We start from the raw sequence: 61,597 nt of genomic DNA on the forward strand, positions 1-61,597 counted from the left end.
CAGAGGGGTCGATGATGTAGCCACGCTTTAAGTCATCCTGTTTGTCTTGGAAGGTTCTGTGCTCTTAATAGTGACGTCCCCTGTGACTGATGCAATAGCTTCGCGGTTGTTGTAACAATGAATGCAGACAATGTTTGACTGTAAACGGTCCTGGGAAGAAAAAAAAAAAACAAAAGAAAAAAAAAATCATCAATTAAATGGTCCAAAATGTATCGTCTGATGAAAATGCAGATGTGGCGCGGTGCAACGCGCGGCCGGGATTTCAACACAATTGCACCGCCGCTGAGGATCTTTTTTTTTTTTTTTTTTTTTTTTTTAGGCCAGCCAGACGTGGAGTTTTTTGCATTCTCTCTGTGGCATCTGGCGAAGTTTAAACGTTTGTGGCTCCCAACTTCTTATGAAAAAAGTCACTTCAGTCGGTGCCCGCACCGAAGGAACGGGATCCAATTGGGTTCCGCACAGAAGTCTTTAAGATGAGCCAGATGAAAGCGGTGGCAGAAAAAAGTTTGTGCAGCAAAGCAGCGATTTTTTTTTTTTTTTTTTTTCCCCCCTCTTTTAGAGTTTTGAAGGGCTGTGGTGTGTGTAGCTGTGTGTGTGTTTTGGTGCACGTCTGCCTGTGCGTGTGGCTCTACCCCCCCGCCCCTCCACCACACACACACACCCCCCTCCCTTCTTGTCAAGGAGCTCCCCTGAGCTTCCCTCTCTGTGCTTTGGCACTAGAAGTCACCTCCTTTGGTGTTCGGCAGGCAGGTACACAACAGGAGCAGCTTTCTCTCTCTCTGAGCTGTTGAACTTTTCGGGAGGGGAAGAAAGGGGAAGGGAAAGATTAAAAACAGCCCTGTGATGTGGAGTGCCGAGCTGCCTCCTGAGAATTCCTGGCATAATAATTTAAATGATCAAATGATACAGAGGAGACTTGTTAGCTGAGAAACAGCCTCCTAGTTGGCCCCATGGGCCCCGTGCTGCTGCGCATGCATTGCAAAACAGCTCCTCTGTTGTGCTAAAGAATCTCTCTCTCTCTTTCTCTCTCTCTCTCTCTCTTTTTTTTTAACCCCCTTTTCAGGAGCATACTTTTTTTTTTCTTCTTTCCACACTTTACCTAGGTGTATATTTGGCACTTTAGCCCCCCTCCCTGTCACACATTTATTGTAATGTTTTCGTCAACTTTGCCATTCACCGGCGCGCCGGAAAGCTCATTAGATTTGATCTTTTTTTTTTCTGTTCACGTGGGTCTGAGCGGAGCTCGTGTCATTAGGGTCCAGCCTGTGAGATTTTCAAAGGCAAACTGAGTGAGGAAAACTCCAAGAGTCACTCTTTTGGAAACAAGTCTCTGTGGAATAGTCGGAACTGTGAGGCAGAAAAACTCTGTAATGTGCTTTACAGGCAGCGCATGCCGTAAAACAGCTATTTAGCTTCTTTTTTTTTTTTTTTTTTGAAATCAACATTGTATGTCTATTATGTGAGCTTCAGTAGTTCTTTTTGCAGTGATTTGTTTTCTTTTCTTTTTTTTTTTGTTTTTGCCACAGATCTGGCTCCTTTGCTGGAGGCCTCCCAGTCCCTGGAGGAAAGGCTGCAGCAGCTTCAGAGTTCGGCCCCAGACAGCGAGGCCCTGGTGCACGAGATCAGGCACTGGAGGAAACACCTGGAGTGCCTTGAAAAGACAGGTCAGTCCACAATCATCCCCCATGAAGCCACAATCCCTACACAACACGTCTGCAGAGAGAAGCTGTGGCTCTGAGGTTCTGCCGGAAAATCTGAAAACGTTTGAAAAAAGGGAAGGGCTTTTGAAGATTTTCTGCTTTTTTTTTTTTTTTTTTCTTTTTTCAAAAAGTACCTCTCTGTATGTCTGCAGAGCCCACAGAGGACGGCTCATTGGCTCCGGCTGCGCCAGAGGAGGCCTCGGAATCCGGCTCTCCAGCTTCACTTATGACCCCAAACAGCACGCCGGCCCCCGAGGCCCCGGGGTCCCCACAGCAGAACCACCAGGACCAAACGGACGACCGACGGTGAGAGTCACAAGCAAAATCCGTTCTATTCAAAAGTACTTATACCCACTAATTTAATTTACACTTTTTGAGATTTGCATGTTATTCCCTCATCAAAAACATACCATGAGTGTTGGTTTGATTAGTAACTCCCTCACTCAACTCCTTCAGACTAGCCAGCAGCAATTAGCAAACATCTGCTGGAACTGCACACCTACTGAGCTTATTAAGAGCTCCTTCTCCGTGAAACGCTGGTAAAACATTAAGGTTAATGGAGGAGCCATGTTGTGATGACTTCCTGAAGGCGGAGTTTCAGAAAGAACAGGAGCTTCTTAAAGAGCCAGAGGTCCAATTTGAAGGCGATAATTAGGAAGTCAAATTTAATTTGAATCATATTTGATGTATATTGCATTTTTACAACTGAAGGCACTTGATTTTACCATGAAATTGTATTATGTCCCTGTAAGACACATAGTACTTGCCAGACAAAAATCTGAAAAGTGTGGTGTGCATGTGTATCCAGTATCTCTTAGTCAATACTTTGAAGAAGTTTTTTTGTTTTTTGCTGCAATTAAAGGTGGAAATCTTTTCTTGTATTTCTCTAGCTTTATCCATCTGGAGGACTGTTAATCGGTTTTCTTTGCAAAATTGCTCTTTTCACAGTTTCTCAAATAGATTTAGGCATAGACATGAATATATTTACAATTTTTTCTGTCTATTTATTAATGTCACAATAAATTTCGTCTCAAGGCACTTTACAAAAAAGTAATTTCAGTTCAGTCACACATAAATTCCTACTAATCCTAGTTATCAACAATTTCATTAAGTGGTAACAATACCAGATAAAAGTTATAATGAGACGAGAATAAATCATATCACAATAAAACTGAAATACAAGAATAAAATCATATTACAGAATAAAGTCGTAATGACATAAGAATGAAGTCATAATGTCATCTGAATATAGCTGTAATATCAGCAGAATGGAGTGGTAATTTTATGACAACTCAAAAAATTATGAAAAATAAAATAAGGAATGTTGAGCATCTACTTAATCTTTTAATACATCAGCATCAAATTGTTACAAGTAGCAGGTTTTTGCAACTATTGAGCAACGACTGACTTTATTTAGAAGAAAGAACCACAGACTAAATAAAGTGAGTTGGTCACATCAGAGCTTGATAATTATTAAAGTTTTGCTCTCATTAAAAAACCTTTTTCCTAAGAAGTGTACGACTTCTTGTAACATTGTGTCTTTATGGTGTTAATATTATGACTTTACTGTCGTAGAACACTAACACACATGCCACACTTTACAAATTTCATTTGTAAAAGAAAATAAAAAAACAAGCATTTCCTTTTCGCCTAATATTGATGTGCTACATCGTGTTGGGCTGGAATACAAAATTCCAATTTAATAAAAAGAAATAAAAAAAAATTCCAGTGAAATGTTGATGCTTTGGCCTTCATCAGCCTTTGCACGGCATCAATCCCCATTCACCGACGCTCATTTTGCTGCTGGTTTTTGCGCAACAACAACAAACCATTAGAAGCGATTCAAATCTCCATGCAGCATCTGAGCGACCTGACTCTGTAAAACCTACATTAGAAAGTTAATTAGAGCCTCGTTTCAACCAGCGGCGCTTCCAATGCGGCTCCGAACGCTTCCGATTCCATTTTCATGCCGTCTCTCTTTTTGTTGTGAACTCCGCCGCACGTGCCCTCGCTAAGTGGGAGGAGGTTGGCATTTACATTTTTCTTTTTTTTTTTTTTTTCCCAGCCTCGAGCCCTTTATTGTAGCTTTAAATGTGTGCCCGTGATGTAGAGAAGGAACTGACAGTTTGTTCTCGTAGGGAGGAGGAGGAGAGCGCTGATGTTAGTTTGGCTGACAGACTATCAGAGGCCGAGGAGAAGATCAAAGTTCTGCATTCATGTAAGTTGTTTAAACACTGGCATGTACTGTAGCTGCTGGATTTAATTTCAGCTTATTAAAAAGACACTTCATTTAGAATTGCAGTATAGTGCCCCCTGCTGAACCCCTCTCCCCCCCACCACCACCCGTCCCGCTGCTGCTACTTACATTAATGACTGTTAAAACAGGCTTTATTTTTAAAGGCAGGGGGATTGGATTTCTCACTAGGTAGCGGCATAATCTCATCTGTAAACTCTTTGACTGCTACACGAGTCTTTGTGTCGCAGTTTTGCAGGAAAAACGGCCTCAAATCAGACCAGTAAATCAAGCTGTCGTGTTGCTTTAAGGTCAAAGTTTGTGTGTTTTCTAAAAGTTAATATCTCACTTCCTGCGGTGTCTCTCCCCAGCATTGAACGCTGCGCAGACAGAGCTGCTGGAGCTGCGCTGTAAATACAACCAGGAGATGGCAAACAAGTAAGAACCTCTCATGTTTTCATGTTCTTTCCAAAAAAAAACAAAAAAAACAAACCCTGCTCTCCCTACACACACACACACACACGCACACACACACACACACACACACACACACACACACACACACACACACCTCTTGCAGTCAGGATGCCATGAAATCCCTCCTCCCCTCTCCGGTGTTGAGCATTTTAAGCCTGCGTAGAGTCACGTCTGGCGTAAAGCTGAGGAACACGAAGGCTGGGAGTGACTCAGCCGCTAACGCAGGTCGATGCTGCAGCCTCTGTGTTTGCCTTCTCCGGCAGCTGGGCCCTGACAGCCCTCAAGAAGAATTGCTCCATTTAAAGATTGCTTCAGAAAACACTCTACCTTGTCCCGGTCTTTGAGCGCAATGTATCCAGCGCGCGGCCGAAATGAATCTGAGCTCGTATGAAGGATGTCGATAGACATTCAAAGTAAACACTCCTTTGTTTGGGTTTGTGCTCCAGAGCGCAGGCGGCCCCGCCGCTAATGGATTTTCTCCCGGGCTTAATCCATGGCGCAATTGAACTGATGTTTCTGGAGCCGCCGCCATCTATTTTGTCGGACCGGACACATTTCCAGTTTGACGCTCGGCCTCGGCGGGCAGTGAGGGAGTTTGAGGGAGGGTCTCCATAATGCGGTTTGTCACACGCGCGCTGATCGCGTTCCTATAGGCTGAGTACGACCACATGGTCCCCGTCACTTATCGTTTTCATGACACAGGACTTTATTATTGTTAATGGCAGCCCAGTCTTTGTTGATGATGACGACGATTTGTCTACCTCACCTTCAGTGACTGAGGTGGCACTTCGTATAAAACGTCTCTCTTAAGGCACAAGCTCCTTTTCGACCTGTCACTATCCGCGTTTCTATTACAAATATTCTGCTAATGTCAAGAAAACACAAATTCACAATTGCGGTGTTGAAATGAAAGAAATAAAATTAAAATCACATGTGAGTAAACTTGTTCATGCAGTAAGTCATTAAAATCATGGCAGCGACGGATGTAAACAGTTACATCACATTATATTCATAATTCAGCCACAGAGCTGGCGTTCATCAGCCATCAGAGGAGCTGTCGACCTTAAACTACATATGTGTGAAGAACTTTGGATTCCACATATACAAATGATACAATTTTTTTCCCCTCCATAACCAAACAGTCATAAAAGTGGGAGCAAAAAAATCTATTTTAAATGACTGGCCTTTAGCAAAAAGTCCTAAATAACAGTGGGACTCTGACTAAACTGCATGAAAATCATCACATATGGAAGAGTTTGGTTTGAAAACTACTGTAAATACAAGGTGGCATTCAGTACGAGTCTAAAATGAAATAATGTATGTTGAGCTGAGCGGATGTCTTGCTGTAGATGATCGGTGAGTCGGGTGTAGAAGGTTGTAGTTTCATATTACAGCATCATCTGCATAACGCATGACGCCTGTGATTAGTTAACATTAGGCAGTTTACTTGAAAGTGTAAATAAAGTTTCATTTGATAACATTTGAAAAGTAAGCATTGAGAGCGCTGAGGAAAATTGTGCATGTCTACAAAATACAAGTACATATAATTTTCTTTTCTTTTTTGTTAAACCTTTACTGAACCAGGAAGTCACCTTTGAGATTCCTAATCCCTAGAAGGTTAGTTTGTTATCGTTCCTGTGGCAGACTGAATTCTTCTGAACGTTCACGGTTCCAGGTGCAAAGCTTGTTCTGTTTTCCCCAAACAATGCATGAAAACACTAAAAAACAGGGATTTCCTTTGAGGTTTGACATCTCCTGAGGCAGGAGCGTCTATTGTCGAGCGTCAGACTTTCCTCCTGGAGGTTTAGTGAACGCCGGCGCTTTCTGCTCGGCGGTGACTCTTTAATCCACTTGTTCTGTGTCTGCCCGTGTTTGTGTGTGTTCCAGGAAAGCCGAAGTCGACGCCATCGTGGCGAATCTGGAGAAAGCGAACCAGGTGAGTACAGTCTGTCTGTGTACTGCTCCCCTGATTGAGAAGCTTCTTCGTTAAGGTAATCACTCCTGTAATCAAGCCCCAGCTTTAATTAGACACACTCAGCCCCCTCCCCCCGCTCACGCCGCCTCCCCCTCCCCTGAGTGTGTGATTAGTGAGCGTAAACTGGAGCCCCTGTTGGTGGGCACACCATGGCAGAGAACGGGAGACCTGCGAGTAGCAACTGACGCCACACAGCTGAACACTGGGGCTCTGGGTTATCTCATTCCCTTGATTGCTTCCCATCCTGGCGATACTTCTTTCTTCTCTCCTCTCCCTTATTCTCTCTCTCTCTGCTGCTTTCTCTGCCAGCAGCTCCCAGATAAATGTTCTCAAAATGAATCATTAATTAGCAGGCCGGGTGTGACAGAGCAGGTAAACAGTTTGGGGAATAAAGTGGGCTGACTAAACAGCCCCCTCAGCAGAATAAACCCGTGGCTGCACTCGCCTGCTCTGGCCCCGCGCGCGCTCACCGTCCTCAGTCAGCTCTGAATTCCCGTGCTTTTGATTTATGTGTCTGCGCTCGCCTTGATCATGTCATTAGCCAATTGATGTGGCAGGCGTGGAAAAACGGACGATGCTGTTTCTGTACGCAGAGAGCAGAAATGGCTCAGAGGGAAGTGGAGCGGCTAAAGGAGCAGCTAGCCAGCGGGCCGGCCGCAGTGACGGGGAGCTGCCATCCAGCAGAGGGCGCCACCAGGGTAAGCGTGGAGTGAAAAGGTTTAATGCTGTATATTTTCAGCTCAGCTACTTTTATTGACAGATATGCCTGCAGGTTGTTTTAATGCTTAAAGAATCAAAATACTTCCAGAGTAATAAAACGCAAACACACATTCATCTTTTATATGCCCCATAATGCAGCTAAAAAAATCTACCTAGAACTGGAGAAGAGGAATGTTGAGCATCTTGTGAAGTTATACTTTAGCACTGGTTCTACAAATAAGGAAAAAACTTCATGTGTTTACACATCAGCAGCAGGACACACCACTGCAGTGATGTTATGTCTTTCTTCATTACATATTATGACTTTATTCTCATAATTTTATTTATTCATTTATTAGCCGAGTCCTAGTATTCAGAATAAATTTAGTGGAATAGCTTTATCATTGTTATTAATTTTCCTTTTTCAACACAAACAGCTCCTTCCACAACGTCCCGTCTTGCTAGCGATGTTATGTGCAGTTTGATTTAGCGCCAGGCTAACATTAGCATGTTTCCTCTCTGTTTTGATATGACTTGTTGAAAAGTCGACTTGTAATGTTTTCTCAGTTAATTGTGCCACGACATGTGGAAAAAGTTATTTTACTGCTTCATAAACGTAGCGCTATGTTTTGAACATTCCTGAATTTAACGGTTAACGTTCCAGATGCTCTCTGCACATTTGCACAATAGAGACATGTCTAGTTAATTTTTTTTTCAGTTAGCCTACATCAGTTACTTAAAAATTAGACTTTATTTCTTGGGTGCACCTGAAGAACCCAAGAGTACTTTGTGTTGTTCAGCTTGTTTCCTCAAATGAGACTTTGAAGTCTGTTGTCTTGGTCATGATGCCTACGAAGGACAAGAAGGAGAAGAGCGATCTGCTGTCAGCCCAGGTAGAGGCCGCCCTGCTGGCCAAAGATCGCGAAATCCTTCGGCTTCTTGAAAACATTCAGCGGCTGCAGTTCACACTGCAGGAAGTTCAAGAGACTTCATCCAACCAGATCCTGGAGCTGGAGCGCCAGCTGGCGTACAAGACGGAGGCTATCGAGGTGAGACGCGACAAAATGCAGCGCACACAGTTTTATTGAAAATGACCCATCGCTTCTTATTATAAATATATATTTTTTTGCCTCAGAGATTAGAGGCTAAACTGCAGTCACAGATAGACTACGAGGAGATTAAAACTGAGCTCAGGTAAAAAAATAAATAAATAGTGGAATCTGTCCAGTCAAAGATCCCATATAGATCCAATTAAAATCAATTTTCTCTGTCTGTAGCATCCTAAAGGTTATGAAGCTGGCTTCGGCAAACGGCAGCTCGTCCCAGGTATGGCAGCTCCATCTCACAGCACTTTGCATATTAAAAATCTTCCATTTACAAAATGAGATGTCTGCTTTCTTCTTAATCATCTGTTAGTGTTTTGGAAGAGAAAATAGCCACTGCAGAGCTATTGAACGCTTCATTGATCCATCACCCATTATAAGGATATTGACAGCCACTGCTATTGATTAATCAGAAATTAACAAGGTTGGTGTGTGCGTGTGTGTGTGGATGTGTGCGTGCATGTGCGTGCGTGTGTGTGTGTGTTTTATAGGATTCTGCCAAGGCTGCAGAGGCTCTTTTGTTAGATAAAGATGTCTTTCTTCCATCTCACAAGTACATGGGAGATAAAACCCGACTATTGCACAGTAACGGTAAGCTTCACTTCTTGTCTGTTTCTAGAGTTCAGTTCTGTGAAAACATTATATATCCTCTTCCAGAGGATACAGAGGAGCTCCATTTTTTCACAGATTTTCTAAAGTTGTTGCAACAAAGAGACAATTGTACGAAAAAAACAAAAAAAAAATTGTTTATAAAAGTTACAAACTACCATTTTTGTGAAAGACTTAAATCATTTGAAAACTGCTTTTCTATTTTCTGAAGTTTCTTGCCCTGATGCCTTTTTGGCCCACTACCTTTTATTGAGTTTAGCACAGAATGTTGTGGAGATGTGAGAATTTTGACACCATCCTAAAACTTAAAAAAAAGAAAAAGAGGTGTTCAGGCTCAGCTGATTCTGGTGTCAGTTTTTAGAATAAATTTCTGCAAGATGCAGTTTGAATCTGCAAGGCGAGAAGGAATTTCATTGATATTCTTAACCATCTGTTATCACATCGAGAGCAAACAAAACGGCGGCGTGAGTGAGACTCTGTTTCTCCTCTGATCAGACGATGACCGCTCTGATGACGCAGGGAAGGAGGCGAGCAGGCCGCCTGGCTCCCATTCCTCTTCCTCCCAGGCGGAGAGCCGTGCCTCCCCCAGCCCCGGCCCCCCCACCCTGAACGGGTCCTCCTCGGGCCATGACCTCTCCCGTCCCTTCTCGGCGTCGCCATGCTCCGCAGACAGGATGTCAGGAGACCACATCCTCCACAAGCAGCTCCTCTCCCCACACTTCAAGAAGGAAAGTGTCATGGCTTTCCCCACCGCCCTCTATGCAGCAAAGGTCGCGCTCATGTCGGCCTCACAAGGGTCCGCGGGTGCCAGCGGCATGGACGCCGGCCTGCCCAGCGACCAATCAGAAAGCGGCAGCTCGACGGCAGGCGACGAGGACCAGCTGGACACGGCGGAGATCGCCTTCCAGGTGAAAGAGCAGCTGTTGAAGCACAACATCGGCCAGCGAGTGTTTGGCCACTATGTGCTGGGCCTGTCCCAGGGCTCGGTCAGCGAAATCCTGGCCAGACCCAAACCCTGGAGGAAGCTGACAGTGAAGGGCAAAGAACCTTTTATCAAAATGAAACAGTTCCTCTCTGATGAGCAGAACATCCTGGCTCTGAGGACCATCCAGGTCCGGCAGAGAGGTGAGTGGAAAACGCTGCGGCAGGCGATTCAGATGTACTCTGGCTGCAGTTGACCCTCTTGTATTAACTTGTACTGTGTACTTTTCAGAGATATTCTTATTGTTATATATGGTTTCTCAGTTCTGTGGGTTCTTTAGATTTCTTTTCTCTCTTCATGGAGGTGTATTTGCAGACTTCTACGGTGTTGTCTTGTGCTACCATCCCATCCTTCTCTCTCTCCTTTACTCTTATCTCCTTGTTTCTCTTTAAACCTTTTCCCTGAACTCTCTTTCTTTCTTTTCTCATTTTCTTTTCTGTCTGCGTGTCCATTGTATTTGAAATAAATCAAAAGCAATTTCCATTAAATTTAGATAAACATCAAGTGGAACATCATGGCAAAAAATGTAATGCTCAACTTGTAAAAGTAAATCTGTTGAGCCATAATATCTGTGTTTACATTACAAAAATACAATTTCGCAATTGAGGTGTTTCCATTAAATACAAAATGCAATTAAAATCACATGAGATTAAGTTTGTTCACATGAGTAAGACTTTTAAAAACATGCCACTCCATGATCCTTCAACTACTTCCTGTCGTTTCCTTCGTGGTTTGTTCCAGTGGCAACATGTTGATCATGTGATGCTAACAAAAAGTGCTTCTGTTGCAATTTTGCTAAATAAACCAATTTTGACATGGCAAAAAAAAAAAAACAGAAAAAAAAACATTCATCCAAGAACAAAAACCTTTATCCAAAAACTTGAGTTTTTTTCAAAATTGCATTGTTTCCTTTAAGGAGATTTATTTTCCAAATGTCTAATTGTGTAAATATAGCCAATAGAAAGGCAGATATTGCTGGACACACACACACATTAAAACAACTGTATGAATAGAAAATATACAATGCCTTGTGAAAGTATTCCCACACCTTATTTCTGTGTATTGTCCTTGGAGCCGGTGCCTATGTCCAGCAGCCATTATGTGAGAAGCGGTGTAAACCCTGGACTGGTCACCAGTCCATAGCAGGACCACAGACACAATTTGGAGAAAACAAATGACCAAATCATGATGTTTTTTGACTGTTGGAGGAATCCAGAGAACCAGGAGGGAATCATCTCATTTCCTTCCACTTCAAAGTTGAGCATCACTTTGTGTTAAGTAATCACATAGCATTCAACTAAAATATTAGAGTTTGCGGCTATGATGTGACAAAATGTGAAAAACACAGAAAGGGTATGAAAACTTTTGTAAGACATGAAAAAAATTCATTTTCTACCACAAATGACCCAAACAGCCAAAGGTGTTTGAAAACATCTCTTTAATCGTTTTTAGAGCATTTCGAGCCTAACGACCGTCTAGTTGTTTTTGTTTTTTTTTGTTTGTTTGTTTTTTTTCCATACAGATGTGATATTTCTCCTGGACCTTTGTACGCCTTAATCCACCTGGACCACATCCTTGACTTCGTCACAACTTCCTCTGGCATGTTTATAGTTTTACTTCTAAACTTTGTTTTCTCCCTAGATTTACAGCGTTTGAAAGTTGAGCTTCCCGTATACTGCAACCTCAGACAGCACGCGCTCAAAGGCAGCCATTGATCTACCAGTCAAAAGCAAAGCCTTGGAACTGCTCTCTGATCAGCCATCCCACTCACCCCCACCCTCCTATCTCTCTCTCTCTCTCTCTCTCTCTCTCTCCCTCCTTCTCTCTCTTTCTGTTACCCTCTGTGGCAGGGAGCATCACTCCACGCATCCGAACTCCTGAAACTGGGTCAGACGACGCCATTAGGAATATCTTGGAGCAGGCCAAGAAGGAGATCCAGTCACAGAGGGGCGGTAAGGATAAAGGCTATGAGCCACGAGTCACAGTTGACGGCTAAATTGATTGGTTTTTATTTTTACATTGACTGACTTTCACATCTATTTTCATCGCTGCTAGCTGCAGTATGTAAAAATATATATTTTTTCCATATTTATTACATTTGTCACTGTGTTGTGTCAGTTTAGTATGAGACAGATAATCTGTGAAAAAAATTGAGCTTCTCCACCTCCTTCCTGAGCTACTAATGCTGTCTGAAAAAATGCACCATTCCCAATCAAAAACAACTAATCAGAGCCAGGAGGAGGGGCATAGCGCTGTCAATCAACCTCTTGTACACTGCTTGTGTACTACTGGTGGAAAAAAATCTTACCGTTACAGGAAAACAGTTTGTCCGCTGCCATCGGTGGCTGTGCTAACTAGCCTTAGCATTCATGGTGAACCAGCACCACAGCAGGCCTTAAAGTGATTAACAGCTCTAAGGCCCTCCCCCTGTCTTTGATTGGCTGTTTCTGAATGGTGCATATCTTCAGTTTGTACGTAATTATAGCTCAGTTTTTCACAGATTATCTGTCTTAATATGAATATTTTAGCAAACATATGAAAAAATAAAAAGTTACGTAGTGCATCTTTAATGGATCTGAGTTGGAGAGGTCATTTAGAATGAGTTTTTTATTCATCAGTTACTGCATACAAACAAATATTGCATACTAGCAAACAGAGGTACTGACCTGCAAAATAACTAATATAAAAGAAAAAACAATATCAAAAAGGGTACGAATTAAAATGGATAAGAGACAAAAACAAAACACAAAACATTACCAAGTGGTGTCACAATAAACATGGAGTTGTTTGTTTCTTGTTTAGGTGATGGGAAGTCGTGTCTGAGCAGCTCATCTGGCCGAAGCAGCAACGGAGCGGGCAGCAGCTCTGATGAAACCATAAAGAACATCCTCGAGCAGGCCAGGAGGGAGATGGAGGCGCAGCACCAGGCGCTCATGGAGATGGAGGCCTGCGGAAGGTCGTCCGCCGCCAGCTCTGGGGTCCAGGTGGAGCGGCTGGGGCCCCCAGAGCGCTCCAGGGTCCTCCCGCTGCCCATCTCCATCAAACAGGAGGACGGAGGATGCATCGCCGTGTGCATGGCAAACTCCATCAGCAGCCCCCAGACGCCACTCAGTGTCCTCTCCCCGGCCGCTTTCGTTCAGAACATCATCCGCAAAGTCAAGTCGGAGATCGGTGAAGCCGGCACTTACTTCGATCAGCACTGGTCTCAGGAGCGGGGAGCCATGATACTGAGCGGCGGCGGCTCCTCCCGACCCTTTAGCTCCGTCTCACCCTCCTTGTCTTCCTCCTCTTCCGGGCCCCCCACGCTGTCCCGCACCTGGCCCCGCCTGGAAAACGGCGACGGCCTCGCCAACAGCGAGGAGGTGTCCAACGCGGACGATGAGCTGGGCCTGGGCCGGCCCGTGGAGGTGAAGGTGGAGTCGGACACCTCGGTGAGCGGCGAGTCCCCCGGGCCCAGTCCGGGCCGCCTGTCCTACTACCCGGCATACATCCCGCGTGCCCTGAAGCCCACCGTGCCCCCCCTGACGCCGGAACAGTACGAGATGTACATGTACCGAGAGGTGGACACCATCGAGCTGACCAGGCAGGTGAAGGAGAAGCTGGCCAAGAACGGCATCTGTCAGAGGATCTTTGGAGAAAAGGTGCAAAGTTCATCATTAACAGCTGTTAATCCTCAAAGAACAAATAAAAACTTTCTGTATGCAGACATCTATTCTTGCCACAATAAATTTTGCTGGATGATAAATTTTCCCAGTATTTATTGCGATAAATTATAATGTTGTTTTGAGATAATTTTTAATTAATAATGATAGTAGCATAATAGTGCCAGTACATCTTTTTAGACCTGTCACAATAACAAATTTTACCAGACAATAAATTGTCCTAGGTATTATTATGATAAACCTTCATGTTGTTTTGAGACCATTTTCACCCTTTCAAAGTCTAATAAACTTTAGTTTTGTACAGAACAAGCCACACTGGAACTGGAAGACACTTTAAATAAAAAAAATATTCATAAAACGGAAATAAAAACCTACACACATCTGAAACCATAAATCAAATGGATTATGGAGTCTAAAAAATACTGCCCTTCAAAAAATGTATATATTTTTTTGTCTGAAAAGTTACTAGACATAGCAACAAAGTTGCTAAGCTGGCAGTATTGTTAACACACAGACGTGACCTGGTGAGTGAGTCTATCGGTCAGTCCTCTCAGAGCAGAGCTAAAGTGGACAGTGGCTCTGGATCTGTGGATCAAATCCGTTGAACATGTAATTATCGACCAATCTCCCAAAATTAAGGAAATTATGGCATATTTATTGGTGCACCAATCAAAATCAGCTGATTACTGCCATGAACTATGATACACGTTTTAGATCATCTCAATTGTGATTCTATTACTTTGTAATTAAATGTATAATTTGTGATTTTTGAGGTTAGGTTGTTGGCAGGTAAGTTAATATCTTATGTCTGTTGAGTAACTCGTTTGGTTTCTTCATTTAGTATAAATCTAAAACAAGTTTGTCCAAGAAGTTGAAGTGAAACCAGAGTGAAGCTTTGCTGTCATGAACCAACTCGGATAACAAAACCATTTCAGTGATTAGCTTTAACACTGTTTAATAGACATTTACATCAGAGTTAAATTTGCATTTATTTAGAAGCAGATGATCATTTTATGTTAGACATGAAACATTTGCCTTAGAAGAGAACATGTAGAGTTTCTGTTTAACTCTGTTGTGAAAGTGGTACAAAAAGCTTAATATTACAGTAGTTTAATGAGACAACATGTTTACAGATTTCCACTCTGCCATATTTATCAGTTAGTTACTCTGACTAGAAACACTTTATATTTGTTTTGTTCTCAGTGTGTTTCATGCAGTGGCGGCTCACCACCTCCAACATATTCCTGTGTAAATAATCTTTGACTTTTATGTAAATAACCACCCACTGCAAATAAAAGTTTAGAAGTTCAGAAAACGTTTTTGCTGTTATTTGCCTGAGAGTGGAGTTGACTTAAGACAGTAAAACTTTCGCTCTTGGCCTCTTCCAGACTTGCAATTAGCTTTGTCCTCCAGGACATTCTTATCTGGATTTATATTTAATGAAGATGCCAAAAGAGTTATCCTCTGCAGGTAAGATGCTAACCGCTTATATAACCTTTTAGATTAACTTTACTTGAAAATATTTTTTAACGTTTTTCTTTTCCGGGCTCCCCGTGGCCTAATTTTAACCTCTATAGCTGTAAATGATGTCAGAATAAATGAACCAAAGGAAAAATGTTGAATTGTGAATTAAGAGGATTGTCTACCTGTAGAGTATTGTTTTAAACACTGCAGTGAAAACACTGAAGATCAATTAATATTCAGAATGTTCTTGAAAAATGCGTGTGTGTGTGTGTGTGGGGGTGTGTGTGCGTGTGCGTGTGTGTGTGTGGGTTCAACTTTTACCTTTAAGTAAGTGATGTTCAAATAGATCAATATATCAATATATCACGGTATTTAACAATACGATATAAAACACTTACATAATCAGGTGCACTGGAGTTTTAAAAACAAAGAAGTTATTTTTTTGAGTTATTAAATCACATTTTTTGCTCTGGGGTTTACTTCTCAATCATATGAATTATAATGGCTTCAGAATGCACAAATTATTTGTGGTACACTGTCTCCCTCTAGTGGCACTCTACTGAAAGTTGTCTATCTTTAGAGCACCAGGATTTCATTTCACCATGAAAATAACAAACATTGCTATCAGAAGAGGCTTCTCTTCTGATGATCGGCTGACTCAGATAGTGAACATAATTTTATTTATATTCATTAAATGCATCAAAACTAAGCACCTCCACTATATTCAGCACAAGATTCACCATCTTTCTTTGTAAAGGTATTAACCAACGGCATCAACTTTAATATATAAAAATAAGGTCAATGTACTTTGATGCAAAAATAGGAGGAATTTGGAAATTCCTTCATGTTTTCTCTTTTATGTGATGCAGTCCTTAGAATAAAAAAAATCTGTAATAGTAAAGACAGTTAAGTGTCTGTGCCTGGTGAGCCACAAAGACAAATTTGTATTCCTAACATCTCATTCCGTTTGTGCTGAACAGGTTCTGGGCCTCTCTCAAGGCAGCGTCAGTGACATGCTGTCACGTCCCAAACCCTGGAGCAAGCTGACCCAAAAGGGCCGGGAGCCCTTTATCCGCATGCAGCTGTGGCTACTGGACCAGCTGGGCCAGAGCCTCAGCCAGCCTCCCAACCAGGGCCACACTCAAGGTGAGGACCCACACACAGGCAACATGCAGAAGTACCATATTCTCCGGACTATAAGTTGCTCCAGAGTGTAAGTCTCAGAAGGCAAAAAAAAGCATCATGAAGAGGAAAAAGTTGTATTTATTTAGAAACATGATGGAGGTCTAGTCCATGTTGATGAAAGGCTCTGGTGACGTCTTGTGTTCAGCTGCTTCTTAACAAACTTGCTGAAATTGTCAGCTTTGGTTTGGAAGTTCTGACAGTTTCTGAATCACTGATATCTGTGCTCAAAATCAGAGTGATCAGGAACGACTTCGCTCCGCCAGTGTTCGGACGATCTGGGCCGCCCTGTCAGATATTCCAAGAGTTTGATTAAAGAGGACTAAGCTGGATGGGTGTGAATCCATCCTTATAGTTTAGGAAGTTCGACATCAGAACCACTTTATATTCTGCACTAACAAAACCTTTTGACATTAGCAGTTGCCTTGCAGGAAGACAAATACTAATGTAACCCTCATGAAATGTTGTTAATTCCAGATAAAAGTCCCGTAACAGCCCAGTCCTGTCCCTCCCCACCGCCTAGTCCAGCAGAGAACAACCCGAGTCCAGTGGCTGAGCCGGTCAGTCTCTCACTGGAGAGCAGCAAGGAGAACCAGCAACCTCAAAGCCTTGGCTTGGGGTTGCCCAGCCACCCAGAAGGTGGGAAATCCACTTCCAGTCTCATGGGCCTGCATCAGCCTGCAACCCCATTAGGAATCCAGGAGCTGGTGGCCATGTCTCCAGAGCTAGACACGTATGCCATCACCAAGAAGGTCAAGGAGGTGCTAACAGACAACAACCTTGGTAGGTCTGAGTTTACTGATATTCCCTCTGGAGGGGCAGGAACCATTTTAATGCAACATCTGCCACTTGGTTTGACAGGCCAGCGACTTTTTGGGGAGACCATCTTGGGTCTGACTCAAGGGTCGGTGTCTGACCTGCTCTCCAGGCCTAAACCTTGGCACAAACTCAGCCTGAAAGGCCGGGAACCTTTTGTCCGCATGCAGCTATGGCTCAATGATCCGCACAACGTGGAGAAGTTGAGAGTCATGAAAAAGATGGAGAAGAAAGGTGGGGACCGAGACCTGCTCACGGTTTGAAGTTTGCATGCCGGTTGTGTAGCCTAATCTCAGTGGATGTTTGTGCTTGCTAGCTTACCTGAAGAGGCGGTACGGTCTGCTGAGCACTGGCTCTGACAGCGACTCGCCCAGCACTCGCTCTGAGTGTGTGAGTCCGGCCCTCGCCTCGCTGGACTTGTGTCCCTTCAGTCAAGTAAAGAAGCCTCGGGTGGTGCTGGGAGCCGAGGAGAAAGAGGCCCTGAGGAAAGCGTACATGCAGGAGCCGTACCCGTCCCAGAACACCATCGAGATGCTGGCGTCGCAGCTCAACCTCAAAACCAACACTGTCATCAACTGGTTCCACAACTACAGGCAAGGCTGACTGTATTTATCCTGTTCAGTATATGAATAAAACACAGGTCCTTTTAAAAGTATTCACACCTCTTGAGGTTTTTGGATTGTTAAGTCTGACAACAGCCTCAAACTTCAGTGCATTTTATTAGGATTTGATATGACCAGTGTTGTCGAAGTCATTTTGAACTGTATTAAGATCATGAATGTCCTCAAAGGGCCAGTTATGGTAGAACATATTGAGAAACTACCTAACTATTGAAATATGACTAAATAACTGCCTCTTCATTCAATGAGTGCTTCTTAAAGTTAACAAGATTGAACATCTTTTCACATTGATGTAATTTGGCAATATACTGATAAAAACTGTTTGGTTTTGGGAGTACGGACATTTTTGCAAGGCACTGCAAACTTCAATATTTCTGTCTGTACTTTTAGAGACTCTTTCTAAATATAATGTTTACATGCAGGTCCAGGATGAGGCGTGAAGTGCTGATGGGCGGTCTTCCAGATAATGACACAGACGCCGAGCCCAACAGCTACTCCCCCTCAGTAACACGGAGCCCCAACTCCGATGGTGAGGACAAGAGACTGCTGCTGCCCTCAGGACAAACCCACGCTGGCCTTCCTCTTAGCACTACTGACGAACTGCCTCACGTTAAACAGGAGGCAACTTACAGGGAAGAGGACAGCATGGACGGAAGGGAAGGCTCGCAGAAAGAAGTCGGAGTGCAGTGTTTTCCCTCCACCGTGCCGTTGTCCCCTTTGAAAATCGAGCACGAAGACTCCGCCTCAGGCTGCCGCGAGCTCCATCCGGCCGGCCAGAGCCCGATGCAGGAGGAGGGCGCATGCAACCAGATTCAGGGACTCCACCTTGGCGTGGCGTCCGCGGATGGCCCGCAGCGAGCCAACAAGTCCAGGTACGATGGAGAAGAATCCGGGAAGTCGCCCATTGACCCGGTCAGCTTCAAGGCTTCGTCGGAGCCGTGCCGCAGCAGCCTGGAGGTCTCGCTGAACTCGCCGTCCGCCGCGTCGTCACCCGGCCTCATGATGTCCGTCTCCCCCGTGCCCTCCTCCTCTGCGCCCATATCGCCCTCGTTGCCCAACCAGGCGACAAGCGCCAACCACGGCATGGACGCTAACCCGCTTCCTCCGTTCCAAAGCCCCAAACTCAACAGAAGCACTCAGAGACGCAACGAGAAAATGGCCAACCTCAACAACATCATCCACAGGCTGGAGAGGGCAGCCAATCGAGAAGAAACACTGGAGTGGGAGTTTTAGGGCCTGCTTTGCTGCGTCTCATCCAGAAAGACTGTTGCTGCACACAACGAGGAAGAACAGTTGGATGGAAGCTTCCGGACCTGAGCGGAGCCTGGCTCCTTGAGGCAGTGTCGTCTTGGACTGGAAACAGGAATGCAGAGGAGAACACGAAGCTGAACTTCCTACAATAATTTAAGAGTTAAAAAAAATGTATAAAAATGGATTTGTTTGTTTTGTTTGTTTTTTTTTTTCTTTTGATAATGCATACTACTTTGAAATGTATGTGACGGCGCTAGCTGTTGTTTTAACTTATTGGACTTGACATGAAGACTTTTGCAGCTATGGTGTCATTTAATGTACACTGAAGTTCTGAAGATTGCCACTGGGTGAGATTAAAAAAAAGACCTCTGTCTTAAGCCATTAAAAGCACTATGACTATTTAAAAAAAAAAGAAAAGACACTGACCAAATTTGCTACTTTTTGAATAGCAGTTTTTCAAATTTTGTCTGTCAGACTGGACAGTTTAAGTCAAGTAACGTGAATTCCAATTACTGACTGAGGGATAGTCCTTTAAGACTCTAAATATACAACACCTTGTATGTACTTAGTTTCTTGGTGATATGTTTTGAAATCTTTGTAACTCACACGTATAAAATGTGGTTGTACATGTTGTAGAATTGTCTGCAATAGCCTTCTCTAAATCTGATGTAGCATGGTACTCACCTGACCCTGTTATCCTCTGTAGTTAGGCACCTGTGATTATACTTGAGCGAAAACGAACAAAAAAAAGAGGTTACGCAACAAATAGTTGAAAAGCCTGCAAAAAAGGAAAAAAGTTAAACAAAGGATATAAGTGTTTTATTTTATTTTTCTCTTTCTTTTTTTAATTTAAAGAATACTTGAGGTTTACAGTTTCTCCCTTGTACTTTTTGGTTGAAAGTGAAGGCTTCACTTCACTTGAGCTCAGTTTACACAGTTTCTTTCGGACTTACCTGTTCGATCCTCTAAGACACTGGTTCTCAGACCATAAACAGACCAAGACACACGGCGCTTGGTTTACCTCAGATTAGGTTCACACACATCACGCTACGATCATGCATTTCATAAACAGAAACATGAACCACGACAGGTTTGACTCGGCAGAGGAGGAGCGCTCTGGGTCGGCTACAGGACACTTTGCCCCTCCACTAATTTGTACCTGCCGCTTTAAGCTCTTTCTGGCCCAGAAGACACCAGACAATGTGATAAGTTTTCTTCCAACGGTACGAAGCAGGGCTGACCATCTCCCAGGTGTTGCTGCACACTGCCAGTCAGCTGGCCTAGTTAAAGCCCCTATTTTGTTCTCATACCTACAGAAAATGTATTTCAAGTCACAAATGGATAGTTGTGACATGGAATCTAAAAGAGCAAATAAAAACTTTTACATAATTTGTTTTATTATAGCCAAGCCATGTTATTTTATTACTTTAGGTTATAAAATGAAAATCTCATCCTGGCCAGTGTCTAGAAGTATGAAGTGTTTTCATGAATGATGAACAGAAAAATACTCAAATCTCTTCATACCCCTGGCAGATTTAGATTTTAATTTACTTTCACTGAAACCAGTTTTTTTTTCTGCCGAGAAGTTATAGTGCTATCTCTCAAGAGTTAGATGATAACATTTTTGAAAAAATAAACAAAATAAAATAACAAAATAAATGGCATGTCAAAAATGATTTATACCCTTCTCAATGATAAAAGTAAATTCGACACATGCGCTGTTGGATTCCAGTCTGGGCCACTCTGAAACGCGATACGTTTCACCTAGAAGAAATATGATGTTCAAATTAAAAGATGAAAATGGAATCTAAATCTGCCAGATTTATAAAAGTATTTGTATTGTTTTCAGAAAACTTTATTTCTTTTTTTTTTTTTTTCAAGTATTTGGGTTTCCGATTCCCATTTTGGTTAATTTCTTTAAGAAATATGACAAATGTAGCCTCCTTTTGAAACTAAACTAGCTCCTGCTAATATATATAATTTATCTGCTGTTGTTAATTAACAAAAAATAACAAATTGCTAACTCTGTTTTGTTAAAAAAAAAATTGAGTATACAACGATCAAAACTACCAAGTTACAAAATGGCGAAGGGGCGAAGTGAGCCTCTGTTTAGTGGCTCAGGTGAACATTCCCTCCACAGAGAACCAACATGAAGCAGGGTGCGTGGTAACTTTCTCCTTCGTATGTGTACAGATGCTCCTAACGGGTAACTTCTGACTGAGTTCCCGTCCTCTGAACGGGTCTCTCCCAGTTGTCAGAATAAATGACACTTTAATGGAACAGCTGCCGAGCGCTGCAACATGGTCAACGTGGGCCAACGGTAACACTGCTGAGATGAGATGTGCATCGACTAAAGCTCGATGTATCAGAAAGCATGATGCTTGTCATCATCCTAAAACCCTTCAGTCTGTAAGTACAGTATATTAAAGAGCACCCCCCTCATATTATCTTTGACCACTCGTGTATTGTGTCTGTAGCCGTTTCTTTGTCATGCTTGCAGGATGTTCTTTATGTATTTTGCCTCTATTTTATACTCTGAACAGTTACCTAGATATCCAATACCTCCTGTATGAACTACTTGCAGCACTTAGATTTTTGATAATTGTGGGAACTCCGAGAAATTTTCCAGTATGAGCGTCATCCTTACTTAGCGTCCACAAGTCTTGCCTTTACTGTATTGTTGGATTTGGTAGTAAACACTTGCACATGTCTACATAGTTCAGAGGACTCGGATTGTATTATGTAGAGCTATATATTACACAATTATTATTAAAAAAAATAACCCTACATCCTCGGGACAAAATGTGCTGAATATATTGAGATAGTGTACAGATTTTAATAAACCAAACTCTGTCGAGCCAGTTCTTGTCTGGCAAGCTTGCCCACGTTTTAGACCTTCTCTCAGGGTAGTCTTGCTTTTTAAAGCTTTACTGAAACGGTTGCTCTCATCGGTGATGGTGATCATGATAAACATGTGGTGTAGAGAATGACTCTGTTATGCTCGTCAATAAATGATGATGTGGATCTTGTATGGTTACTGGAGTTTGAGCTGTCCCATATAAAGTCGCGGTTTGCTTGGAGAACCGATGCAGGTTTTGTAATTAATCACGCAAATGTGCGTCAAAGTACAGCGCAGACTGGAAGCACCAGAAGGAGGCTTATTGGGTTGCTTTTTTTCTAAGATCAGCAGACTTGCTCTCCAACGACACAGTTTTATTTTCCTCTCGGAGTCGGAAAAGCTTTTGTGCCACTTTTCCAGCAACCATATTCTGTGCATAATATACTCTGATTAGATTTGATTAGATTTTCTTATGGAGAAAACGTCATTGTTTTTCATATTAACATGGTCACGTGAAAAGAAATGTATTTACCCTGATCGTGATCTTCTCATGTAAACATCATCTAATTGTTTTTGCATGCAATTAATTCTGGTCACATGACAAGGGGATATAGACTGTTTTTTGTGTTATTCTTCTTACACAGGAACGGTGAATCCGAACTTAAGGTCCTTTTTACATTAGCAATGTCCATGCATGGTGCAGCTGATTTATATGACTTGCAGAATCATTACAAATCTGTCGAAAGCAGGAACTCAAGAATTCTTGGGTAATATTTAAATTAAGGTTATTTTGTGCCATATCATATGTTTCATGCATTTTTCCTTGCAGAGGAATTTATTGTGTGGGGCTGTTTGTAACCGAGTTCAGAAAGAAAAGCCTAGCTTAGATTTTAATTATGAACTTTAAACTCAATAGTTTTACTTTATAATTGACATTAGTCACTAAAAAGAAAGTAGCAAGCAAGCAAAATGTAGACGATCGGAAGAACTATTTTTAAAAAAATGTGGCTCCAACTCTGGCACTGAGGGTTTGTCCCAAAGAAAATTTGTTTAAAGGTTGCCTGTAAGGAAGGCTCCAAAAATGTTTAAAATGAACTGTAAGGCCTCACATGTCAACCTATCAGATGTTAAAGAATGGTCAATGGTATGCCAATTTTCTTGGAAAATAAATTGCATATGTAAGCCATCAGTCAATACATTTTTGTTTAAGACCTGCTGTGTTGTGTATTTATTTTCTCATAAAAAGGATGCAAAGATAAATATTTTTTTCCTATAGAACTCTATAAAATTGTTTCAAGACATGACGTTGTTGTATTTACTAGACCGTGAACTGTATGCTTCACCATCACTTAGTATTTTTGCGGTAATTTGGCAGTAATGACAGTGTTTACATTATTGTACCGCGTGGTGTTTCTGAGCCACGCCCCCTCACGTCTGCTCTCTCTCTCACGTAATAACGTCGCCGGCACGTATGTTGTCGGGCTGGAGATTTCGCGGCGATGGCGACGGAGGCTCGGCGCTGGAAGGGGACGTATTGAAAGCGGGGCTTTGGCTTGGATATGACGAATGCGTATTTGTTGGAGATTGCTTTGCTCTTCAGTTATTCCATTGGCTTCGGATAAATCCTCGGCCGTGGACTTCTCAACACTCCTTTGACTGGTGAGTCAAGCGGCTGTAGTCTCGTCCGCGGTGTGTTTTGACAGAGGCCTCCGTCCCGGGGTCCGCCCTCCATCTCATAACAAAAACACTCGCACTGAGCGGCTAGCTCCCGCAGCTACAGGCTAGCAAGTTAACTTACTGGCTGTTCTGTGGTATAACCAGCGCTCGGACATCGCAACATAACAGTGCATTGAAGAGTCATTAGAGCTAGTGGTATTCCTTAAACGACCTCTCAGGACTAGGCTCTAGTGATACCCTACTATTTAACTGAAATTGCCTGACGCTAGCTCGCTAACTGTTGATGTTAACGTTAGTTAGCGTGCCCAAAGAGAAGGAAGACCAGTCATAATTTTACAGTTTTCTCCGTCGCCAATTGAGTACGTTGACATTAAAAAGTGGAATTAACTGCTACCTGGGTGTCAATAAATAATTTCTCCGTAGTCAAATTTATGTTTTGAATCTCAGAAATTAAAATAACGACTGTGGTTTTATTGTAGCTCATTTCATACAAAGCCCAGGGTGCACTAGCATTTCTTCTTTTTACATTTAGTCTGTTCAGTCGAAGCTTTTCTACCGCTGTCCAGCCGTTTAACGGCCGGTTGTCAGTTCACTCCACCGTCCTGGTTGTCAGTTTGGACTTTCTCAACTAGCTAAAACCGTGGAGGCGGAGTGATGCTGCTGCTCTTGTCACGGGACAGGAGTAACGCTAAGGCTCTAACGGAGCTTATCCTTCCGTGTGTGATTCTGAGTGAAGCCAGCCGGGCTCTGCTCATAAGCCTCCCTCTGTAAACAGAGCCGTGCCATGCCTCGGTCAGATATGCTTTATCAGGTAGCACCAGCAGTAAAAGCAATGAAGTAATGACCTCATTTGCGTGCTTCTTGGAGACGAGGCCTTATTTAAGGGGCTCATCTGTTACCATTTCGACTGTTTTTTTTCCTCCCATGTTTCTCTCTTTTTTCCCTCCCCTTGCCTGGGCATCTTAAATGTTTATGAGTAGGTGTGTTGTGCTCCTGAGCTGTCCATTCACTGACCCTCTTAGATCAGATTTCAGTCTCTGCAGTAGGAGCTGACCTTTTCAGCTATTTGTTGGGCTGTTTGCTGAGATATCCCTAACAGGTTGCCTGTTTAGAAGCAAGATGTTTGGTCTCTTTTTTTAAAATGTTACTAATATATAAACACACTCTAGCAATGTAAAAGAACATTACGGTATATAGCAATTACATTTGTAATTATGTTTGAATTTGTGTTCTTGTTCTTTATGAATATAATTTTGCCATCCTGGCTATAAAATAATACAATTTACTTAGCTAATGCTTTATGTTTGGGAAATTTTTTTAGGTAGGTCTTCCATGCCATGTGTCAGTTTATTTTAATCTCCAATAATACTACGTCTTTTGTAATGAATCAATTAATTGCATGATAAAATTAAAGCTCAAGAATTTCCATTTACATGATTTATTGTTTTTCTCTTTTCTCTCTCGCTTTCTACCAAAAACTGAATGACAGAAGTCTTCAGTCTGGTGCTTTGCTGTTAACAAACCCTTTTTTTAAGAACAGTTTTGTTTTCAAAGACTTCATAATTCCTTTTTTTTCTGTTTTGGTTATGTACTTTGAATATTTAAAATGTCTTCTGGTTCCAGCATGAAATATTAGCTAGAATATAAAGTTTATTCATCTTGAAGAATGTGTTCTTGCATTATTCTTCTTCTATGATTATATTACTTGAAAATGATTTAAAACAATGTTATCATTTATTGCAGTAAATTCTGGGACAATTTATTGTCCAGCAAAACTTGTTATATTGTGACAAACCTACCAGTAGCTGAATTAGCTCAACGTTGCTAACAGTGGTCCATGTTTTCCCTCTAACAAACACTCTGACAATGAGTCCACAGCTGGCTAATCAAGTTTGGATTTCTGCTGCATGATTTCACTAAATGAAAAAGAAAAAGCAAATTATCTGTGTGCATTCTGTGGATTGGTCTACAAGACACAATATTTGGTTCTGCTGAATTGTTTTCCATCTGATTGGTTTCTGTGTATACTCGCCACCGTTTGATGCCTTATTCTGCATTTAACAACTTAAGTAGTTACATGATTTGTCAGTACTGTTTTGATTTGTGTCTTGTTTACATGTGATACTTAAGTTTACCCTTAAGGACTCGGATCATACTAGCTGGTCGTTTTCACTGGAGGTGGTAGGGGGGCACTAGGTCAGTCCACCTGCAGCGCACTGTGTTTTTGTGTGAAAAAATGTCAAAAGTTACAAAAAATTTGGATGTGCACGAGCAGACATTATATTTTGGAAATAACTTGTGAGGCCAACAGGCAGATGCAGTTGGTCCACAATTTGTCAGCTACAAACTTAGCTTAATTCGTCTTTCGTGTCACTGGTGTATAAAAAACCCTGTTTAAAATAAGAAAACACTTGGTCTGGTGGGGCGGCAAGTAAAGCTTGGTGGCCCGCCAGGCTTATAATACACCGAGGGAATCCCTGAACTTGACAGTTATCAGTTAAGATCTTTTGTAATAAAATCTTCCCATTCTGGTTTTCTTCACAGACTCCATTTGTTCTATTTTTGCTTGATTTTTTTTTTTTTGGTAAAAATCCTTGTAGTGTGTTCAAGTTTGGCACAAAATACTGGCCTACAGAGCACATAATGTGAAGAAGAGGAGGAAGCAACAAAAGATTACAAATGGACTTGCACTATGCCTTGTGTGATGTCACCAGAACCACATGCGAGTGGGAAGCTTTTGTCATGATTTAAATAAGAATTCACCAGAAACTAACCAAATTTAAACCATCCATGCTTTGCTATTCTGTAGTTGATAAACTACGTGCGAAGTCAGTTTGATTGGTTTTTCAAACAAGTCTTGTATAAATTTAGTTTTCATGTGATCAAGACTCATAGCTGGCCAGACATGGACTTGGTGCCTTAGGCACCAGCAGGCATCTTTTTTTTTTTTTTTTCTCCAATCCACATCTGAGTTTAATTGGTATCTCAAAGCTCACATGCATGCCACTGTGACCACCACTACATCTATATTTGTCAGTGAATCAAAAGGGCTCCTGTAGTTTGTAAAGAAACCTCCTGTTTGTGTAAGTATAAGGATATTTAAAAAGTTAAAAAAAACATTTTCTCACAGTTTCTGTTTATTTCCACAGATTTCCTCGTCTTCCTTGTTAGAATTTCCGAACAGATTAACCAGGACTGCAGACTGATCCGTGCCAAGCTTCTGCAGTAAGTTTTAATCTGTAATGATTGACATTTTTGTTTGTCATCTTCAAACTGACCTGAGATTTCATGCTAATTATTGATTTGTCTTTTTTTTTTTTTTTTTTTTTATAAAACTTTGAACTGCTGATACAAATTTAATCTGATTGAGTTCTCTTTAAAAACCATGATTGAGACATATAATAAATCTTTACAATGGCAAGAATTTAGATGGAAAAATCTGGTAAGATTCTTTATCACACCTGCTCAGAAATGCCACTATGATGGAAATCCTCCTACATGCTGGAGAAAATGTAGAAATCAAAACGCAAACCATTCTCATGTTTTCTGGGACGGCCGAATTATAAAAGATTACTGGAAGAAAGAGATAAATAGTGCCTTACAAGAACATTCCTTTGGAGATCAAACTTACATATTTTGGCATAATTCCTCAAGAAGCTTCAAAAAGAAACAAATATCTGATGACTATTTTATTAATAGCAAGTAAGAAAAACATTACAAGAAAATGGTTAACACAAGACAAACCAACTTTAGACGACTGCATCGACATAACATTTAACATATAACATGGAAAAAATAAAAGCCTCTCAATGACGGGACTGAACAGTTCTGTCACTGGTGGCAGATTTGGGTAGAGTGTGTAAAACTTAAAAGCTCTGATTTCATTTATAATGAGGATGAAATCTCCTCGATAATCCACTCTCCTACGATAGACATACTTCATAATTATTTAATACTATGTTTTCGTTGGTGTATTCTTTTTTTTTTGTGGTTTGCTTTTTACATTTCTAACTTAATTTTTTTCTTTTCTTTTGTTTCTTCTTTCACACTCTCTTGTTCCTTTAGCATTTTACAAAAAGTTTTTACCTGTAAGATTTCCAAAAGGAGAGGCAACATTTCCAAATCAGCAAGAGCAATGTCAGATTCAGAAACTGAATCTACAAAAGGATAAAAAGGAGCCACTTTGCTGTTTGATCTTCAAGATTTATGCTAAATTTAAATGGCTTTACCATTCATTCTTCCTCTAAATTAATTTGAAATTCCCCTCTGATACTAAAAAAAAAGCTACCTTTCTGTCCACACTATCAGCTTTCTCAATGAAGAATATTTTCATGACCTGGTAACGCTCAGGTATGGTGTGTTCACTGAGGGGGAAACGGATCGAATGCTTGAGTTTCCAGTCTGCTGATCCGCAGTCAGGGCCGATCTCACCGTCCATCTCCAGTTATCTTAGTGTTTCTAAGCTGATGTTCACTAGTTGACACGTCTGGAATAAAACGGCCAGATTTAACAGAGATGATGGATGTTGTGCAAACGGCGATCTCTGATTAGAGTCAGTGTGGGAAAATGAAAATGCGGTAACAGTTCGGCCTCCGCGGCACCCAGAGACCAATAACCAGCAACCACCTCATGAAGCAATCACAGAGACATCTGTAGCAAATTATCCCAATTTGAATTTGTTTTTTCAATTCAGACAGGCCTTATTATGACGGTGGACTAACGGGTAAATGCAACACTTTTACGTGTGAGGCAGCTAGAGTTGCTGATTTAAACCCCCAAAAACCTCAGAATAAGTCAAATTAAAAATGATTGCCTGTTAAAGAGCCCCTCCATGTGAAGTGTTTATAAGTATCTCTCTGTGTTTCTGTGTTGAGCAGACATAACTGAGCCGGAGTTCCTCGTTGGAAGACCCACACTCCTTCACCGGGGCCATGGTAAAGCATCCTCACTTTGTTTACTGCGATGAATGCTAATTGTCGTGTCCCTTGTCCTGCAAGCAATCTGCACAGTGGGAGCGATCCATTGATTATCGCTTTCAGTCAGCTCTGGTTATCAGGAGGCAGACGGTTGCATCAGCTCCAAACGTGTCAAAGGTCTTCTGAGGACAGCTTTCAGTTTCCACTGCACAAATGTTTTATCATTGCTCTGTGATATGGGCAGCTGCTGACTGGATGTGCATTTCCTGTTTGAGCTGCTTTTGTTTTATGTGGGTTTTTTTCCCTTTAATTATAGTAGTATAGTAAAGTGCTGTCCTTTTGGCTGGATTTAGCTTCATGCTACAGCATTGGCAATTGGTGAACAGCTCTGCTTATGCTGACTCAGCAGCACACAGGAAGTTTTACTGCTGTTTGTCGTTCATCTCTTTCCTTTCACCATCATTTTTTCCCCCCAAGACTTTAAATTCTGCATTCCCTTCTGAAATGAAAACATGGATTTGCTTAAAGGGTCAGTATTATGTAGAATTGAGCTTTGCATCACGCTGTAGTGTTATTCTCTCATCAGAAACATACCTGCAGTGTTGTTTTGATTCATTCATGCACATTTGAGAAATTCTTTAATCGCCCCGTGCCAACCATTCAGCTTGCAAAACACTGGACAGACCTAGCTAAGGTTAATAGAGGAGCCATGTTGTGATGAGTCCCTGAAGGCGGTGTTTCAGAAAGAAGTTTTTAAAGAGACAGAGGCCCAATTTGAAGGCGTTAAATTATAAAGTAAAATTTCTTCTGAGTCACGTTTGATCTATATAGCATTTTTTGCAGTCATTGATGATAACATAATAGTGCCATAAAATTCAGCCTCTTTAATTCATGTTTTCTGAGTTTATAATTTTGGGAGTTCTGTCGCGTTTGTTGGTTCTATCTATCATGGTTTGTTGTTTTAAAATCATCCCGGTTATGTAATACGCTGTGGTGGAAAGAGGAAGACGGTCGTTGTGACATGCTGACCATTTACTAGTCATCTAAAAAGCCAACCTCAATGCTTTCTGCCGCCTAACTGGGAGAGAAAGCTGAAATAAGGCTGCGTGTGTGCGTGTGTGTGTGTGTTGGACGGTAGATAAGCAACAGCGAAGGAAATACTCAGCTAACCATCTCCTGTCACATGTTCCGAATTTAAATTAAAACTAAAGACAAATATGACAGCGAAAGAAAGCTGTGGTTTTGAAAAGCTGACGCTAGTTAGTTTGCAGATAAACATGCTTTGCTGTCTGTGCAGGAGGAGGAGGGGCAGCAGAGCCTGGAGTGCATCCAGGCCAATCAGATCTTCCCCAAGAAGTCCCCAGTGCTGGAGGAGGAAAACATGCAGGTGAGCCACACTGTGTCCTCGCTGATCATCTTAAGCTGTAAAACGGTTCAACCTCACTGTTGATTTCTGCCAATTACATAACTGCCACAGTGAGTTATTAAAAGCGTACCTTCAACTTAAGCACAATATAAAGCAATGAAAGGAGAATTCGCTATCCGGTTGGATTTTGGATCTACATTTTCTTTTTTCTCTCTTTTACTTTTGCAGTTGATTTTCAAACCTGTTTTCCTTTACAAGCCACAGTGCAAGAGAAAAACATCTTCATGTTGTTTAATAGTGTATTTTAGAAGCAGAGGCGACATTGTTCTTTAGTTAGCGGTCGCTGTAAATATAGCAAATATTTTAATCAAGAAAATTATTACCAAGTTGAATTTTAAAGTCTATGTGAGAGCTCAAAAGGTCTCAAAAAAAAGATGAAGTTGGCTGCATTCAGTTCAGGTTTTTTGCTTTCTGTTCAGAAAGTCTTGCACTCTCTCACTTTTTGTCAGCCCGAATAAGCGACAGATGAATTTCAGCATCTTAAGACATGAAACTGATTAGTTTTTTGTACTTTGTTGAAACCTCTACAGTGAGGAGTGTTGTTGGCACTATTTGGTGGCTCCATTTAGTGACCAAGAAGCATTCAATATTTGAGCTGAAAGTTAGCCAGTCAGGTTTGATCAAGTTGAACGCTTGCTGATTTCTAATATCGGCCTCCAGGGTGGGCGTTTATTCAGTGACGTGCCTCACCTGTCATCATGGAAAAATAATATTTATTTATAAAGATATTTTCACCCTGTGGTTTGTACTATAAAGTACCTATTCTTTCATTTAATTTAATCAAATCTGATTATTTGTTTCTTCAAAATCGCTGAATTTTCGCATTTTCCCATTCAAATGCTCAGAAGCGAAGCCGGTGAGGCAGCAGCGAACTGAGCCTCACCTGGGATTGCACAACCTCTCGCTAACTGCACCGGTTGCCATTCTATGAGAGCATGCTCCTCCTGCCTGTACGTCGCCAATAAAATGGTTAAAAACCTTTAATGTATGAACTGATTTTCAATAATTTAGCTTATGTATTTAATGTACTGTGTTTTTATTGTCACCAACTGCGTGTGTAACGTGTTCCATGTGCTGAGGAGCGATCAGAAACAGCAGAGAACAGATTCGAGGTGAGGCAGGCAGTTCTCGTGCCTCATCGCTGGGGGCGCTCATGAACCCAGACATTGTGACTCCACAACTCCAGAGTAAGAGACAGTAACAGCGAGCTAGCCATACAGTAGCTGCGCTGAAACAGAGCGAGAAAGACGAGGTTTTGAGTTGTACTTTAGCGGTTTCTCCCTTTGCTGTTAAGCACAGCACGAAATTAATAAAATCTACATGTCTAAGTTTGATTGAGATAACGGAATTATTCTGCGGCGCGGCTAAGCATCACATGTTAAAGAATAGTCTTTTTGCCCTCCAGCATTGTACGCATGCGCAAAATTTCCTTATGTAAACAATAATATGCAGGGGGTCTTGATTTGTAAATCCGATTATAATTAAGTCGGTGCCTCACCAGCCATGAACATCACCGCACGTCACTGCGTTTATTATTAAATTTCTTATCAGATGGCATTTTCTTACCTTAAATGTCTTAGTTCATGACACAAGCTCGGCATTGTCAGATGTCAATAGGACTGACATTTTTCAGTTTTTAGCAGCCTGAGCTAGAAATACACTTTGTGCTGCCTGAGTTGTTGTAGGCAACCAGGAAAACCTGGAGTGGAGTTTTAGTGTCTATCAGGTGGAATGGATTCTTTCATGAAGCAATAGAAACATCACTTGGAGAAGTAATGCGTTATTTGATGTTGGTACTCGATTTTAAATTTTTAATCGAGTTAATGTCAGGGTCTATAATGAATTAATTGCAATTTATGAAATTAGCCACATTTTCAATAAAACCCCCTTTTTGCTGCCTGGTCAACAGAAACGGGTTTCTCTTCCATTGTAGTTGTTTCCGGACGTTGCTGGTAGATCTGCGTTTATCACAAATGCTTCACTACAAAAGTTCCAGCCGGAACTTCAGTATTTAAAAAAAATAATAATTAAAAAAATATAATTGTACTAAAACACTCTCCTCCATTAAGAGCACTGTAATTAATTAATTAACCATCAAGGTCTGTGCCCTAATTTTTTTTGCAAATGTAGGGCGGTTCATACTGTTACTTTTCAAATGTCTTCATGTGAATGATTATCATGAACTTAGCTGGAAATCAATAAGCAGAAAGTGATCAGAAGTGATACGGCAGCAGGTGAGATGTTAGTTTTGAGAGATTGCATTTCCACCATGGTTTCCTCCATTACTCAGTGAAACAGAGGAGCACTAACTTTATGTTGGCCTTGTGGAAATAACAGACTGTGACAAATTGATGAGCTGCTGTTATATAACACGTCTGAAGAGGAAGCTCATTTCTGAAAGTAGTCCCTTTTTTCTATTACAGAACAGATATTTCATTATATTTCTATTTTAAAATTCCTATCAAATGCTAAAATTGTCAGCAAGTTTAAATGGTCACTATAAACACTTTTGGTGACATTGCAAATGTCACCAGGTTTTTTTGGGTTTTTTTTTGCATTATCATTTTTGCTGATCTGATCTGTGTGGCTTTGCAGTTCATGTCAGATTTCTTTCTCTCTCCCTCTCCTGCTGTTGCTAGGTGCCCTTTCCTGAGCTGCATGGGGAGTTCACAGAGTATGTCGGGCGAGCAGAGGACGCCATCATCGCAATGTCTAACTATCGCCTACACATAAAGTTCAAAGAGTCCGTTGTCAACGTAAGTGTGTCCGAAGAGTTTCCAACAAGCTTTAAAGTTGCAAATCCGATTAGAAAATATCGTTCGACGTGCATTGTGTGTGTTGGGGGCTGTGTGAAAGTGTGTGACGTTGTTTTGTGAATGAACAGAGCCGGCCTGTTAAGCCAGGCCATTCAGACCCGATCTCCAACGGCAGCAGCGCCGCACAGCTCCTCTGCAGCCTCTGTTTCTCCCCACTCCCCCCATCCTCTCTGGACTTGCTGTTGCTATGGTTGCAGCTGCTCCAGAGGGGATGCACAACAGTCAGGCCCTCTATTTGGCTCTCTCAACCTTTTCACTCTATAAAGGAGACAGGCCGGTTTGTTTTCATTACACACAGCACAAGTAGTTTAAATTGGAAATCTCTTCATTTTCATGTTAGTATAAATCATGGAATTTATAGTTTATTATGACGGGAAGCTAAAAAATAGATAAATAATTAAAGTTTTTGAATTACATGTGATTTGATGCAGCCAAAAAACCACCTCATCCTAGCACAAAACTTTTTATCAAAAACTTGAGTGTTTTTTATTTTAAATAATTGGGGCACTTCCATTCAGTAAATTTATTTTTGTAGTTTCAATTTGCACGATTTTATGGCTAAGGGAAACGCAGCTAGTGCGGTTCCCAGAAAAAAATGGACTATTATGATTTGATCAGTGCGTTTTTTTTCACTGCTCAGTTACATGAAATTCTTCCAAATTTCTTTGATAACAAATTAAATATTTACCAAAACTCAACCTCTTTCCTTAAGAAAACATGAGCTTTGTTTAGACAATGCTAATCCTGATACAATGCTAATTTTAGCCAATTCCATTCTTCTTTAACAACCAAATTAATTCCGAATATTTCCCTCTAGCGTTTTTGTTCTCTACTGTTTTGTGTTTTTACTGTGTGGTGGTTATGAATGGGCTTAGTGCTGAACTCCACAGCCACACAGAGGAATGCCTGGATCAATGCCCTGCTTGTTTAACTGCTTTGATGGATTCTGCTTACTGTACAAAATGTTATACTACACAATATTACTTGAGTAAGTGATGCTTAATGAATTTCAATGGGCCCCATTGGAATTTGTAGGGTATTCTATCATCATTTTGTATCAGTTAAAGACATATCTGTTGATGTGTCTATTAAATAACAGCAGGGCTGAGACATGTTGGGCTCCATTTAGAACAGCAGTGTCCAAATTTATGTTTGTCTAGTGAAAAATGGTAAGTAATTTTGTAGTAAATCTTTTATTTTTTTATTTAAATATGCAATAATTTTCTGAAACAAAGTAGAAAAGAATAGTTTATTGCGGGTCTCAGAGGTTTTCCATAATAGAAAAAGGTGTGCAGGTTTCTAACTTTTTATGGCCAAATATTTCCTACTTTATTGGTTTAAAAAATGTTTTTTTTAGTCTAATCTCAGCAACAAAAATGTGAACTTTCTTCTTAAATTCCTGCTGCTTTCGCCAAGTTTAAGTCAAAAATGAAAGTAAAAAACATGTAGTAAAAGAAAAAATACTTTGAGTTGTACTGAACATTTTCCATTTAAAGATCTCATCATAAAAACGTATAAAGTGTTCTTCTGCATCAGCTCCATTTGCTGGAAGGGCCTTCTATCTGCAGGTGGGCACTTAAACAATAAATTGATTTATTGAAATATTAAATCAGCTAAAAATGATTAAACATGACATTCTTAAAAAAGCCAGAGTTATAATTTAAAGTTGGTAATAATTGAAACGCATTATGTGAGCACAAAATAGAGATATGACTGTTAGTTCATAATGAAGAAAATGTGGCTATTTTGATGATTATGCTGCATGAAGGAGTCTTTGTGTTTCCTCTTGCTGCCCGTCCATCCTTCACGTGTTACTGGGGGTGAGTCTGAGTTTTAGTGGCCCTCTGTTTACCGGCCAGAGTTCTCCTCACACACGTTGGGTTGAGTCTGTGTTACATGACAGCACTGTAAGGGCCCAGAAAACAGAAGCGGGAAGTTCTGGAGCAAGGTGAGCGAGTTGAGTGGCTGAAAAGCAGTCGAAGAATTTCAATGACTGCCAGATTAGAGATGCAGATCGCAGCACAGGAATTAAACAGTGACAGCAGGATGTGGAAACATCCAGAATATGCAGTAATGGCAGCCCTGCGCTCGCGCTAAAAGTGCTAACAAATGGACATTCCCCTCTTACATGACTGTTCTTTTTGTTTTTATTTTCTGTTTTTGTGGTGGGGGTTTAGAGTTGTTGTTGTGAGGTTTCAGTAAGTATCCTGCAGAACTGCATGGAGTGGAGTGGTTGAATTTTAACCGTAAAGCTGACTGTGTGCTTGCCCGCTAACTAGCTGGTGCCTCAGGGACTGGAGGCACTATTGCTTGACGGCAGATGTTAGTTTTAAGTAGCTCCTGTAAACTAGATAAAAGAAAAAGATTGGATGTCCATACAAAAGGTGAAGGCTGTCCATCAACAAAACTGTACCTGCTTTTGTGTTCTTGTAATGAGAGCTGACTTGTACATTGGCTGACTGGCAGTCATGCATGACTGTCGGAACATAAACTTCAGCCTCACCTTTTCTAAAAGCTCGCCACACCACCATGAAAAGCTCCTAACTCATTAACAAAGCTCAGTATAAAGTAGCAGAACTGCCTTCCTACTCTTTTCATTTCTTATCTAGGCTTATGTGCTTGTGACAGTTCTGTACTTTGAACTATATTTGCCTATAACTGATGTGACGACTGAAACCAGTGTCAAGGAGGACTTATTAGCAAGTTCTTTATGTGTGTAAGCCAGTCGTAACAAATGAATTTATTGCACGATAAATTAAAACGAGTGCAATCATTTTCATTTAGACAACACTGGTTAAAGAGATTCTCTAATAGGTTTGAGAGAGTTCGCACTGCCTGCCACTTTTGCCTGTTTTCCCTGTCAAAGCTGAATGATAATTTTTTTTGAAATGCAGTTTTGGTTACAGATGCTTTATAATCCATTATAATTATTGTTGTTTTGTTTCCTTATTTTGAATCTTTTAACTGTTTTCCTTTTTCTGTGCTAAATATTCTTCAGAAATTATTATTTATTTTTATCTTTGGGTGGGTATACTTGCACTAATAAACCATTAGGATTATTATTATTAGTTGAAAATTATCTCAAAATGACCTAATGCTCATTTATTGGAATAATTTCTGGGACAATTTATCATCCAGGAAACTTTGATACTGTGACAGACCTACGTGTGTATAATGTTTTTGTGCTGCCACACACACACACACACCTCAGAGGACTTGGTATATTTAGGGATCTGTGGTGTGTTATGCTGTTAACAACTGCAGTGTGACAGAGTGGTTTGTGTAACCTGATAATTGTCTGCATGGCCCTTCATGCTCATTTGAAGTGAACGTCACCCTGCTGGCGGTTAATTCTTGGCTATGAACGTTTACTGTAGTGATCCTGACTAATTTGCTAAAGGGATTTTCAGTCTGCTGTCGCCGCACGACCTGCTCTGACTGCATGAGCATGATTGGTACATGTCTTAAATACTCTTTGCTGGTGATCCAAATGGTTGTTGTGTATCTATTGTCTCTCATTTCATCTCCTCCATAAGAGCAGATTTATAGCAAACTCTTCAACTTTTTTTTTTCCCACGTTTCGTCACTTTACAACCACAAGCTATATTTTACAGGGATTTTAATTGAAAAGTGTGAGGTGCATTTAGATTCGCATACCCACCCACGCCCTAACCCAACTCACACTTCTTGGCAAATACTTTGTGGAACCGCCTTTTGTGGCGATGCCATGCATGACTTTTTAAAATATGTTTCACACAGAGACAGGAATGTGCACATTTTGGATATACTTTGCAAAATGGCTTAAACGTTACCTGATCAGATGAACATCCATATTTTCAAGTCACGACAGATTTTTGGTTTGATTTAAGCCTGCACTTGGACTGGGCCATTTAAATACATGAACATGTTTTGATCTAACTCAATCCATTAAAGTTCTGGCCAAAAACTCAAATTTGTTCAAAGGTGTTTTTGTCATCTGTTTATGTCTCTTGCATGTCTTGCAGTAAGTAAAGATTTATTATGACTTTAGGTTAGAGATGTGTCGATCAGGTTTTTTCCTGCCGATACCTATACCGATCACCCATGATGGCCGATACACCGATACCGATCACATAATTATTATTTATTTATTTTTATCATAAACACTACCTGTTACATTATGTGGAAAAAGGAACCATGAATTCACCTTAATTTAGACAAAAACTTGTTTTTAATAACTTTTTCCAAGAAGAAAACTAAACAAAACAGGCATTGTGCAAATTGTACTGCTATTGGTAGTGCTATCTTTAACAGACTGATAACACATGAAGGCATAAAACCTCTCAACATTGCCAAAAAGTTCAAGTATAAAACTTAACATTCAAAGGCAAATACAGGATCCATTACAATAAACAATCCAGAGTTACTGAATGAAAACTTCCTGTTAGCATGGCGGCTAGCTGATTACTGCTAGTTCTGATTGGCTGTTTCTGACTGAGCGGAGTAATTATGCAGATCAGGGAGGAGATCGATTATTTTTTCAGAGATTATTTGTCTCATGTTAGGACAGCGGAAGTTTTAATACGTAGGTAAAATGTATTTTTTTAAGTTAGATGCTGCAGTTTTAAGCAGGTTCGGTGTGAGAGTCACTACCAGGTGGAGCAGAAGCGGCGCTCCGTCTGTGAAATATTACTATCTGTAGCGTAGCAGCGGTTCAACAGGAGAGCAGAACCAGCATCTTACATCGCAGCACGAAGACAAATAATTTCGCGGGTTATTGGTTTAGTTTTCTGACCGTCATGCTAATCCTGGTGAGTGTTTGTAGCTGTGCGCTGCTTTACCTGCTATCTGATCCTCCGTATGTCTTTTTTTACTGCAGTGAGCCTCGATGTTGCCAAACTCCGTCAAGTATGGCTTTGTTTTTATGTCATATTAGCTTCGTTGTGTTGATGCATTTTGACCTGCTTCAATTTTCCGCAACACGCAAACTTCCCCATTCACTCAGTGCGTTATAGTTGCACATCGCTTAAGATTTGTTGTTGCGCGTTTGCGCAGAGTGAAGGAAAGAGGAGACCAGCTGCACAGGCAGGCTGCGAAATGAGAAGTAGGTGATCGGTATCGGTAAAAGAGACAATGATCGCCGATCACCGATCATGCACTTTTTCACGAAAATCGGCCCGATTATGATCGGTGACCGATCGATCGGCACACCTCTACTTTAGGTAATCCTTTCCTTTCTGCCACCCTTACGATTGGTACTGCGTCGTTTTATTTTGAGTGTTAACAGGGCGTCAGGACATCCTTATGTATCTAAAATTAAGGCCTTAAAATATCTTAAACTAATAAAAAAGTAAGTTGGTCTCAAATACTTTAATCACAGTTCTTAAATTTTGTCAGGAATATTTAATCTTGTATATTATATGTGGGAGTTTTTATTTTTATTTTTTTCTTGTGGGATTTTCTTTCACACAAAAACACTTGACTTGCATCCAGATATCTTTATTGCATTTTGTGACTCGAAGCAGTTGCACAATCCAGTAACTAGCTGCTAACATACCCTTGCTAGCTAGCTAAGTTAGGTAGCTTTTGATTGTCCAATATATATAATGCTACAATCTGTGGGGTGAGGGAAGCTTGACACATCAGGGGTTAAAGCTGTAGAGTCTAGAGAAACACAAAGTTGCTAGCAAGAGCCACAAGCTGACCCTAGAAATTTCAGTTATGATCCCATGTGCGTGGCTAAAGCTCACACATGGGCAAGCTTTAGCCGCTGCCACCACTGCTATCAACATTGATCTGAAAGCAGTAATTGGAACTCAGAAGTCGGTGGTTTTGTGTTTTAAACACGGTGGCTAAGCACCAGTCTGACCTGTTTAAGAATTGAATTTAATCAATCATTACCATAAAAGGGAAATGCAGCAGAGAATGAGGAGAACAGGAAAAGGGAAAAGGAGTACAGCATGGTACCATAAGAGAATAAAGAGCCACAGATATAACTATGATGACAAATGGGGGGGGGAGAATTCAGAGGAAGTAATAAATGTCTTCTTGACAATATCTGTAATCTCACAAGTGATACCATTTGTTTATATATAAATGCATACTTTTCTATTGTATATTTATGTTGTGATAAGTCTCACTTTTCTTTAATACTGGTCTTAAAAAGTCTTAAATTTGACTTGGTGAAGGCTGGTTGTATTAATGGAGGATGAATACAAATGCATGTCATAGTTTTTGGTTTAAATCAGTAAGAAAGTTTGACAACCATGTCCCATTATTGCTTTAACTTTTCTAAGTCTGTGGTTGTAATGTGACAAAAAAAATGTCAAAGCTTTAAGTAGTGTGAAAATGGACCCCTCAGTTTAAAGGAAATGCTCTCCCCCTCCTGTCTGTGGCTTCACAGGTCCCCCTCCAGCTGGTTGAGTGTGTGGAGTGTCGTGACATGTTTCAGCTTCATGTCACCTGTAAGGACTGCAAGGTCGTCAGGTAAGACTCAACTCAAATGTACATAAAGGAGACATTCTCTTATTTTTGTTTTTCAGAGAAAGAAATTCTATCTGTTCTTTTAGCACCTTTGAATATAAAGAAATGAATATCGACATGATGTACCAGATCATAACTTTCCTCACTGAAGTTCAGATCTCAGAATCCAACTAAATATGTTTCTCCTGCATAAGTGCAGTTAGTCATCCAGTTAAAATGCAATGATCCTAATGCATTATTATGTTTCTTTTGTGTTTGAGAGGATCAGATATTCATTGATTTATAAAGAATCCATAAATGTGAATATAGGACTTTCCGTTGCAGTTGTCTTTGAAACTAATTGGTGCGTCTGCTGCAGCCAATGTAAAACTCATGAATTCCTTCCTTAAAGCGCTGCTGATCATGTTCTGCAGCTCTATAGTCAATGTTGTTGGACGATAAGAGTTTATCTATCAGTCCGTCTGCCCACCACTTCCTGTTATTGCAAGTTCCACATATCAAAGCCTGACTACTGTAGGAGTATCTTCTGTAAATCCATAGTGATGATTTTCTTTTTAAGCTTAAAATAGTCTTAAATTGTTCTCAACCCTGAACGTTTTAGTCAAGAAACTGTGGAATTTTGATCTGAAAAATGTATAGGAACGCTGTACATCTGTTAGTTACTGGTGTATTTCGTTTAGGTTGAAAAATTGTTCCCAAATGAGACAGGAGGATTTTAATCTGGAGCCTTTTATAAAGATTGGAAAAGTAAAAAAACAAAAAACAAAAAAAAAAACACTGTAAGGTTAGCTTGATCCTACAGATGACTGGCGTTTATTTCTCAGACGCCAGCTGTTTGTTTTCAGCTGATAGTAACGATAGGGACCGTGTTTGTCTGGCAGTAAAGACATCACTCTGTTTTGTCCCCCCACCCCCAGTTTTTAAAAAAAATCAATACATGACCAGATATTATTCTGTGTCAGAGGTGTCTTTAAATTTCTAGTTATTTCCCCCCAAAACAGTTATTTTAGATAACAGTTACGTAAAAGTTGTATACCAGTGAAAATGAAAGTAAAATGTGAAGGAGATGGCTCACAGTCCACTGTACAAGGTGACTCGCTGTAAGTTGGATTGATCTTTGAACAAACATCAAAGAAATTAAAGATGTCCCGCTGGCTTCGTTTTAATAAAGACAACAGAAAGTCAGGATCGGTGGTTGTCCAGTAAATCTATACTGCGGAGAGCCACAAAACCCTTTGACTTTCTTACAGATTAGTACACATTTAATGGGAAACAGAGTGGATTTGAAAAAGCAAATAAAAATTCGGCCGTGTCCAACATGTGAATAGGACAAAAATCTGGAAACTTTAATATGTCAGAAACGGTGATTACTCTGTACCTCCAGCATGCAGACCTGCAGGGTTTGGTGCGTGGTCCATTTTGTTCCTTTAATTTTGCCAGCAAATTCCATGTTGGAGTCCAGTGCCTTCAGCCTGGATTTATGAGTTTTCTGAACTGAAACCCAATTAATGGTCAGGGAAAAAAAATAGTATCCCTTCTTTATATTCCCTGTTCCTCAATTGTTCGTGGGAGGCAGTTAAATGTTTTTCCCTTGGCAGTCTCTCTAGGTTGAGGCCACATTCCCTCTTTAATACCCCCACCACTTCTACCCCTTCCAGCTTTATTGCAGCAGGATAGTTATTAGTATTTTACAACGTGAAACATGGTTAAGATTTAACATTGGCAAAATATGTTTTGTGTTAAAAGTCTTAAAGGAGCAGTATTATGTAAAATTAACTTTTTTTTAGCTTTCCATCATGTTATAATGTTATTCCCTCATCAAAAACATACCTGGAGTGTTGCTTTGATTCTTTCATGCATGTTTGAGAATTTTTTTAATCTCCATGGCAACCATTCATCTCGGCAGAATGACTGGGTGGACCTAGCAAACCCAGTCATTTTGTCCTTGGAAGACAAAGCTCCTCTTTTTATCTGCAGTTTCTGAGTCTCCTGCTCACAGAGCGCCTCTATCCAACGACTCCCCCACTCAGCTCCTTAAGACTAGCCAGCAGCAATTAGCAAACACCTGTTGGAACTGCACATTTGTTGAGCTCCTCAGTGCAGCTCTGATGAAAACGTCATTAAAGGGTTGATAGACGAGCGCCAACATCAAGGCGTTAAATTACAAAGTACATTTTGATAGTTTATTTTTCTTGAGATTTTTCTTGTGAGATTTTTCTGTTGTTTAAATTGCACACAGACATCTTTCTGTTCTGTGACTTGAGGCAGCTAGAGGTTGAAGCTAACACTAACTAGCTAGCTAGAGTTTTTGAATTTATCATTGGTAAGTGTGAATTTCTTGCCAGTTAGCTGGACAACGTTTGTCTTCACCACTGACTCACTTCTGTTGCCAACCCCCTGTGTTCTGTGCAATAAAGCTTGTCACTACTACATTATAAAATATAAAATTTCCTTTTGTACCTTTCTGTCGTAAAACAAGGCTTAAAATTCATTTGTAGTCTTAAATTTGAGTCGTGAAGAAACCCTGTCATGGAATCAACCTGGTGTCCCGTTGAACTCCCAGGTGTCAGTTCTCCACCTTCGAGCAGTGCCAGGAGTGGCTGAAGCGTTTAAACTCTGTCGTCCGGCCGCCGTCCCGCCTGGAGGACCTGTTCTCCTTCGCCTTCCACGCCTGGTGCATGGAGGTGTACGCCGGGGAGAAGGAGCAGCACGGCGAACTGTGCAGACCAGGTGCGCTGCTGTGTTCTGCGTCTCTTCCCAAACTTCGCAGGAAGGTTTCCTTCAGCCCGCCGCTTATCGGGCATCACTGAGTTTTTTTTCTTGTTTTTTTTTCAGGAGAACATGTGACCTCGTGGTTCAAGAACGAGGTGGAGAGGATGGGCTTTGACACTCAGAATGCCTGGAGGATATCGGACATCAACAGCAAGTTCAGGTAAAAAAATAAAAGAAAAGAAAAACAGGCTCTCTTTCAGGATTCTGCTGCTGTGTTGATGTCCACAAGACAATCCTGTCTTTTTGCTTTCTCTGACCAACAACGCATTTCTGTGGATTTGTGTTGTTATATCCCGCTGGTGCTGCAGCCCTCAGTAGATAAGGAGCCAGACTAGGATTATGTGACTGTAGACAGAGCCTGTTGTTGAGCCAGTGGGGGGACCACTTGGCCCCTCCCAGTTTAACTCTGTTCTCTGTGGCCCTCCATCCTGCCAGGCTTTGCCCCAGCTATCCTCAGCAGCTGCTGGTGCCAGCCTGGATCACTGACAAGGAGCTGGAAAATGTGGCCGCCTTCCGTTCCTGGAAAAGGTTTCCTGCCGTGGTTTACAGGTCAGTCTGTTTATTTCTTCCGTCGAACCGTATTTGTTTAATTTATTCATTGCTGCACAGAAACAGTCTTTGTGAAAGACCTGATGGAGTTGTTTGATGAAATCTTTCTGGTTCTATATCAGACTGCAAACAGGTTACAGAAATAAAAATCTTCTTTAGGTGGTTAAGAATAAGATAAAGTCTTTATGGCTGTTTATCGTTGCCCCATGGCCTGATGACTTTATTTTTGCTCATAAAACACTGACATCTCCTTTCAGAGCTCCAGTGCCTTTAGACCATCTAACACTTGAACTGAAAAGCATGTAGAAAATCAAAAATAAACAAATAAAGCAACCAAAACAACAATAATTTATGATGTGAAATGCAGTTTTGGTTACTGAGACTTCATAATCATTAAGCTTAGACAGGAAAAGCAAGAAAAAGTGTCAGGTGGTGCAAACCAACTACTTTACACGGGTGGTCATATCTTTGCAGCGTCTCTCACAACGGCAGCTTTTCAATAATATTAAAGGGAGGGTCTCTTTAACAACTGTTTTCCAAATGAAAATTATTGCTCTCATTTTAATGTAAATATCTTTTTTGCTTATTGTGACATAGATAATTGTCGATATAGATAATTTTTGATTAGCTTTTTGTGTGAAATATACATTTACGCCTGTGCGTCGGTGGTTCAGGTGTCTTACACCCCCCCCCCCCCCACACACACACACACAACTGACTTTCCTGTGAATTCATTGTGAAATATGGCTACGTTCACACTGCAGCCTGAAGTGACCCAAATCCGTTTATTTCGTTTATTTTTTTCTTTTGTTTTTGCTGGGGGCAAAATGAACCTGCTGCTGCACATGTAAAGCAGGTTGTTGCTAGGTAACCCGCGTGAGTGAGTTTAGTTGATGCCACCAACCTTCTTTGCCGGCTGTGAGAGGTCGAGCAGGCAAAGCCTTTCCTCTGCCTACATCCCCCAGAATGCCTTGGGGTTCTGGATCAGAGTTCAGCAACATGATCAACATTCTGTCGGTTGTTTTTTTTTCTTTTATTATCACGTTTCTATGGCGATATATGTCATTGTTTTATCACCCAGCCATTGTCTCCAAGCTGCTCTGTGTTTGAATATTGACTCTAACTTGTGTGGATGTTCATAGCAGTACTGTAGATACAGTTTTCTTGATAAAATCATATATTCCTTGTTTAGCTCTGTAATCTATGGCTTATGTTTTTTATTTTTTTACCTTCCCATGCAGGCACCAGAGCACCGGTGCTGTGATCGCCCGCTGCGGCCAGCCAGAAGTCAGCTGGTGGGGATGGAGGAATGCCGACGACGAGCATCTGGTGCAGTCCATAGCCAAGGCCTGCGCCGTGGACAGCAGCGGCCGCAAACATCTTCCCAACGGCAGCTACACCAACGGCTCAGACCTGCCCGACACTGATTTCGGTACAAGGGTTTTTACTGATGAGATGCGCTGCTGTTATCCTCACACACATTCACCACAGAGGCCTGCTATCAGCAGAACTTGTGCAAGCCTACCTGTTGGAGCTTGTCTGTAGCAGCTGGCTGACTCAAACACGCATCTCAGTAATAATGTGTTGTCGTTTTAGATTGAAGGTCCATAAATGCATCCTGTAGTTTAATTACAGAGCCTTGCAAAACTATTCATACCATCTCAACATTTTTGTGTTTTCTTTTTGGAAAGCAAAATAAAACTTATTGGAATATTTTTCCTTAAACTACATCAAGAAAAATGATTCATGGCTTTTAAAAGCGATCAAAAGTTTTGTAAGTAAAAATATATGAAGTGCGCCATTCAATGGTATCAGAAAAATAAAAGTAATTCCATTCGGTGGCACATAGAGGTCAGTCACATTATGCTTTAATTAGGTTGTTAAGTCATTGTTCATAATTTTCTTTAAGGAATTGCTTGTGCTGCTGGTTTTACGTTTTACTTTCGGACAGTTGTTATGATATGTAACCATGGCAACAAGGTATTGTTTTTACAGCTGGGAGCAGCTGATAAGCATCTTAAAAGCTCATATAATATCTGAACTATGACCCCAAATCCCAGAGCAGCTGAAAAAGAGGCTTCAAGGATTCAATGCAGGAACAAACAGGAAGTTCAGATCATCATAATGGATCATCCTCAACAACTCTTTGAATTTACTTGGATGATATGAGTTATAAAATATTTAATTTTCCTTCAGGATAAATCTCTTTTTTTTATTGAGTAAAACAATATCCTAAGCTTTGAATGTCTCACTGAGGATTGAATGGTTTAAATCAAATCATATCCATGTGCTGGCATGGCCTATTCAAAGTCCAAACCTAAATCTAATTGAGTTACAGGACAAGACTTTGAAATTGTAATGATGCTTTATGAAATGATTCTCATTTTATTTTCTTACTTTTATGAATAATTCTTATTTTACAAAAGAAAAATGGTGCAAAACATTTCAGTCTCTAAATGTGAAAATGGTTTGGATAAATATTCCTGATTTTTAAGAAAAAAATCCAAATGAATACATAAAGTTTATGAGTGAATTGTGATCAATTATTTTTCTTTCCCTTCACACTTTGTTTTTTCCCCCATATAAAATGTTAAGACAATGTATTAAGTTTTGTGACTTTAAATGTAATCAACTGGTAAAAATGTAAAAATTTCTGAATTCTTTTGCAAGGCAATTCAAGCATGTTTTTGGAATAGCAATTTTTTTTAGCAACATTCTAAATATTTCTATTAAATCTGAACAAAACTACAATAACTCCTTTTTTTCCCAGAATCCTCCATGACCAACAGCTCAGAGGTAGAGACTCTGGCCATCCAGCCCCACAAGCTACTGATCCTGGATGCTAGGTCGTACGCAGCGGCAGTGGCTAACAGGGCCAAGGGGGGAGGCTGCGAGTGCCCAGGTAGGCTTTGTGTCTCGGTTTAAGGTTTCAAGCAGATTTAGGTCAATGCATGCTGCAGAATCAGAAGCTCACTTAGCCACAAATGCGATTGTTCTTTGTGCTAAAATTAAACGAGTTTTTGTCTGCATTTCTTTTCTTTTTTTTTTTCCCCCCAGAGTACTATCCCAACTGTGAGGTTGTGTTCATGGGAATGGCCAACATTCACTCCATCCGCAAGAGTTTCCAGTCACTACGTTTCCTCTGCACTCAGATGCCTGACCCAGCCAAGTATGTTTTGTTTTTTTTACTTCTTCTTCCCTTTATGTTTAATTACAGTTCCCTCCAGCAGTGCTTTCAGACTCCTCTAGACACAACATTATGACCATACAGGCTGAGATTACAACTGCAGCACAGCTTTGCCTGCTGGAGGCACCTAGTAATCACTGTTGTGTTATGGCCTAGCTCAGACATCTGTGCCTGATTTAGAGCCTGGCTCCAGCCCAGGTAGAGGATCTATTTCCATTTGAACTCTCCAAGTTAACTCCAGGTTGATGTGTAATTAAACTGCACTGCTGCAGGAGAAGGTTGTAGAATCCAGTCATGAGGTTAGAAATGTCCTCACAGTCAGGGTTATTCTAGATGTACCAGAATAGATGTGCTTTATTTTGGGGAAAGTAAAGGACTTTAACTTATGTGTATTTGTGTTTGTATGGTTCTGAATAATTATATTCTGTAAAGGTCCACAGAATTAAGCAGAGGGATGCACCAATCCACTTTTTTCACTTCCGATACCGATACTGATATCTGAGGTTTAGAATTGGCTGATCCCAAACAAAAAAACATTGCTGAACTTTTCTTTTCTTAAACACAGACATAAATGTACTGAATTATAAATATACATGGTAAACATGTAAAAACAACTTTAATTTGTTCAGTCAGTGGAATTAGGAGTCAATGTGAAATAAATAATAAAGAAACTGAAAATGACAAAAACAATAGGTTGACTACGTTGGTCAGACATGTAAAATAAATTGCAACAAATCTTTCAAATGGTTCAGAAAGTGCAATTAAGAATTCTAAATATAATATAAATAATAAAGCATGCTCAGAGCATAGAGTTAGACTCAATAGATCTGCACTTGTCATCAATACCAAATCTAGATTTTTTTTTCAGTATCAGATATTAATATCTAATTAAACACTGGAGCAACATATTTAAAAAGCCTTATAGTTTTAAATCTAAATCCAGAATCTGTGCTTATTTTTTTCTTTTGAACACTAAATCTCCAGCTCTGGATTTCAATCAGAAACATTGTAAAATTAAAACGTGAAAACTGTTTATATATTTTTTTTTCTATGAAATTTGCTGTTTGTTTTACTTTTCATTGTTTGGTCTCATTAAGTTGGCCTTTTAAAACGCCTGATTTGAGGAATGAATTGTACTGATCTGTGCTCTCTGACTGTCCTTGAGAGATTAAAGCGGTTGCTCAAAGTTTTTCTCCTTTGCCGTCTCCCCAGCTGGCTGTCTGCACTGGAGAGCACCAAGTGGCTGCAGCACCTTTCTCTGCTGCTGAAGGCGGCCCTGCTGGTGGTCAATGCGGTGGACAGAGACCACCGGCCCGTCCTGGTGCATTGCTCCGACGGCTGGGACCGCACACCGCAGATTGTTGCTCTGTCCAAGCTGCTCTTGGACCCGTACTATCGCACCATTGAGGTACTGATGCTCCCATTTCCTTTAAACTTCTACAACTATTTGAAGTAGGAAGTTACAGATGAACTGTAGTGATGTGCTGACCATCACTTTATGACAGATTACCTAGTTTTTCTAAAACTCTGACCTGCCCATTTTAGGCTGTTCAGATTTTCCTTTATGAACAAAAACATCAACGATGTCAGAACAACAAAGTGAGTTCAGTTTGAGTTTCTGCCAGGATCTGGTGTCAGATTCTGGTCATCAGCTGGTTTTATTTTTACAGGTAACACCTTGAATACTACACAAGTCTGGACTGAATCATTCACAATCACACATGCACACACACAGCAGCAGTAGGTTTATTTGTGTTCTGTTATATCGTTAAATCAACAGAACATCCTCCGTTCTTTTTACGGGTTATTTGCAGCAACATGTCTCAGCAGTGGTGTTGAACGTGGTGCGTTTGTCTGATCTTTTTGTTGATAACTTTACTATGTTTAAAACAATCTGTGTTAGCTTTGCAGAAATTCTACTGACACTAAATTTAGTGAGAATTTTAGATTTTGTTATATATTTCTGCAGTTTGCTCAGTGCGGCCCTGAGGCTGTTTCTGCGGCCCTGAGGCTGTTTGTGCGGCCCCCAAACTGCTGCTCAAGAATGATTAAAAATAAAAATGTCGCCAATGTCAAGGTGTGAAATTACAAAGTCACATTTTTTTAAGTCATGTTTGATATATATAATCATTTTTATAGCAACTGAAGGTAACATAATTACTTGATTGTGCTATAAAGAGGCACTATGCACCTGGAAATATGGATAATATGGCCCCTTTGAATGAAATTTATCAATTATTTATTGGTGAGAGCTGGTTTAAGGAGCATTTATGAATTAGACTAAAAGGACCTTCACTGTGCCTTTGGTGGACAGACATAAATCAGTAATGCTGTATAAAAATGGAAGAATTTAACTTATTTCAACTTCTGCAAGTTAAAATGCTCACTTTGGCAGAATTTTCCATCCAAAATGCAACTTATGACATAAAAAGGGTCAGTTTTTTTTTTCTAGTTGTTTCCTACCAGTGAAAAGGTGTGATGCGTTTGCACAGGGCTTCCAGGTTTTGGTGGAAACGGAGTGGCTGGACTTTGGCCATAAGTTTGCAGACCGCTGTGGTCACGGGGAGAACTCTGAGGACCTGAATGAGCGCTGCCCCGTCTTCCTGCAGTGGCTGGACTGCGTTCATCAGCTGCAGAGGCAGTTCCCATGCTCCTTCGAGTTCAACGAGGCCTTCCTGGTACGAGCTCCTCTGCTAGTTCATATTGTTTCCACCACTTCTGAATGTCTACCTGTCTAGAAGTGAGGATGGTTTTCCTCTAATCACCACACATCTCAGTTCCCTTCAGGGAGTGTTAATAACACTAAGAGAACTTCTTTTGATCTGTACACTTGCGATGGATTGTTTACAAGCCTATGCATGTCAGCGTGTGTGTGTGTGTATGTGCAGGTGAAGCTGGTGCAGCACACCTACTCCTGTCTGTTCGGCACCTTCCTGTGCAACAGCGGCAAGGAGAGGGAGGACCGACACGTTCAGGAGAGAACCTGCTCTGTGTGGTCGCTGCTGCGGCCAGCCAACCGCACGCTGAGGAACATGCTGTACTCCTCCCACTCTGAAACCGTACGTCTCACCCGCTCATCTCCCCCAGGGGCCGGGGCCTCGGCGCTCTGCGTGTTTTCACCCTGCATCTCTAGAGGCCTCTTTCAGTCCATTTCACTCACAGGAACGTTGATTAAAGCTCGACAAGACGACGCATGAGAAACATCTAACTGTGGAGTCCGGAAACAGACGGGACGAAACCATAGTCTTGACTTTCACAGCGTTCTACATTTATCGCTAATTGTTCTGCTTTCAAACTTGATTTAAAGTCTTCCAAGTGTTGCATTGTTGTGGTTGCTGTTATTGTAGGCAGTGAAATTCCCCCTTTAGCAAATTTGAAAACAATATTCTGACAACGCAGATGTTCTTGTCACATCTTGTTCAGACTTCCATCTGAAGGCTCCCACGCGCTCAGGCTTACTGTCCGCTCACAGTTGAGATTTCTGCATACGTTTCTCGTGACGGATTCTTTCATTTCATTTCCAAGTGGGTACTAGTAAGACTGAAGAGCTTTTTGGCTACCTAGCCCCATTTCTTTTCTTTCATGGCTAAAGTTTATATTTATGGCCCAGACCTGACCCAACAATCTTATTGGGTCAGATCAGAATTATTTGCTTAATCGTTGGGTCAGGCTTGTGTGGCGCGTTTAATGAGCCTGAAATACACAGAGAGAACCAAATGAAAATGCATGATATAAATCTACTTACTACAGTGTTGATAGTTGAACCTGTTGAGGAAATGAAGTAAGTAGAATGCAGAAGTTAATCAGACTGTAACAAGCGCAGCGCACAGCCTGCATGCGCGGCTCCACCCTGCTCTGCTGCTGCAGCAGAGATGTGATCTGTTCAGTCACACATCCCAGACGTGTGATTTGTACCCGACTCACTCTGCGGTTACAACAAGCGACAAGATGGAGCGGGAAGATGTTAAACTAAAGCTAAATATGGGAGAAGTTACACTTCTCACTTCAATAAAAACAATAAAATCAGAATTAAAAGAATATGTCAAGCTTACTTTTGGTTCAGGCGTCTAGTTGAAGTTAATTAGTCAGATTGGACTCTTACACAGCGCCTTGGGTGGGTCGGATTTTTCAGGCCTGATCTAAACTCTAACCAGGGCAGCCGTCACACACCTATGAGTGAAGCACAAAGAGCAGCAGTTGCTCTTTGTGCTACACTGGTTACGCTGACTCAACATTTTCAGGTTGGTGTTGCATACAAAACATTTGGCTCTGAACACCGTTTCCCACCAAGTAGTTTACTTTGCGACAACGCGTACTTTGGTGTAAAAACGGACCTTTTGCTGACCTCAGCTGAATGAGGTAAACCTGAGACTTTTAAGACTTCTGCTTTTATATCCCACTGATCCCATTTGCTGGGTTTGTTCTGCTCGCAGGTTCTCCACCCAGTTTGTCATGTGCGGAACCTGATGCTGTGGACCGCAGTTTACCTGCCCAGCTCCTCCCCCACCACTCCCTCCGACGACTCCTGTGCTCCCTACCCTGTGCCCGGTGCCAACCCGGAGGATGCGCCCCTGGGCAGGTGAGCCTGGCGCGTTGGCACCCGACCCCCCCACTTCCTGCTTCATGTAAGATAAACACAAACCGAGGACTCCCAACAGCCAGAGGGTCCCGGCTTAACAATCCTTCTGCTTCTTGACGTTGCTTTTACCAGACCTCACAGCAGCTTTATGTCGCCCAGCAGTCATGCAGTGCCTTGCAAAGGTTCCTCTGAAACTGCATTTAAATGTTGCAGTTTTTTGTTGTTTTCTTCTTTTTTTTTTAAACAGATACTTGGAAATAATTTATTGTACAGTGTTTCCCCTAGAAAAGCTGCTGAGCCTGGTGGAGACCACCAGCAGCTCACTGTGTTAAAACATGTGAAAAGTTGACAGGAAATTGGACTAGTTAGTGATGCGTTATTGGAAGACATCACATAATGGAACAGCAACTAAACATTCTTAAAACAGGCAAACATAAAAGCATTTCATTACAAAAATCATCATTTTATTTGCACCTGGATGAAGTAATCAGCTGATGGGTCTTAAAACAAGCAGCTTCATCATCCATCACTGTTTGTGGATCTTCCTTGTTCCATCAGATTTACAGATGTACCAGAAATGCACGACTGGAAAAAAGTGGATTAATTTATGAAGATTAAATGTATTAAATAAATTCAAATCTATTTAATAAAAAGTCCTGTCCCTAGTTAAGATATCTATAAATATTTCTGCAAGGCACTAATGGTCTTAATGATGCATTAAGACCATTTTGGGCTGCAAGAGTATTTAAAAAGACAGTCTGTGTTCCTATTATAATCTTTTGCCTTTTTCATGTTTTGATGAAGCTGATTGGTTGACACAAATACTTAATACTAATACTCTTTAAATCTTAGCCAGAAGTGCTGAGATGGTTTAATTGTGTTTTCACCGCTGAATTGTTTTCCTCATTTCCTGTTTAGACGAACAAAAACTCGCTCTTTTGACAACCTGCCCAGTGCGTGTGAGCTGGGAAGCACACTGGCTCCCAACCGGCGCTCCAGTGACCCGAGCCTCAACGAGAAGTGGCAGGACCACCGGCGCTCTCTGGAGCTCAACATGGCAGTGGGCCCTGAAGGAGGGGCCAGTCAGGAGCCGCAGGCCGGCGGAGAGGGGCCGTGTACGGACGGACAGCAGTCAGAGCTGGGTGATGACCAGCAGCTCCGCGAATCCCAGGCCGCGTTCCAACAGGACGCCCTGGTCAGCCCAGAGGGGGGACCAGAGGAGGCAGAGCTCTCTGTGGTGGTCGGCATGGCTGAGGGGCAAATGGAGAACATCCTACAGGAAGCCACGCAGGAAACGGGAGCAGATTTCCAGGGGCAGAGACCTGCTGCTGCTGCTGCTCACACAGAAGTGAAGAAGGAAGTTGAAAGTGAGGGGGAAACTCCAACGATGGAGACACAGAGAGAAATGGTTACAAACGGTCACCATCCTGACAACAGCGAGATGGAGGCTGAGGACGATGGGGATTCTGCTCCTCTGCCTTCACAGGAGGAACAGGATCTCCATCAGCAGCCGAACGACCAAACTCAAACACCAGAGGGCGCTGTGGAGGAGAGCGTCACCTGCTCTGCTGTCGGAGAAGAGTCTAGCTCAGGAGAGCAGCCGCTGTCTGAATCCCATAGAGCTGTTACTAACGGCTTCGTGGGCGGGTCATCAGAGGAGCAGGACATAGATGAGACCGGTCCCGCCTCAGAACCCGAGCACGCCGCCTCAGAATCGGACGAGCCGCTGGACAAGAAGGCGTCCCTGATGGAGAGCTCCACAGAGACTTTAACCGAAGAAGCCTGCAACAAGCTGGAGCTTCTTCCTGGACAGCCAAGTGTTTTACCCAACCGTCAGCCGCACGGCGACGGCAGGAGCCAACACCCCGGCTTCAGGAAGGACAGGGAGGCGACCGAGCTCGGCTTTAGCAGAACTTTAAACGGAGGCAGCAAGCATGCCTCGGTCAGTGCCTTTCAGTCTGCCAGTGCTGAGCTAAGCAGGGAAGGGCTTTACAACGGAGACTGCTCCGACGGAGACCCCAGCGTAGGACCGCACTGGGCCAAAGGGAATGGGGAGCGGGCCCCGCTCAGCCGACAGGTGTCTCTGGCCAGCTGCAACTCCCTGGTCCTCCATTCACGGGGCGTCTGCCTGCAGCACCGCTGCTGCCACGCCGCTCCCAGCCGGGCCGCCGTCAGCCCGGAGCAGCCGACCCGCAGCCACCTGGACGACGACGGGCTCACGTTGCACACGGACGCCATCCAGCAGAGGCTGAGGCAGATCGAGGCGGGGCACCAGATGGAGGTGGAGACGCTGAAGAAGCAGGTGCAGGAGCTGTGGAGCCGCCTGGAGAACCAGCAACACGCCGGATCGCACCGGATCAACGGAGATGTGGGTGACGAACTGGTGAGACGCTGCTCTGCCTGTTACTCTTTAGAGAAAAATGTAACTTTCCATGCTGTTTTTATTAAAAATGTGCACAAATCTTTGTCTACATTCTGACAGTGTCAAAACCCTCCCAAAACTTTGCAGTTGCAGTCTTTTCATTAAGAAAAGACTTTAAATCACACATGAATAAGCTAATTCACAGGATAAGTCATTAAAAATTATGACAGCCACAGATGTAAACAGTTACATGATATCTATTCATAATTCAGCTGTAGTTTCAGCGCTCATCATCTATCAGCCATCAGAGAAAGGTTGACGTCTTATTCAGGCGTTGGCACAATAAACCTCTTAAACTTTGGAGCAGCTTCGTATGCGGCATTTGATGAAGCTGTAGTTGGCGATTTTACAGAAGAGTTTGGGATTCTTCACTGTAGAATGATGCACAACTTTCTATGAGCTGTGTGAAGCTGTGACGGTTCTGGAGGAGCCAGCTGCACATTGTTCAAAACGCATAAAAAACAAAGACAAACCATCTTTCTCCTACCACTTCCTGTTGTCGTCTCTGACGGTTTCGCCAGTAGACTCATCCAGCTGCTCGTCACGTGATTTGCGTGACACAAAAAGTGTTTCCATTGCAGCTTTGTGAAATACATGGATACGGCTACAAAACCACCTCATCCCAGCTCCAAAACTTTTTGCAAAAAAATATTTTTTTTACTTTTTATTTTTTTTTAGAAATTGGGGTGTTTTTATTAAGCAAATGTATTTTTGTAATTTCAGTTTCCACAGTTTGATGGTGGATGTAACTCAGCTTCCGTCTCTTTCTGTCCAGACCTCAATGACCGACTCGGAGTACAATCTGGACCCAAACTGCTTGTCCCGCTGCAGCACGGAGCTCTTCTCAGAGGCCAGCTGGGAGCAGGTGGACAAGCAGGACACGGAGGTGAGCAAGAACCACTCCGTCACCGTGGAGACCACCCAGAACTCCTCCGTCGACGGGAGTGGTGAACGGCTCTGTGTGCTTGCTGCAGGTCACTCGCTGGTACCCTGACCACCTGGCCGCTCAGTGCTACGGCTGTGAGAGCCGCTTCTGGTTGGCCACCAGGAAGCATCACTGCAGGTGAGCTGGACTCCCACTGACCGCCTCACCTCCAACCAATCAGTACTGCCGGGATACCAGTGAGATATAACGTCCCGTGAATATCTCCTGTATTTGTTGAGCTTTTGGTCGATGCTATAGAAACACTTTGACTGAAATTTACCCGTCTCAAATGCCCTGGCCAGGACATTCATTTTAAACATGTTATATTTAGTTGTTTCTTCCACTTCAGTGTTTCGTTGTGTCTGTATGCGACAGGCCACCACACAGCAGCGCTTGGTTGTGAAGTGGAAGGAAAAATAATACGAGATTTTAAAAGTTTGTGAAAATAATAATCAGGGATGTTCTTTATTAGCCGATATTAATCATTCACACAGATGTCTCTATTTATATTGGTCATTTTTTAATACATTGCTATCAGTCCAATGAATAAAACCAAGATTTGATTCTCTCATTCTCTCTTGTTACCGTTTGGTTCTGGACAGGATGAGCAGTAGGTTGGTCATGTGACTAACAGTGATGCAGCACAGGATTGTGGGAATTTACCTGAAGCAGAGATGTAATGGAGAGGTCAGCTGTTTTTTTGGGTTTTTTTGTTTTGTTTTTTTTTTGTCCAAGATGTCAACAGGTATATATAGATACAATATCTGTAAATATTGGATATCAATATTGGCTCAGATTTTCTTACAGATGCGTCTCCAATAGGTGGACTTACCCCTCTGCTGTATTTAAAGCTAAAATAGTTTAATAAAAAAGCTGCTCTTTTTGTTTCACTTCATTAATTCACTATTTTCTCTTGGTCTGTTGCATAAAATCCCCTAAAATTAATTTGGTTGTCAAGGTTCAAAAAGTAGAACTGCTGTTCCAAGAATGTCCTTTAATTACTAAAGATAGATGTTGTTATCAGACTGTAGCTTCATCTGTGGTAGAACACAGAGCGTCTCATTGTACAACTTCTGGTTCCCTTTGTCGGCGCTGAGTAGTATGTTGCCATGGTGACTAGTTGTTGGATTGAGTTGAACTGTTTTGGAGAGGCATGATGCCCTCATATTCAGAAGGATGTTTCGGTGGATCGAAGTGCTGCCATTTTGATTCGTCTTCATGTGAAATATTTAGGAAGCCTTGGTTTCTTTGGGTTTTTTAGATAAAGGACCATGTTTGGTCAGGATGTGGATTCAGAAACGGCTGCTTGTCGTCACTCCTCCTAACCGAAGCGCTGAGCAGGAAGTGTGTTGTTGCTGTGCTCATGTTTTCTGCGCTGCTCCGGCAGCTCTTACCCATCGTCTGCCCCTCTTCCTCCTCTACAGTGGCAGAGAGGCAGTCCAGGAGGTCTGGTGAGATCCCGCCCAACCCTCCCACCGCTGTACCCTGCTCCTCCTAATCCTAATCCAAGCCCCTCCCCCTCACATCCCCTTTCTCCTCACCTGCTCCGTTTTGGTTGATTATTATTGTTTTTTTAAACTGATCAGTAGCTTCACAGGGACACGCTGATTTCTGACAGCAGAGTTTTCGTCCTGCTGTACGGTTCCACAGAGTGTTTTGTTTTTAACTGGCTGTAAGTGAAAGCATGGCGCCGTGACCAGGCCAGCTGTGATTGGTCGAAGGCTGATTTTTTTGTTTTTTTTTCTTTTTTCCTTTTTTTTAAAAGTTTATGATAGAAATTGATTTGCTAACCAGAACAGAAGTGGACTGCCTCAGCCTCAACCCACCATAGCGGCACATCAGCACCCAGTTGCCCCGGCAGCATGCTGCCCCCGCCCCCCCTCACATTCCACCCCCCTCCAGCTCCACAGCATGGCTCCCAGAGCTGCTGCCATCACTTGGTTGAAAAAAAAACCAGAGACCCAGAAGTTGTTTTTTTTTTTTTCTTTGTTTTATTCGGTTCAGTTCGGTTCAGGAAGCACCACAGTGTGTGTAGGTGTGTGTGCATGGCCTGACATCTGAATGTGAGCATGGGGATCTGAGTGTTGGCGTCTGTCTCGCTTACTGGCCAGTCTCTGGTTGTCATGTTTCTCTTGTCAAATACTGATTTCAACTGATTCTGTTTTTTTCTATTTCAGAACTAGAATACAAGTATTTATAAAAAATAGATTTTCTTTTAACTGTACTACCAAGCAATAATTGTTTATAGTTGGAGCAAAGGTCATGTTGCTCTGTGAAACAGGTTTACTGTTGGAAAACAAAGTAAAACTGACTGAGCAGATATTTTAAGCTGTTTTTAGCCATTTAAATGAAATTAGTCCAAGTAATCCAGCTAGCATTACAAAAACCACAGTCTCATGAAGGGCTGCAGCTGATGATTATTCTAACCATTAATCAGATTTTTAAAAATTGCCACATTCTGACAATTTTTTTTGCCATATTTGCAATATATTAAATAAATCCCTTTTTAAAATAAGAAAATAATTTTATTCCTCAAAATGCAACAATGTAGCATTCCTTTTTAGCAAAGAATGCATCTGAACCTAAAAACTACTTCTAACATCAACATGCTGCTTCACTTATCCACATGAGGTAGAACAAATTTACAAGGTTTATTTTTTAATGAAAATGTATACAAATATATTATATATTTGTGTTGTTCTTCCTTTTTGAATCAGTATCCAGCTAATGATTAATCAATTAGTAAATTATTTGACGATTATTTCAATAATCGATTCTTTGCGATTAGTCGTTTCGGCCGTAGTCTTGTTTGTTCTCTATAGAATGTGTTTCCTTACTGTTACCATGGTTTCCAACGTTCCCAAATTCTGCATGTTCCATGAAAGACAGAAGCTCAAAAGGCTTAAAACTCATTTTAGTTAAAACTCAGTTTATAATGAAAAGTTTTATTACGGTGTGTTTACTGATCAGAAAAAAAACAGAAAACTTTGAGTTTCTGATCCTGGCTATGAAACAAAGCGATGTGATTCCTCTGCCCGTCTCCGTCCTCATCTGAGCCGATAGTTCAGCCGTTCCTCTGCTTCGTGTCAGAACATGTAGTGATATTTCAGTGATGTTCCTGTGTTTTGTGTTCCTGCCTGTTTCACCATGTGTTGCAGGTCCAAACGAACGATAACAGGAGCTGCTGATCGCTCAGACCCACCGTGCCTTGTTTAGCCTCAGAAATGCCTGCTAGCTGAGGACGTGATCGCCCTCTGTCTCCCTCTGCAGGAACTGCGGCAACGTGTTCTGCGCCAGCTGTTGCGACCAAAAGATCCCCGTGCCAAGCCAGCAGCTGTTCGAGCCGTGCCGCGTGTGTAAGAACTGCTACAGCAGCCTCCAGCTCAACTCCGCTCCTCTCGACCTCGAGCTCGAGAAACCCATCGCGGCAAGCTCCAACTGACGGAGCGCAGAGGAGCCGGGCCGGGTCAGGCCGGGTCGGGCCACCTGCCGCCGACACAAACGCACCGCTCAGGAGCACAGGAAGCTACGCAGAATGTCCCGTGTGTGTGTGGGGTGTGTGTTGCCCATCTGGAGTTTAAAGTGTATATTTTTAGGATGACATGCTGGCTACGCAACAAGAACTCTGAATGTTGGTGTCTGGAAGGGTCTGTATGTGTGTGTGTGTGTGGCAGTGAGGAAACTGCACTTCAAGGAGCGAGAATGGACTTCCAGGTGCCGAGAGAAGCAAGTCTCGGTGCGGAGCTCCGTACAGCTGACCGCTCCAGCACCGCGCCGCCACCCAGAGCTTCTGCAGACGTCACTTCTTACACTGAGCTCAAGTGTTTCCTCTGGACCGAGAAACAAAACAAACCAACAAGTGGAAAGAGAATCTCCCCGTCTCAGAAATCTTCACACAAATGGTGTAAAGAAATCCCTGGCACCATTCAGGCTCCACTGTTTTGTTTTTTCCTGGTTTGCACATTTTTCTGTCTAATTGGTTCTTTTGTTCCAAGTGAAATCTCAGATTTCAAGGCTTCGTAAGGAGCGTTAAACCAAACTATCTTGGTCTGGTTTCTACTAAAATGTCTTTCAAGTGAAAACTAATTTACAGGTAACTCTCCAGCTTGATGTAGGATCTTGTTTTAAGTCAGTAATTCCTTAATATTAATGGAAAAAGTGCTGGTTTCATTATCAGATTATTTTACTTATAAAAAACATATTTAATCTGCCAGTGAAACTTGTACATTTTGATCAGTATTAAGGAATTAAAAGTCCCTACATCTTGTAGGTTAATTTCTGTCTTGTTTCAAATGTACAAAGATATTTCCAGTAGAAACTAGACCAAAAGTACTTAAGAGTTTGTGTTTTTGCAGTGTGAAACTCTGTGAAACAGCAGGACTGAACCTTCAGCTCCCAGCAGGTGGTCAGTCTGCTGGTGGAAATCTGGTCAGGAAGCGTTTGGGTGTTGCAGAAGCGACTCCTGCTGCTCTGGGAGACCAGCAGCTGGAGGAAGGGCTCTCTGTGAGATCAGACAGCAAAGCTTCTCTGCGGCACATCCGATTCAATGACCTCCTTGCACACACACACACACACACACTGACGCACTCTTTTTTTCTTTTTGTAAAATAGATGAATGAAATAATATATTCAGATACCTATATAGCATTTGAGAAAACTGTATAGAATTCTTGAATAGTGGCTCATTTAATTAGTCACACTTCTTTTTTATTTCTTTGTTCTCTTTTGTTAAAAATTGCACAAAAATACCTATATTTTGCATCCTGTCAGAAAAGGAACAGGGTTGTTTTTTTTGTTGTTTTTAATAGAGAAACAGGATGTCCTGTTTTGATGCTGCAGTGGTTTTCTCCTTTAAATGCGATTTATTATTTGGAGGTTATTTATTAAAGAGTTTTTGTTAAATTGCTGTTAGGAATCCAGATAATTCAATTGCTGCAGGATAATCAGGGGGGTGAGAGATGGTTCTGAACTGATTCTGACAGGCTCGTCCTTCTAGGATTGGCTGCGTTGGTTTAATCTGTCGGTGGGGTCCGTGACGGGGCGAAGGGGCGCCATCTTGAATGAAACTTTCAGTGGGTTAGCAGTAGTCAGCGTCATCTATGCACTGAGAAAACAGTGGTCCAAAACAAACAGCCTGAACCCAAAATCAAAGCATCTCATCTTAACTTCGATTTACGACTCCATTCAAACCATCTCTACACACTACCTCTACTTTGTAATTGTTCATACACACGCACACCTGACTTCTAGATGCTCGGTGACGTTTGTCATCAACAAAGGCCTTGGTATTTTGTCATTGTTCAATACATTTTCTCCTGTTTTGCTCATTTTTAATATAAAAAAGGTACAGACCTCAAAGAATAGATTAGCATCCCAATGATCGTCTTTTTGTTGTTGTTTAGACATAGGGCTGGGCGATAAATTGATTATTTTTTTGTTTTGTTTTGTTTTTAAAGATTAAATTTATGGAAAATCGAGATTTTTTTTTCACCAATGCACTCCTTGAGTTTCCAAAGGTCAGTGATTTCATCGTGTTTTACAGCTTCCATGAATTTAGGTCAACTTCACCACAGAATGGCGCCAGACTACAACTTTTATTTATTTGTTTTTTAATTGCAAAAATAAAGTCATAAGAATACAGTCGAGGATAGGGTCGTAAAATTAGGAGAATGTAGTAATTTTATAACTTCCCCGAAAAAATAAAAACTTAAAATGAGGAATGTTGAGCACGTGAAGTTCTACTTCAATGTTGTTTTTTCTAATCAGGAAATGACGCATCAGCTTAGACTTTTAGCAAGACTTTGAAACGATTGAGTTTATTTATAAGAATCACACAGACTGATCTTTTTAACTATCGAAGCTTTTTTCTCTATGACGACCCTCCCCACGTAATTTAAAGACGTTCGTTTGGTTAAAAAAACGAGTCGTTTTTCCCCCGCTAATATTATGACTATTCTTGTAATTAAAAATTCTCGTAGCCTGATACTTATACTCCGTCGTACATCCCACAGAAGGCCTGATTGAAATAAAAGCCACTTTTTGAAAATATTTTTATTTCCTTTGTAAGACCAGAAAGCGAGACAATAAAATCAGTGTGAAAAGGAACTGGTATGAAAATAAAAATCTGAGATTTTGTATCCAAGTCATATCGCCCAGCCCTAGTTAGGTGCGGAAGCAGCATGTTTATTTCGATCAGCTGAAGTGCACAAATGTATCTAAGAGAGTGTGGGTCCTGAACGCCTCGTGGTGCGTTTGCGTGTGAAAATGCTTGTCGCGTGCAGTGGACCTGCAGATAACAGTGCGTTAGCTTTCCTGCTGCCCTCCGGTGGGAGTGCCGCATGTGCTTTAATTCAACTGTGTGTACGCCCGTTAGCGGAGGACTCTTTTAATTTTAACATGTTTGAGATAATCTGTCATTCTCATTCCAAACTTTTGTTTATCACTATATAACGTGTTTTTTTTTATTTTTATTTTTTAAACAATTGGTCTAAGGAACAAAACGAAATGAAATATATTTTCTGACTTTCAGAGGCCTTTGTGAGGCTAAAGCTCTTTAATCTTCCCTCACAACATCCGATTTCCTCCCCGCTGCAGGCCTAACGAGCCGCCATCTTATCTTAAACAATCCATGAATGTGAACTGTCTATATTGATGAATATTGCACGACATTAAGTCGACACTGCCACAGATCAGCTGCGACTGAACGAGCGCTGTGCTTCTCAGTATTGAAAGGAGCATGATGAGATGGTGAGAGCTGGTGCTATGTGTGTAGGAGTGTCGCTCAACACACTTGTTGCTGTACCTTCCCCGTTTCCCTCCCCCCCATTCCAAGAAGTCCTCTCGGTCTGCAGATGTTTATCCTTCTCAGCTTGCGCCGACATTCTCTATCAGAGGCTTCGCTGCAGCGGCCCAGTAATCACTGGACGTGTGTGTGTGTGTGTGTGTGTGTGCTTGTGTCAGGCATTGCTGTGAGAGACTGACTTGAGTGAGTGGGACTCTTTTGGTGGAGACTGGTGCCAAGCAGTTTATTACGGGTCTCTCACAAAGGGATCAGTCATGTTTTGGTTGGTTTTACTTCTTTTTTCTTTTCCTCTGTGTTTGATAAGCACTTTGAACCTTCTGTCTGTCAGAGGAGTGTGTAGCTGTACATAGCCATTTCCTGTAACAACAAGTGCTCCTTGTTCAGTCTGGATATTTAGTTTTGTTGGATTTACTTTATAGAGCATTACATTGTTGTAGAATTCAAATGAAAAATAAACTAGCTGAACCAAAGCGGTGGGTTTTATCTGATTCCTGCTTCACTGACACAATGACGTCCCACGTGCCCACAGGAGCTGCAATTAGCAAACACCTGGTGGAACTGGACCGCCTGACTGCTGACTTTAAGAGAAATATTTCTTAATCCAATGCTTTGTTCCACTTAAACTCAGAACTCCAACTTTCCAGTCCAAAAAAAAAAAAATAGAGGAAAATAAACTGCATCTCTCTCCAAAGTCTGAGAGCTCAAATTGCAAAGTGAAATTTCTTTTGTATATATAAAGTGGCACTGTGTCCCTTTAAGGGTTCTCCAGGCCATTATATGAAAACATTTACATTTCTTTCTCTGTTCCAGCCGTGTTTGTTAGTTGGTCCATTCATCTGTTTATCCACCATTCAACCCATTTATCCACTTACCCATCCATTCATCTGTTTGTCAATCTATCCATTATATTTGCTCCTTAATATTTCGAGTCAAACATCAGCTGCAAGTCTACAGTGAACATGTACATTTCTAGTTAACAAAAAAAGTCTGGAGTTATGTTGGAACCCTGTGAATATCTGCTGGTGAATCAAAGACGACAACAGATACTTTGATCGTGTTTAATGTATGTTCTCTTGTACAGCTTTGGAAATCAAGAAAATCTTAAGTTACTAACACCAATGCCTACTTACCGAATGCAAAGTCAAGTGGATTACATGACAAAAAGAGAACAACCAAGAAAAAAAATCAAGATCCAAAAGCAACTAATGCTTTATTAAGTAAGTCATGCTCACTGATGTTGAAGAGTGGAGGTGTTCTTACTGGCCCAAAGAAACAACACCGGGGAGAGGGGAGGTGATAACCCTCCTGACGGTTACTAGACTTCATATCACAGCACAGAAACGGGACATCTGTACCACAATCGGCAGCGGTGGCAGACTAAGAGCAAGCTGAGGCGGCTGGACCTGCTCGACTGTGCAACATTCGGCATCAAGAGGCAGAGCTGCATGTTTC

The 61,597-nt window shown here is 41.5% G+C and overlaps 2 protein-coding genes across 3 annotated transcripts in view; both read left to right on the forward strand.

Moving 5' to 3' along the window:
• cux2b (cut-like homeobox 2b) overlaps positions 1–20,432 on the forward strand; it is a 133,971-nt gene extending 113,539 nt beyond the window's left edge. The window contains exons 5-22 of the mRNA XM_088009105.1: positions 1,527–1,664; positions 1,853–2,006; positions 3,839–3,918; positions 4,305–4,371; positions 6,298–6,346; positions 6,979–7,083; positions 7,942–8,133; positions 8,220–8,278; positions 8,362–8,410; positions 8,679–8,778; positions 9,292–9,921; positions 11,629–11,730; positions 12,581–13,419; positions 15,885–16,050; positions 16,564–16,869; positions 16,948–17,136; positions 17,219–17,495; positions 17,945–20,432. Coding sequence (XP_087865231.1) covers positions 1,527–1,664; positions 1,853–2,006; positions 3,839–3,918; positions 4,305–4,371; positions 6,298–6,346; positions 6,979–7,083; positions 7,942–8,133; positions 8,220–8,278; positions 8,362–8,410; positions 8,679–8,778; positions 9,292–9,921; positions 11,629–11,730; positions 12,581–13,419; positions 15,885–16,050; positions 16,564–16,869; positions 16,948–17,136; positions 17,219–17,495; positions 17,945–18,755 — 4,313 coding nt within the window. The 3' untranslated portion in view covers positions 18,756–20,432. The remainder of the gene's footprint in view (positions 1–1,526; positions 1,665–1,852; positions 2,007–3,838; positions 3,919–4,304; positions 4,372–6,297; positions 6,347–6,978; positions 7,084–7,941; positions 8,134–8,219; positions 8,279–8,361; positions 8,411–8,678; positions 8,779–9,291; positions 9,922–11,628; positions 11,731–12,580; positions 13,420–15,884; positions 16,051–16,563; positions 16,870–16,947; positions 17,137–17,218; positions 17,496–17,944) is intronic.
• A 2,653-nt stretch (positions 20,433–23,085) lies between these two features.
• Positions 23,086–60,615, forward strand: mtmr3 (myotubularin related protein 3). 2 transcript variants are annotated; one of them, XM_014972463.2, is made up of 21 exons: positions 23,086–23,271; positions 26,439–26,514; positions 28,167–28,223; positions 29,503–29,592; positions 32,271–32,387; positions 38,830–38,912; positions 41,473–41,639; positions 41,745–41,841; positions 42,117–42,230; positions 43,472–43,662; positions 45,001–45,132; positions 45,288–45,399; positions 46,630–46,825; positions 47,910–48,095; positions 48,306–48,476; positions 49,851–49,996; positions 50,915–52,379; positions 53,194–53,304; positions 53,393–53,481; positions 54,768–54,794; positions 56,614–60,615. In XM_014972463.2, the coding sequence occupies exons 3-21, from the start codon at positions 28,221–28,223 to the stop codon at positions 56,783–56,785; spliced, it is 3,669 nt and encodes a 1,222-aa protein (XP_014827949.2). In that variant the 5' UTR covers positions 23,086–23,271; positions 26,439–26,514; positions 28,167–28,220; the 3' UTR covers positions 56,786–60,615. The 2 variants fall into 2 exon arrangements, with proteins under 2 accessions (XP_014827949.2, XP_014827953.2); XM_014972467.2 differs by lacking the exon at positions 54,768–54,794 and having other exon boundaries at positions 23,087–23,271.
• The last annotated feature ends 982 nt before the right edge of the window (positions 60,616–61,597 follow it).

The sequence above is a fragment of the Poecilia mexicana genome, unplaced genomic scaffold (assembly GCF_051168715.1).
Source record: "Poecilia mexicana isolate PSO_F unplaced genomic scaffold, ASM5116871v1 scaffold_9, whole genome shotgun sequence".
Classification (NCBI taxonomy): domain Eukaryota; kingdom Metazoa; phylum Chordata; class Actinopteri; order Cyprinodontiformes; family Poeciliidae; genus Poecilia; species Poecilia mexicana.

Excerpts from the sequence above, each read along its gene's own strand:
- mtmr3 (XM_014972463.2), top strand. Across the intron at positions 43,663-45,000 it reads CCTGCCCGACACTGATTTCG|AATCCTCCATGACCAACAGC; the intron begins GTACAAGGGTTT and ends TTTTTTTCCCAG. Across the intron at positions 49,997-50,914 it reads GAGGATGCGCCCCTGGGCAG|ACGAACAAAAACTCGCTCTT; the intron begins GTGAGCCTGGCG and ends TTTCCTGTTTAG.